The sequence below is a fragment of the Neolamprologus brichardi genome, chromosome 7 (assembly GCF_056152115.1).
Source record: "Neolamprologus brichardi isolate AB-2024 chromosome 7, ASM5615211v1, whole genome shotgun sequence".
Lineage (NCBI taxonomy): Eukaryota > Metazoa > Chordata > Actinopteri > Cichliformes > Cichlidae > Neolamprologus > Neolamprologus brichardi.
In genome coordinates this window covers 34,967,272-35,032,721 of record NC_142110.1, presented here as the reverse complement: position 1 = coordinate 35,032,721, position 65,450 = coordinate 34,967,272, and the positions used below count along the sequence as shown (strand labels likewise).

At 39.8% G+C, this 65,450-nt stretch overlaps 1 protein-coding gene across 4 annotated transcripts; it reads right to left on the bottom strand.

The window, feature by feature from the left end:
* Positions 1–8,745: 8,745 nt before the first annotated feature.
* Positions 8,746–32,595, bottom strand: LOC148102085 (protein NLRC3-like). Of its 4 annotated transcripts, XM_087843537.1 has the most exons (12): positions 32,464–32,595; positions 32,299–32,379; positions 32,097–32,117; positions 30,038–30,116; positions 27,803–28,007; positions 25,854–27,651; positions 24,575–24,748; positions 24,188–24,361; positions 23,837–24,010; positions 18,529–18,702; positions 10,863–10,909; positions 8,746–10,714 (listed from the first exon to the last, which is right to left on the bottom strand). In XM_087843537.1, the coding sequence occupies exons 1-12, from the start codon at positions 32,550–32,552 to the stop codon at positions 10,182–10,184; spliced, it is 3,549 nt and encodes a 1,182-aa protein (XP_087699663.1). In that variant the 5' UTR covers positions 32,553–32,595; the 3' UTR covers positions 8,746–10,181. The 4 variants fall into 4 exon arrangements, with proteins under 4 accessions (XP_087699663.1, XP_087699664.1, XP_087699665.1 ...); XM_087843538.1 differs by lacking the exons at positions 24,188–24,361; positions 24,575–24,748 and adding an exon at positions 31,412–31,471 and having other exon boundaries at positions 32,097–32,153; positions 32,224–32,379; XM_087843539.1 differs by lacking the exons at positions 24,188–24,361; positions 24,575–24,748 and adding an exon at positions 31,412–31,471 and having other exon boundaries at positions 32,097–32,143; positions 32,265–32,379.
* Between the last annotated feature and the right edge of the window lie 32,855 nt (positions 32,596–65,450).

The following is a 65,450-nucleotide window of genomic DNA, read 5'->3' as shown; positions in this document are numbered from 1 at the left end:
CTGCATTTTTTGGTCATCTTGTATTTTATATTTATTTAATTCTATTATTTTTTGTATATGAATCTTTACAGTGTGTAGATACAAAGGCTTGATTAAAACAAAGGTCTCAGCTGTGCTGTTTGGGATGCACTCATATTTGTTTCAAAATGTAATAAATCAAAGGATTTCAGGCATTTCATCCTTTTTATTTGTTTGGTTCTAACAGCAGGTGGATAACAGCATGCAAGTGATGGATCTAATTGTGTGATATTATGAGCATTGTTAATAAAGAAAGAGCAGAGATAGTAAAGTAAAAACAGGTGATGCACGTGAGATTTTCAGAACAAAAGCTCCTCAGTGAGACGATCACCTGGACACAAGGTCAGGCAGCTGGGACTCATCTAGAGAGGAAAATGGAAAAGTGATCTGTGCAGAACATCACTGTTGATTGCAGTTATTTACATCAAACTTCTTCTCTGAGATAAGAGCACCATTTCTGGGAAAGATGACAGTATTTCCAGGCTGGATGCTGGTTTGCAGGGAGAACTGAATGAAACTCTCCTGCACCTCAGCGCTGAGGTCCACACCTGTGGACACAGATGAGGTCAATCTGCTGCAGCACGTAGAGCTTTACTGATCAGCAGAACAGGTTCAAAGGATTCAGCAGAGCGTAGAATCAGAGCTAAATGCCACATCACCATAGAGTTTGTTAACAACAGCTTTCTTTCCCCTTTGTCTCGATGGACTGAATCAGGGATACTCGTCATACTTCACCTCAACCACGTCACTGAGATCCCCCAGCCTGACAAAGCAGCAGAAATGATGAAAGTAGAAACAGCAAACACACCAGATGGTTCAGTTGAGTTTTTCTCTCTGTGTTTGCGCTCACGCCCACTTGTGTATGTGAACTTTCCACGTACCTCAGTTTGTTTCTCCAACATGAGCCATTAGGCTGAAAAAACATCACTAACACATGGATTCTTTCTCTTTTTTGTTATCACCTGTGATCATGTGTTTTATGTTTCTTTCATTTACGAGTTCTTGTATAGTTACGTGTAACTAGACTTCTATGATTGTTTTGTATACAGATCTGTACAAAGGATGTAAACACTTGATTAAAAAGGAGATCTCAGCTGTGTTGTTATGGATGGACTTCAACGTATTTGTTAAAAAAGAGAATAAAGCAAAGTGTTTTAGCTGTTTGGGAGTTTTTGTTTGATTCAATTCAGTTTTATTTATATGGAGTCAAATAATAACAAAGGCCCTGGAATAGCCCTGAGTTTGTCCAGGTGACACTCCTCTGAAGAACAAATACAAAGAGGAATAAGGGGATTAGTTTTCAAGTTTGGTGTCTTTCAAAATAAAAGCTGAAAGTACCATGTTTTGGAAGCATGATAATATTTTCAGCCAGGATGCCGGTCTCCAAGGGGAACTGCACCTCAGCGCTGAGCTCCACATCACGCCATGTGAAACCACAGATATAAATCTGCTGCAGTGAGAATAACTTTACCCAACACAAGTGTAGAATTAGACATTTGACTTTACCAACCTGTTAACAACAAAGCTTTCATTGCCTCTGTTGTTGATGGTGTAAGTCATGTAGTACTAATCATACTTCACATCAGCCATGCACGAGTCAGAGTATCTCCAGGCTTTCAATAATAAAGCCAAGGAGATGATGTGAACATAGCAATAGTAAAATATGCATCATAATCAGTTGTATGTGTCAACTATGTGGCACCTCAGTCTTGTTGGCATGAAGAAAAGTTGTGTAACATGTAGCATAAGGGCTGCAAAGACATCATTTAAACAGCAGTCGTCTATTAGTCGTAACGTATCTCCTGTTAAATAGTTAAATGTCCGTTCTCCATCTCTGTCCTCTCACAGCTCGGCGTATACCAACTCCAGGTCCCCACCAGCAGCTGTGGTAACAATGGCTGTGCCCATCAACACACTGAAGCTGAGACTCCACCCATCACTATGGCGACTCCAATAGGGTTACCTGTCAGCTGTGGACACATGAAAGGAAAACAGCAGAAACACAAGACATGTTTACTGGAACATTTCCTATTGATAGCTTTATGGAAAAGGGTGTTTAAACACTTTTCTATTTTTTATTTTGTGTATGATTGGATTTATTGTGAAAGGAATTTCAAAGGTTTAATTTGACCTTTCCCCTGTTTTTCATACAGACTGGAGACGAATGGATGGTGCTTTCTTTGTTTGTTTAAAGATAATGAATAAAACTCTACAGACATCTTAAACCACCCTCGTTTCTATATATTTTCTTATATAAATGGAAAGTATATAAGACAAAAACTGAGCTATGATAGTAAGGACCCTGGAAGTCAGTCCACCTTTATTATTCAGCACAGCCTGAAGTCTCTTAGTCAAGCTTGTTTGTATTTTCTGTGAGGAAGTTTTCAGCGGCAGCTCTTTTCTTGGATGTTGGTTCCCTTTGTTTCCATCCTCTGTTAAGATGTTTCAGTAATGTTGAGGTCTGGGGAGGCCAATCCATGACTGAAGTCCTGTGATGCTGCATACTGCATTAACAGTTTGTTCATAGTGAAAAATGAAGCCACTGCCAATCAGACATTTGCACAGTGGATCAACTTCTGATGGTACTTTCCTGAATTCCATACCTATAATATGTTTGTACATACTGATGAATATTTGATGAATAATATATCTGATGAATATGTGCAGCTGATTTTCAGTCCAGTTCCTGTGTGACAGACGCCAGTCTTTCTGCCTGTGTCCTTCCTTAAGAGTAGAGCCATCCTTCCACTGAGACTGTTTCTGATGAGGCTTCATTGAGCAGTAGATGGATCCCTCAGCTCATCTAATCCTCCTATTTCTTAACACATGACTGTCAGAAACTGTTAATCTGCTGCAGCTCTTTAACTCTTCCACTTCTTTTTTTGTAATCTCTTAGTTTCCTCATTTTTTAAGGTGGATCTGCTCACCAAATCCAAAGTCAACATGCTGTTATATAATGGAGTTGAACCTGTAATGGAGTTTGATTTAAACCAATCTAAGCATTTAAGTGAATTATGATGAGCAAAGAAATGATGGCGGAGGTCGTGGATGAAGACCCGGACAGCTGTGGTTGGCTCCTCGTATATAGCAGAGTGAGGTTGTGTTTGCACATTATTATAAAACCATGTTCACTATATATTTTAGCTGCAGACAATAACATTATTTGTTTTGCTGTGGTGATGTTATTCCACTTTGGTAAAATGGCAAAACGATAATTTCCTGCTGTTATTCACACATTATTCCAAGACCCTCAACATGAGCCTTGTAGTCCAACCATATAAAGACAAATAAATAGTTGTATTTGTAACAGCTCGTGAACATGAATCGTTCCACATTACTTTAAAAACCATTGTAAACTAAACTGGAATAAATTAGTGTTTATAAATAGTTTTGTCTCAGCTGTTTATACACAGTGTTTCAGTTCTTATCAGAGTCTCACATGTGATGAACCTTTAGCTCTGTTGTAAGCGTGTTGTTAGACCAGGTTTCCCTCATTTAAAAATAATCTCTCATTAGAAATGGATATGATGTCTAAGACATAGAAATGCTTATTATGGGTTCACTTGATGTCATTGAAAAGATGCACATAGGTAACACGCAGGCCATCCAGCTCCAAGGTTTATCTTCTCACCTCGAGTCTGCGACACTCTCTCCATGTCCTCTCAGATAAGGGCGCGCACATTTCTGCATGACCTTCTAAATTAGAAAGAGCGATTCACAAAACAGAAGCTGACCATCACAAAACACTCATCACAAACCAAAAATGGCTCCACTGAGCATCAAACTATCACCAGAGTTTACTGATAATCTAAAGACTCACATAACTCGTTTTGTCTTAGTTTGAGACACAAGTGCATGATTATAATACTGTGTAGTTAGATGAGACAGAGCTGATGCTTCCTCTTAATGATCCTCTTCATTGTTCCCGAGCCTCAGCAGTGGAAGCTACCATGGATAGAAAAACAATGACTCATCTTAAATCTCAAATGACCTCTTTGTTTGCAAAGAGCTGCTGATGTGTCCAATATGATCCACAAGCTTAAACTAGGATTATAAATGTGTGCAGTGATGTGTGTGAAACCTCTGAGGACTCACACGTGTGTGCTTCAGCCCACACACACATATGAAGCACTGTGACCTCACACAGAACTATTTTACACATCCAACCTGAATCCTGATCATTTCTACAGCTTATTAAACTCAGCTTCACCTGAACATCAGTGATGAAGCTGCTCTGACTCCATCACAGCTCACAGCTGTTGGAAAGAGTCAAACAATGAAGAAGGTTCAGAAAACAGCTGATGATTTTACAGAAACATGATGCAAACATGAGAATGGACACATGATTTTTTTTATTAACACACTGTTTATGTTTCACTTTGCATGACGTCATCAACACTGTGACACCAGGGGGCGCTCATCACCAGCCTGAGGAAGTGTGCAGTGATAATGGGGGGAGACGCAGTATTGCGTGTACTGCAGTTGGACAGAAGGAAAAACTTCCTCCTGAAAATATTTTTATCCTTCCCAAAAGTGTTTAAGTCAAATGTTACAAATATATAAATACAATAAAACACAGGGTCTTACATAAAGTTTGTAATGCAGTTGTGCACTGAGCACCTGTCCAATGTTCCTTCCTCAGATGAGTGTCCAGCTGCTGAACACATTAACATCTGTTATGTAAATGTAGCCGAGAACCAACCTGAGCACTGCTGGGAAAATAAAAAGGCAAACATCAAAAGTGCTGTATTATCTTATTTATTTTGAATGTTGACTTAGATCCACACCACGATTTATGAAATTATAGAACTAAAATAACAACAATTGTCTGCTTCTTTAAAATTTATTTTATTACATCAAACCAGTGCAAACTGAAAAAAACAAAGAGCTGTTAGCATGTTTAGACCAACTTTGAGACAGAGACTGTAAAGTTCTGCACTTTAAATCCTGCCTGTGTTCCTGCAAATGAGTCACACTGAAAGTATCTTAGTTTAGTATTAAGTGAGCCACAAAGCAGCCTAATAGCTTTAAAAACAGTAAAAGTAAATGAAATTGCCAGTTTCAGTGTAGCTGGATCTGATTATTGGGGGGTCATGACCCCCGTAACCCCCCTGGGAATTACACGCCTGGTCCTGAGGTCAAATCCACCATCTTTGTTTCAGTGCTGAGCTTCATGTTCTCCCGTGTTTGTGTGCGTCCTCTACGGTACTCCGGCTTCCTCCCACAGTCCAAACACATGCAGTTAGTGGGGTCAGGTTAACTGTGAGTGGTTGTGTCTCTGTGTTATTCCACCTTAATCAATGACTTCCTGTTAGCATTAAGTGCTTCTTTAGGACTGATGTCATTTTCATGGGTTGGATCATTTAAATGAAGCTGGACTCAGATGCAGTAAATAAGTTGATTGATCATTAATTAATAAAGCTGGTCAAATATATCACATCATCATCATTTTTTTATTTATATAGCACTTTAAAAACACACCTGACCAAAGTGCTGTACAATACTAATATGCACATAGTAATAAAACCAGACATAGCAATAAAAAAAAAGAAAAAAGAAATAAGAAAATCAGTTACCCACAGAGTTAAAAGCCAGGGAATAAAAATAGGTTTTTAATAAAGACTCTAAAACTGGCACTGATGTAGCCTGTGTAATATGGAGAGGAAGGTTATTCCAAAGCATCGGCGCAGCAACAGAGAACGCTCGGTCTCCTCTTAGTTTCAGCCGTAACTTTGGGACCGAAAGCAGCAACTGCTCAGCTGACCGAAGGGAACGAGTGGGGACGTGGGGCTTCAACAAGTCAGACAAATAAACAGGTGCCAGACCATTTAGAGATTTAAAAACCAATAAAAGGACTTTAAAACGGATCCTAAATTCAATTGGAAGCCAGTGTAAAGAGGACAAAATCGGAGTGATGTGATCAAATTTTCTTCTGCCAGTTAAAAATCGTGCCGCAGCATTTTGCACTAATTGCAAGCGTGACAAAGTGCCCTGCCAAACCCCTATTAAAAGAGAATTGCAATAATCTAAACGTGAGGTAATAAAGGCATGAATAACACTTTCCAAGTCACGCTTGGAAAGAAAGGGCTTAACCTTTGATAAACGTCTGAGGTGATAAAATGCTGATTTTACCACCCCGTTTACATGGTCATCAAAGGTAAGTGCAGAATCTATTTTAACTCCGAGATTTGTGATAGAACTCTTTAGTTGGGAAGTCAAAGCTGCAAGATCAACATCCGGAGTATGAGAAGAACGATTTGGGCCAAATAAAATCGCTTCTGTCTTCCGATCATTAAAATTTGAAAAGTTATTTGCCATCCATGCTTTGACATCAGTAAGGCAGTCGAGCAGAGGTCCAGTTGGGAGACTATCAGAATGACTAAAAGGTAAGTAGAGCTGGCAGTCATCTGCGTATAGATGGAATGGCACTTTATGTTTTCGGAAAATCGCGCCAAGAGGCAAAAGGGACAGTGAAAACAATAACGGCCCAAGAATAGATCCCTGTGGCACACCCCAAAGCAGAGGGGCCACAGAGGATGAAGCCGACCCCCCAGCTATTTTAGAGATAGGACTTGAACCACAAAAGTGCCGAACCAGAAATTCCCACACAGTGTTGTAAGCGGGAGATCAGCAAATCGTGATCCACTGTGTCAAATGCAGCGGTCATGTCCACTGCATATTTACCACGGTCTGTCGCTATCAGGATGTCATTCATAACTTTTACGAGGGCGGTCTCCGTACTGTGGAATGGCTTAAAGCCGGACTGAAAGATTTCTGACAATTTAGAGTCATTCAAGTAGTCCATCAACTGAGTATAAACAACCCTTTCCAGAATCTTACTAAGAAAGGGAAGCTTTTATTTATTTATAATTTGATATGACTGAACTGTCTAAGCCCGGTTTCTTAAGTAAAGGATCTATGACTGCATGCTTAAATTCCCTAGGTACTTGACCAGACAAAAGACTAGTATTAATAATGTTCAGAATGTGTGGTCTGATGGTAGAAAATACGTTTTTAAGAAAATGGGGAGGAACAACGTCATTTGGAGAGCCACACGGTTTAGCATTCAACACAAGTTTCTCTAAATCAGATAAAACAATTGGTAGAAAACCAGAGAACAGACTTGAGCAAGCACCATGCATGGCTGGGTCAGCAATAGGTAGAGTCGGAGGTCTCAAACTAGCAACCTTGTCCACAAAATAATTAAGAAACTTATTGCACATAACCGCAGAAGGGTGCAAAAGAATATAGCCTATATTAAGTACAGAATTTATAGTGTTATATAGAACACGAGGGTTATGCGAGCTGGCAGCAATAAGTTGAGAAAAATAGGAGTGCTTGGCAGCCTTTACTGCTCTCTGATAGACTTGCCAGCTAGTCTTAAGAGCTTCCAGAGAGACACACAGCCTATCTTTTTTCCACCGTCTTTCACATCTTCTACATTCTTTTCTAGCAGCTCTGGTAAAATCAGTTAGCCAAGGACTAGCCTTTGGCTTGCGTTGTCTGAATATAAAAGGAGCAACAGCGTCGAGGACAGATTTACAAGCAGAATCCAAACAAGAAACTAATCCATCTGAGGTGGACAACTCAGGAGGATAAGAAATAAGTTGGTCAAACAATATGGAAAACCGCTCGGCGGTATCTGAGCCAAAAGCACGATAACATCGAGCAGGTACAGCACGCTTAAGAACAGGATTAAAAAGAACAAATCACATAAAATAGGCATATGGTCAGAGAACACCGCATCCTCGACGAGTACGTTACGGACAGATAAACCATGTGATAAAACCAAGTCCAGTGTGTGACCACGTTCTTGAGTGGCACCTTTAACAGACTGAACAAAGTTAAAAGAGTTCACCAGTTCCAGAAAGTCCTTAGCCAGGAGCTTCCCTGGGCAGCAGACGTGTATATTAAAATCACCAGGTAGAAGGATCTGGTCATAACGTGATGCACAGTCACATGGACACATGTGATTGTGTATTGTAGTATTGATCCCAATGCTGGTATTAGTCCTGGATCAATAACACTGGATGGATGCGTTCAGCATGGAGCCCCTGAGCTGTGTTACAGACAAACATGAAAACTGACAGGTCTGTGTCATTCACAGTCTGTAACACTTCTAAACAACAGAGGCTGACCCAAGTGCCTCAGAGCCAGGCACACTCACATCACAGCTCTCTAAATAAGCCAGTTTCAAAATAAGAGCTGAAAGCTGTGTTTGGTTGTGTTAGCTTATTATTGTGGAGACTAACATTCAGTGATCATGTGTTCAGACTCATAATGATTACTCTCAGAAATCCTGATCTTTGTATTTACTGTGTGTTGGATCAATAACTGAGATTCATCGTATCACACAGCTGTGCTGCTGCTGCTGGTGATGTCAGCACATCTGGAACAATACGAGGTATCTGCTACCAGACTGAGCAGGACGTGAGACCTGTGGACTGTTTAAAGCTGTCCCTCCACAGCTCACTCAGACCTGATCCACACCTCAGTGATATTCTCTGACTTCCTCAGTAGAGACAGAAACCATTCAGATCTGGGACGATCAGCTGACTGATGATGTCACACAGACTGTGTTTTTCAGGAACAGTGATTCTGATGTGAGCCTGCTAGCTGACAGCAGACCTGATGAAACCACATGTTCACATCTGTGAGGACAGACTGGACTCTTTGACTGCACCTTGGTTCTCCTCAGAGGTCTGTACAGGAGCATGTCCACCCCCACTGAAGATCTCAGTCACTGTGAAACATAGAAAGCTGCTTGTGTAGCCTCTGCCTCACATGTAGATACAGCTACAGGTTTCTCTGTCAGTCAGACTGAAACAGTGTCCTGATGCTGCATCATTCAGCTCTGTGCCCCAGTCAGCATCACTGTGAGCTACCAGTGTCAGTGTTTCTGCCCTTTTCCTGTAACACTACACTCAGCACAGGCTCAGCTGCTATCCAGTGTTGGACTTTGGCTTCAGCTGCTGTGATAGATCCTCTAACATAGATCAGCTCTGCTACATGTTGTTAGATAAGTGCAGCTGCCTGTCATGTCCTGATGTTTCTCTGGGTCAGCAGCTTCTCCATCAGAGGTTCACATGGAGCTGATCCAGTATCTCCAGTAACTGTGTTCTGTGCCTCACTGGTTCATCCTTCTGTCTGTGTGACGTCAGTCAGATGTTGAAGTTAAACTCTGTAATCTTCACTGTGTCACAGAGTTCAGTGAGTCCCGTTATTCACAGTATCAATCAGATCATCAGAGAACAGCTGATCAGCAATCAGTGGTGCCAACAGCACCTCCTGTGGTGAGAGGATGCAATAATGCAATGTAGCATTTTTACACTCAACACTTCCAGTCATGGAAACTGTCTGTTGGATCTGTTTGACGTTGCTTTCTTGTGTTGCTTTCTTGGTTAGAGTTCCTCACAAATGTCCAGATTATTCTTCTAATGAGGCGTCGACCATGTTTTCAGTTCTTTGGAAGAAAACATCGCCCTTTGCCATCCTTACTTTTCTTTGACTTCTTCAAATGCAGCTGAACTCCAGCTGGTATTTTATTGGACTTTGCAGCTGTTTCTGGTCATCAGTTCATTCCTGCAAACCTCTGAACCTGAACAACAATGATGCTGCATTGCTGGCTGATCCCAAAAGGTTGATTCTGTTCATCTGGACGTTTTCACAAAAGTTTGCTCACTGATCAGGTGACTTCTTCAGTCTCAGCTGACTGCAGCTTTACAACCTTACAAACAGCACATTTGCACAATGACTGAAAGCAGCAGCAGCAGCACCTGATATATATGATACTAATATAATACATATACATATATAATCCATACTAATGATGAAGGAACTGAGCTCACAGTCCATTGTTCATTCAGTGAACTACTCAGTTTATTTTGGGCCTCAGAAATGCTCACTCTGTTTGTACATCACTGTCAGCAATAGACTCATTCTGCTGTGTGGACAGGAACACATGTGACATCACTTCCTGTTTGTTTGTGACTGAAGAGGAAGAAGTTTACAAGGAATCATTTAGAAGAGTTTCAAACATCAACTGATTGAATCCATGAATCTGAAAACGTGTTTGTGAGTGAAAGAGACAGACATGTACAGACTGAACTATCTGTTCAACAGTCAGAGTGTTTCTGTAACAGGAGACACTCTTTACACTCCACTCAGCACAGGGACACTGAGGAAGCAGGATAGAAGTAAAACCCAGGATAAAGAGTTTGAGTGAATGTGGTGTTGAAGGTGTGGAGGTGGATCAGAGTGTCAGAGGAGACTCTGTAGAAGGACAGAGTGCCAGCAGGACAGTCCACATACACTGCTGCTCTGTTAGAGACAGAGGAGGAGGAGGAGGAGGAGGAGATGGATGTTCGACTGTTATTGTGCCAGACAGAATGAGGACCACCATCAGAGCAGATCAGACTCCAGGACTGATCATTCCATCCAAACTCACAGTCATCACTGCCTCCTTTCCTTCTTATGCTTCTGTAACTCACTGATATAGAAACGTTTCCTCTCCACTCGACCTCCCAGTAACAGCGACCAGTCAGACCATTTCTACACAGCAGCTGATGAACATCAAATCTGTCTGGATGATCAGGATATGACTGAACCTCCTCCACATGTGTCACCTTCCTGTTGTTGTCAGACAGTTGGAGCTTTGTGTGCACTGTGTTTGTGTCGATTGTGAGTTGACAGGAATCTGATGGAGAGAACAAACACAATCCAGCTGCAGTTATTGATCCATCATCTGTTCATTGATTGACACTTTGATGATGACTCCTGACATGATGAAGATGGTTGAATATGTGCTGCTTTGTTTTCATGAATCCCATTAAAAACACACTTACACTTCCTCAGACCTGGTCTCAACCATCGGACTCCAGCAGGCTCCACCCTGAAAGGAGGAGGGGGGTCAGAGCAGCACAGTCAGCATGCACACATGGACATTACATGGCTCTCATACACACACTGTTACACACTGAGCTCAAAGCTCGGCTCCACTGTTTTATTCAAAGAAATCTACATTTATTTATCAGCACGTTTAAAAACAGGTTGAGCCAAAGTGCTGCACAGAGTAGAGATAAAATAGGAAACATACACAGTAATTACTATAAAGACTCGTCAGAATTGAAAGCTACAGAGTACAAATGTGTTTCCAACCGGGTTTTAAAAATGTCGAGTGTTGGTGACGACCTGATGTGAAGGGCGACTGTTCCAGAGTTTGGCTGCAGCGATCGATAAAGCTCACCTCTGTTTTTACGTCTAGTTCTGGTCAGAAGCTACTTATCTGCAGACCTGAGGGCTCCACTTGGATTATTTTGTTAAAGAGAGATAAGATGGAGCCAATCACTCAGAGATTTAAAGACAAACAACAAGATCTGGAAGTGGATTCTACCACGTACTGGTAACCAGTGGAAAAAGCTGGAGAAAGCTGGTGATGGGTCGTCTAGCACAGACCCACCGCTGGAACCAGACAATTCATGAGGGAGAGAACTGTGACAGCGCCGTTCCTTCACTTGACCTCAGTCGCTCTCGTCTGCTCCCTCGTAACACTGCTCTTTATTGAGGTTACATGAATATGCATAAGTTCATTAACATATGACGTCTTACACAGGTATGAACAAAGAGTACCAGTCTGTGCATAGTGTGTGTGTGTGTGTGTGTGTGTGTGTGTGTGTGTGTGTGTCTGTGTGTGTGTTCCAGATGTGACCCTGTGACCCCAAAGCTGGTGCTAAGAGTCCAGTGGTCCTCCTAACAAAGGGCTCTTATACTTAACCAGACACAGAGTAGGTGTCCTCCAAAACCAGGGGTCTCAAACTCGTGGCCCGCGGGCCAATTGCGGCCAGCAGGACGATAGTTTTTGGCCCCCACCTTAATATGAAAATTTAATGTTAGTTTGATAATGTATGACACTTTACAGTGTTGTGTGCGGAGCTGAATTAACCCACCAATCAGGGTGGGATATGGATCTCAGGGGACACCAGCCGGGCTTGATGCAAGCAGGGAAACATTTCTCAATGAGTAAAAGTTACAGCAGCGTTGCCCTGGAGTGTTTCTTTCTTTTCTGTGCCTGGCTGGCTTCCTCCTTTCTATTGGGCAAACGCGGACATTCGCCCCAGCGCGCTGCGTTCACAACACTTCCAAAAAACCAAACTTTTTTTTAAGTTGCTGCCCAGCGGGACATTACACGTATATAGATTTATACACACGTCAGTGGGAGTTTTAGTTATTTTTCCACAGAGAGAGATCTCATATTAACTCTCAAAGTGATGCGTAGGCGGCGGGATAAAAGAAAAGTAATGAACTCAATGCAGCCCAATTTAGTCTGCAGTCACATAGCGACACCTGTTCATCGGCAATAACAGTCCCCGGTAACCCGGACTAATTATAGGGTCGCACCGTAATTTGTGGGTCGATGTTTTTTATTTGCATCACTCCGTTTGTATTGCAGCATACATGAACATTACATATATTTCAATATAATGTAAAAGCAGTCAAAACAACTAACATCAGAAACAGGTGATGTTATTTGTTATATGTCACGGTGTCATTTCCGCTTCTTTCTCCTGTAACAACAGCCCGGCGCCGTGAGCAGTCGCCTTTTTTGCGCTCGCCATCCCTGTACTTTGTACCATCTGCAAACGCCACGGTGTTCGTGTCGTCATGAAAGACATGAACATCGAGCGTAAAAACAAAGGAGACTGCTACCGGCTTTTTATCTGCCGATCGCCGTGCTACGATTGCAAGAAAAAGAAGCAGAAATGACGTTCTCTACGCGTTGAGACGTTCCCCGTCCGTCGGCTAAACGCTTGATTGAAACTTCAATGCGACAGTGACACCAAGTAGAATTATAAATGTTACATAGCCCCAAACATGTCTTTTTCAAAGCCTGCAGTGAAGAGAAAGGTTGGTGATGAGCACCGACAATTTCAGGAAAAGTGGGAAATGCAATATTTCTTTGTTGAGCACAGGGGCACCCCGACCTGTCTTATTTGCACAGAGAAAGTTGCGCTGCACAAGGAATACAATTTGAAACGTCATTACACAACTAGACATGTTGAGGTGGATGCAAAATACCAGGGAGATGAGAGAGCGAACCGGGTTGCCAGTCTTAAAACAGATCTACTGAGGCAGCAAGATTTCTTCAAGAAAGCAACCAAAGAGAATAATGCAGCAGTCGAAGCCACGTGGTTAGTGAGATGATTGCTAAAGCAGGGAAGCCATTCACAGAAGGTGAATTTGTCTAAAAGTGCATATTGCAGGCTGCAAATATAGTCTGTCCGAGAAAGAAAGGTCAGTTTAGCAACATCAGCCTTTCTGCCAACACCGCAGCAAATCGCATTTCTGACCTGTCAAGTGACATTTATGACCAACTGTGTGAGAAAGCCAAATGTTTCAGTGTATACTCAGTCGCTCTTGATGAGACCACAGACATCACTGACACTGCCCAGCTCCCAATGTATGTCCGTGGTGTTGATGACAGTTTTGAAGTGATGGAGGAGCTGCTCACAGTAATTCCAATGCATGGCCAGACCACCGCACAGCAGATATTTACAAGCTGTGTGATGCCAGTGAGAATGTTGGTTTGCCATGGAAGAGGTTTGTTGGAATAACAACAGATGGAGCGCCATCAATGACAGGGAGTAAAAATGGACTGGTGGCACTTGTTCAAAAAAAACTGGAAGAGGAAGGCGTGGAGGAGGCCATTGCTCTGCACTGCATTATCCATCAGCAGGTCCTTTGCAGCAAATGCCTGAAGTTTGACAATGTGATGTCTATTGTTGTGAAATGCATCAACCAAATCAGATCCAGGGGCTTAAAGCACCGAAGGTTCTGTGCTTTTTTAGAGGAAATGGAGTCAGAATATGGGGATGTGCTCGACTTCACTGAGGTACATTGGCTCAGCAGGGGAAATGTATTAAAGAGACTTTTTGAGTTGAGAGCAGAAGTGAAGCCTTCATGGAGAAGGATGGAGTTAGTGTTCCTGTGCTAACTGATCCCAAATGGCTCATGGACTTAACTTTTCTTGTTGATATAACACATGAGCTTAATGTACTGAACAAGATGTTACAAGGCCAGGGGCAACTTGTCAGTGCTGCCTATGACAACGTGAGAGCATTCTCCACAAAACTTGCGCTCTGGAAAGCTCAGCTCTCTCAGACAAACCTTTGCCATTTCCCAGCATGCAAGGCACTCCTGGATGCAGGCACACCATTCAGTGCTGACAAGTATGTTGATGTCATTTTGAGGCTACAGGAGGAATTTGATCACAGATTTGCTGACTTCAAGACGCACAGAGCCACCTTTCAAATTTTTGCGGACCCCTTCTCCTTTGATGTGCAAGATGCCCCTTCTGTGCTTCAAATGGAGCTCATTGAGCTGCAGTGCAACTCAACTCAACTCAAAGCAAAGTTCAGGGAGGTGAGTGGAAAAGCAGACAAGCTTGGACAATTTTTGAGAGAATTGAGCCCTAGTTTCCCTCGGCTTTCCCGAATGTTCAAGCGGACCATGTGCCTTTTTGGTAGCACATATTTGTACGAAAAGCTCTTCTCCACTTTGAACTTCAGTAAGTCCAAGTACAGGTCCAGACTTACGGATGATCATCTTCAAGACATACTGAGGGTTGCAGCTGCTTCCTCCCTCAGGCCAAATCTGGCTCGGCTATGCGAGAGGAAACGCAGCCAGGTCTCTAGCAGCAAGGAGTAGGCAAGAGAAGCCATGTTCAGAAGAACAGTTCATTTTCTACAGTGTTCCATTCATGTTCAGAAGAAGGTTATAGAACTGTTAATACAGACATTTAAATCTAAATACAGGTGACCAGCTAATACTTAGTAGGTTGCCGTTATTAGCTAATACTAATTTGAGGTGAATTAGCATTATTCCCTTATGCTAACAATGTTTTTTCTTACTTTTTAACAATACGAGTAGCTAATGTGAACACTTTTTTTATTCAATTTTAACTTTTCCCCTGTGATGTGAAGAGTTAATGCTTTAGATGAAAAAGCATTGTTAGCTAATGCTAATTTAGGTGAATTAGCATTATCCACTAATGCTAACAATGTTTTTGCCAACTCTTTTCCCTTGCATTATAACAATATGAGCAGCTAATGCTAAGAAGGCTGCCATTATTAGGTAATGCTAATTTATCCGCTAATGCTAACAATGTTTTTTCTTACATTTTAACAATGTGATGTGTGTTACCATTAATAACTATTGCTAATTTGACGTGAATTAGCATTATCAAATAATGCTAACTATTTCCCCTTGCATTATAACAATGTGAGCAGCTAATACTAAGAAGGCTGCTGTTATTAGGTAATGCTAATTTGATGCGAGTTAGCATTACCCAATAATGCAAACAGTTTTCCCTTCCCTTTTAATAATGTGAGCAGCTAGTGCTAAGTAGGCTGATGTTAGCAGCTAATGCTAATTTGATGTGAATTAGCATTGTATTAGTGAGGAGTTAATGTTGAGTAGACTGCCATTAGTCGCTAATGCTAATTTTACTTAAATAGAAATTGGCAGCTAATGCTAATACCATATTTTCTTGCCTTATAACAATGTGACCAGCTAATGCTAAGCAGGTGCCGTTATTAGCTAATAATAATTTGAGGTGAATTAGCATTATCCGTTTATGCTAACAATGTTTTTTCTTACTTTTTAACAATACGCCATTAGTGGCTAATTCTAATTTTAGATGAAAAAGCATTAACAGCTAATGCTCATACTGTTTGCTTTGTAAGAATGATAGCAGCTAATGATACGAAGTCTACCGTTATTAACTAATGCTAATTTGATGTGAATTAGCATTATCCGATAATGGTAACTCTTTTCCCCTGCATTATAACGATGTCAGGAGTTAATGCTAAGTAGGCTGCCATTAGGGGCTAACTCAAATTTGGGGTGAATAATTATTAGCAGCTAATGCTAATACCGTTTTCTCTTTCCTTATAACAACTTGAGCAGCTAATGCTAATTTGACGTTAATTAGCATTATATTAGTGAGCAGTTAATGCTAAGTAGGCTGCCCTTATTAACTAATACTACGTTGACGTGAATTAGCATTATGCTCTACTGCTAATACTGTTTTCCCTTACTTTTAAACAATGTGAGCGGCTAATTCTAAGTACGCTGTTGTAAATAGCTAATGCTAATTTAATGTGAGTTAGCATTATCCAATAATGCTAACACTGTTTTCTCTTACTTATTAAAAATGATAGTAGCTAATACTAATACTCTTTTCCGTTGGGTAACAACGAAGTGAGGAGTTAATGCTAAGTAGGCTGCTGTTAGCGGCTTATTCTTTTTTTTTCTTTTTTTCTTTTTCAAAACACCTGGATCACCAGTATGGAGAAAAAAAACAGAAGAGAAAGCAAACAAAAAAAAGAGCAACATAATAAATACAGCACCATCACAATAAACTAGCTAGCAGTAGATAACAGTAGATACTAAATATTAAACGATATTGTGTAGCACAGAAGATAGACAGCGCACAATGTGCTTTGAGGCAGCCGCCAAGAAAGGTGTAGTCCGCGTCTGTGAACACCCGTGTGTACACCTGTGTGCACACCTGTGTGCACGCCTGTGTGGATCAGCATGCTTGTATTTCAAAGATTTCTCCATGTAACGATCTGCTAGGGAGTGCGGGGAGCCATAGCCCCGTCCCCCAGGGCATGAAGCAGGTATGGAGGAGATCCAGGCCCCAGATATCCAGAGGCCCCAGAGTACGAGGACCTGAGGAGGACCACCAAAAGGGAGGGAACCATGCCACCCTCCTGGGAAGAGCTGAGTAGAGCCCCAAACGAGAGGTCACCCAGCAGCTATGGAGCAGAGGCCAGAGGGGGTTGCAGTGGCGTGCCCGCGGGCTCTGCCGGCAGCCAGCTGTGCCAGAGAGGACCGAGCTTCAGGCCCAGGGGCCAGAGGCCTGAGGGCACCCCACCCCCCGGAATGGTCCCAGCCGAGCCACAGGCGCCAGGCCCCACCAATCGGCCACCAGGAGTGAGCCGGTACATACATAAGCGCCCAGCCCCAGTCGACAAGGACCACCAACACACCAACGTCTGAGGGCATCAGCCACCGGCAGGGAGTGTGGTGAGGGGAGATAGGCCTCCGTACTTTGGAGGGCCTGAGATTTACCCAGAGAGGTTGAGTCTAAGACCCAACCTGACATATAGACACAGACGAACAGGCGCACGTGGACACAAACATGCACTCCCATCCCCATATACACAACCAAATACTCGGCACTCACCCAACATATAGACAGACACAGATAGACACTGCACAGACAGTCACACTCCCCAAACATACTCTATATCCCAGGTCCAGGTACCCCCGCCCCCAGAGGGGCAAACCGCACCTAGACCCAGGAGATGTAACCCTTCTCTCTGGAGTGGAGGCAAGCGGACCACCTCCTTATCTGCAGTAGCAGGGAGGCCGTGATGGCTAACAGAATCGGGGTGAGTGAAGACCCAAAATCTCCCTACGTTTAAACCTCCTTTAGCGGCTTATTATAATTAGGGGTGAATAATTATTGGCAGCTAATGCTAATACCGTTTTCTCTTTCCTATAACAATATGAGCAGCTAATGCTAATTTGATGTAAATTAGCATTATATTAGTGGGGAGTTAATGCTAAGTAGGCTGCCATTAGCAGCTAAAGGTAATTTGAGGTGAATAAGCATTAGTAGCTAATGCTAATACCCTTTTCTCTTGTGTTATAATGATGTGAGATGTTAATATTGTTCTCAAACAACAGAATGAGAATGAAATATTGATTCTAACAGGGCCCATAAATAGCATTACCTTAGCAGCATTAGCTTATCAGAGTTTCCATCATGGTCACACAAATCCTTAGCAGAGCAAAGTGGCCTACTTAGCAATAGCTGCTCAAGTTGTAGAAAGCAAAGGGAAAAACAGTATTAGCATTAGCTGCTAAATGTGCACTTGAGAATAAATCTATTGTGAATTCAGCTGTGAATGTAGAGTTTGTCATTATTTAAGGTTCCATTTCCAAATGTTAGCTGCTCCTGTCTGGCTCTTTGTCACACACACAGACTGAAATGATTCACAGCCTTGTTTCATCCTTCTGTCAGTGTCACTGACTGTCACTGTGACTGTGGACATACAGCATGGGAAACATACACATGGCTGACACTTTATTAGGTACACAGTGCCCACTATCTCAGGTACACCTGTGACCTAATAAAGTGTATCTAAAGTTACAAAATGTTGTCTCTGTCCAAATATTTATGGACCCAACTGTAGGTCTACTTTTAATGAAACTCACAACATGACTTATCAGTTATCATTAATGTTCCTGTAAACAGACTCCTTGGAGACCCCCTACATAAATTTCAATGTACTATCCAGCTAGACCAGTGTGTCTGTCCCTGAAAATATTCCTGCATGTGTGATTGTTCATGTCTCATCTGCAGGAAACAAACAGGAAGTGAGTAAATGACACAGGAAATGTTTCCAGCTCTTCCTCCTCTATCAGACATTATCTCCATACCTGAGAGTGTCCAGTCTCCAGCCTGGATCCTTCAGTCCAGACAACAGCAACTTCATTCCTGAGTCACCTGGATGATTGTAGCTCAGGTCCAGCTCTCTCAGATGGGAGGGGTTGGAGATCAGAGCTGAGGCCAGAGAAGTACAGCCTTTCTCTGTAATCAGACAGCCTGACAGGCTGCAGACACACAAAACAACAATCCGTCTGTTATCCATCTCTATGGCAGCATAACTAAGGGATGGGTTCAGGGTCACCTGATCCAGCTCGAACTATAAGCTTTATCAAAAAGGAAAGTTTGAAGCTGATCTTCAAAGTAGAGAGGGTGTCCGTCTCCTGAACTCAAACTGGGAGGTGTTGCCACACCAAGTCCAACATAGCCAGGCTTTCTTTGTGTTTGCTGCTTTGATAAAACCTCAAATCCCAGTCAGAGATGATGAGCATCATCACAGTGATGATCATTTCTCTGTTAACCCAGGCTTTCTGCTTCAGGATCTGTGCACGCTCACAGAACAAGGAGACCTTTAAACGTCACTTCACTAAATGGATGGACTGAGCTCAGCCTACAGATGAACTGGATAAATAAAGATTTTACCTCAGTGTGCTCAGTGTTACTGTCTATTCCTAACATATTCCTAACATGATAGCTTCACTTTAGAGCTCTAAAACTGGAACTGACACATATTTAAACTCTACATGTTACTCAGTACATTCAGTTCTGACACTCGCCCACAGTCCAAATAAGGAAACATGGAGATCACATCAGTTTGTCACCAAAGTCTAATTATTCCAGAGGGCAGTGTTGATACAACTAAAGTTATCTGGAAGCAAAGTTGAGTTTTTTATTGTCGGAGTACTTCAAGTCTGAAGTATCACTTAAATGCATTACACGCTGTTGATGGCAGCAAACAAACCACCTAAATAAACAGCGGTGGGAGGCTTGGGCAGACTACGTTGGATCAGCTTGTGGGAGGAGTCTAGATAAACCAAAGAAAGACAAGCTAACAAATGCCACAGTGAAGTGAGTAGCTACAAACTGCAGGCTGATTAGTGTTGTTGAAGAAGTCGGTCTGAGGAACGTTCTTAGGATCAACAAATGACGGCATGTATGAGCCTCCCTCAAGACGCACCATCACAAGAAGAACACATGAGCTGCAGAAAAAGGAGAGACTACGAACGCCACAGCGTTACAACATGAACCTGCTGTTGGTCTCTCTGGAGACTACTGGGCGTGGCTGGGTAACCATGGTTACTTGGGAGTTACAGTACATGATATTAATGAAGAGTGGGAGCTGCGTTCTATTGCAAACAATTTGTTGTGAGGTAATCAGCTGATCTTACTTTAACCAGAAGCCCTTCACAATAATTGCAATGCCTTTATTTTGTACAACTACCATCAGTTCGTCTGTACTGATGGTAACTTAAAGTCACACTAATGTCGTTTAGTTTCTATAGTGTAAGTAGTAGAAGTATACTACAGTACCCTGATCACTGATAGGATAGATTTATGTAGATATACACCTTTGTGTTTAACATTACTGCATTATAGTACTGTGATCTTTGTCCTTATATATGGCTATTTTTGCTATACTGACGTATGCATATAACTGGATATGTAACTTAGGGCTGGTCGATTATGGCAAAAATGATAATCACGATTATTTTCACTGAAATTGAGATCTCGATTATTTGACGATATATATATATTTAACAATAACAATGTATTGAATAATGACTTTAAAGATTGTCAAAAAATAATATAAAATAGTGTGCAAATACTGATAACAGTGCAAATGTTTGCAATATAAAAAATAAATGAAAAATGTAAACATCTATGTTTAGTGAACTTTGCAGTGTTGCTCTGTGGTGCAGCTATGACACTGTAGCAAAGTTTACACACTATGTCTACTTGATCCACGTCTGACTCAGAACCCATAATGTTTCCACACCACTGAAGTTTTTTTTACCTCTCTTTTCAACCAACGGCAGTCACTCTCCTCTCCAAATAACTTCTGCTTAGCTTTCCGAGCTTCCCTCGGGTCCTCTTAATCAGCGGTCCCCAACCCCCGGGCCTCGGACCGGTACCGGTCCGTGAGTCGTTTGGTACCGGGCCGCGAGAGTTGAGGCTTAGGTGTGAAATGTATAGTTTTCAGGGTTTTTATCGGTTTTCAGCGTTATTTTGTTATCGTTTTTATTGTTTACTCGGTTTTCCTTGATCTTTTCACGTGTGTTATGAATAAATCTTCTTTTTTCGGGACTGGTACTAGTTTTATTTTGTTGTATTTATCCGCGACACCTTAAAGGCCAGTCCATGAAAATATTGTCGGGCATAAACCGGTCCGTGGCGCAATAATGGTTGGGGACCGCTGCTCTTAATTGTTGTGACACGTATTCGAAATGCAGACAGGTGCGCTCGATTTGCCACACGGAGCAGCGCGAGAGTAAAGCACGAGGGAGGGGCTAATAATCGGCTCAGTCATTTTTAATGATCGTTGAAAGCCCAGATCGTAATCGTGATTAGCTGATGCTAGCAGCTAATGCTAATTTGATGTGAATTAGCATTATATTAGTGAAGAGTTAATACTGAGTAGACTGCCATTAGTGGCTAATGCTAATTTTAGGTGAATAGGAATTGGCAGCTAATGCTAATACCCATATTTTCTTACTTTATAACAATGTGACCAGCTAATACTTAGTAGGTTGCCGTTATTAGCGAATACTAATTTGAGGTGAATTAGCATTATCCCCTTATGCTAACAATGTTTTTTCTTACTTTTTAACAGGACGAGTAGCTAATGTGAACACTTTTTTTTATTCAATTTTAACTTTTCCCCTGTGATGTGAAGAGTTAATACTTTAGATGAAAAACCATTAGAAGCTAATGCTAATAGCATATTTTCTTGCTTTATATCAATATTTGTAGCTAATGCTAGGTACGTAGCCATTATTAGCTAATGCTAATTTAGGTGAATTAGCATTATCAACTAATGCTAACAATGTTTTTGCCAACTCTTTTCCCTTGCATTATAACAATATGAGCAGCTAATGCTAAGAAGGCTGCCATTATTAGGTAATGCTAATTTATCCGCTAATGCTAACAATGTATTTTCTTACATTTTAACAATGTGATGTGTGTTACCATTAATAACTATTGCTAATTTGACGTGAATTAGCATTATCAAATAATGCTAACTATTTCCCCTTGCATTATAACAATGTGAGTAGCTCATGCTCACACTATTTCCCTTAACTTTATAACAATGTGAACGGGTAATGCTAACACTCGTTTCCCTAGCATTACAACATCTGAGCTGCTAATGCTAAGTAGGCTGCCATTAGCACCTACGTCTAATTTAAGGCAAATACGCATGCTAACCTAATGCTCATATCGTTTTCCTTTGCTTTATAACAATGTGAGCAGCTACTGCTAAATAGCATTAGCTAATAACAGCAGTCTAATTTAATGCAAGTTAGCATCATTTGCATTATAACGATGTGAGGAGTTAATGCATTAGCGGCTAATTCTAATTAGGGGTGAATAATTATTACCAGCTAATGCTAATATCATTTTCTCTTCCCTTTTAACAATGTTTGCAGCTAGTGCTAGGTAGGCTGATTAAAATTCGATTAATTGAGCAGCCCTAATTTATCTATTTATCTTATTTGTCATGTATTTGTATTGTGTACTTCCTTTTTGTAAGAAACCACACACGTGATCACAGCCACAAGAATCAATCAGTGAAAGAATAAAGTGCCTCAATCTGAACCTTAAGCTCCTTATTCCAAACGCTGGGATCATTTGGCCTTCAGTGGTGTTCTGGCTGACACACCGGAGTGACCGGAGTGCTAAAGAGTGAATTGGACACACCAGTGTCATCCCTGATATCTCCACTACATTTAATCGTCCTTCAGCTTGTGGCTGCAGTTAGCTGATCTGCTAGTCAGCTGGTGTGCTGACCAGCGAACCAGTACGTTACAAGATGAGCTTGTCTGTCTGATGAGCCAGCTCTCTCTGTCTTGGTCGTTTTGTCCTTGGGCAAGACACTTCACCTACCGCTTACTTGTGATGACCAGAGGGGCCGATGGCGCGATATGGCAGCCTCGCTTCTGTCAGTCTGCCCCAGGGCAGCTGGGGCTACAACTGTAGCTTACCTCCACCAGTGTGTGAATGTGAGAGTGAATGAATAGTGGAATTGTAAAGGGTCTTTGAGGGTCTCGAAAAGTGCTATATAAATGCAATCCATTATTATTGTTAAGAGCATCTTTAGGCCTGACTGTGCTCATTCTTCCTCCAACCTCTCCTTACCAAAGATAACAACTACATCAGTATTAGCTCAATAACAATTTCTGCAATTCAATTGTGGACATTCATTTTTAAACCTTGTGTAAAATGATAAAATCTAAAAATCTGAGTATTATTCTTTGTGCAAACAGCTCTTGCAGGTTACCCTGGACTTAATAATTAAATAATAATAATAAAAATAACCTTTCCTTTAAGCAACTGTTCAGGCTACTAAACTCATCCCAGAAATAACAAGAGACACCATTAATAGTGGAGCTACCTTTAACAGGTGAAACTGATTTGACCTATAAGGCTACTGCAGTTACTTCTAATCAGGGTTAGTAGGGAAGACATCTGGATGAGGTAGTTAGTAGTATGTAGTTAGTACCAGGCGAGTCCCCTCCCCCACATCGGCACCAGAACCCTGTATTATCTACAGGGTAAGACTGCCTGTTTTATCAAACTATGGCCATTACTACTGTGATCATTTGCAGCCCAGTGTGCCGCTCTCTCTGCTGGGATAAACCACTGGAGCTCACCCAGTCGTCCCTTTCTTTCTCTCAAGAAGAAGTGAAATAAATATATTTATTATGTTACGAGTCTAATATTCTTTAAATCAAGCTGTAATGAATAAATCAAGCAAGAAGATTTGGTGGCTCCAAGTGTTGTAGAAGAAAAGACAAACATCTCATTTTGAGAAATCAGCCTTTAAAATTAAGTAAGCACAGTGAATAAAAAACAAACAGCGAACCAATCAGTAGTCGCCGATATCCTCCTAATTTCATTCACAAAGAAATCAAATATATATTTTATGGGCCCATAGGAGCCTAAATCTTTAAATTAGGCAGTACATGAAGTATTTTTTTTAAATAAACAAAGACATGACTATAACAACTTTTAGTAATTCAGAGTCCAATTATCCACTCAAATGTGAATAAAAGTTCACTTGACAGCTGTATAAAAGTTTCCTGTTTATACAATAATATAAATCACATTTCAAATGATCATCTGTGGAAAAGTTTGAATCCTGACCTGAGAGTTTCCACTGCACACTGTGAACTCTTTAGTCCAGCAGACAGAAGCTTCACTCCTGAATCCTGCAGGTCAGAGTTACTCAGGTCCAGCTCTCTTAGACTGGAGGACTGGGAGCTGAGGACTGAGGAAAGAGCTTCACAGCTTCTCTCTGACAGGTTACAGCCACTCAGTCTGAAAAATAAAAGACAGTCTATACAACAAATACTCATGTAGAGTTTGTTAATACATTTCACAACAGTAAATGTTGACTTTCTATTTTTAAAGGAAACATTAACATACCAAGAAACACATCATATGTATGAACTTTAATTAATAATTCTAAAAATAATTTTTTTTTTTTGATCTGACCTCAGAGTATTCAGTTTACAGTTTAAACGTTGTAGTCCAGCAGACAGAAGCTTCACTCCTGAATCCTGTAGCTTTCTGATACTCAGGTCCAGCTCTGTCAGACTAGAGGACTGTGAGCTGAGAACAGAGGACAGAGCTTCACAGCTTTCCTCTGAGAGTTCACAGATGTTAAGTCTGAAGATAAAAACATGAATAAAGATTGTTGTTAAAGTGTAACCAGGGTGCAATAGCTTATTGTCTTGTGCTGAGTAGGTTAGTATAAGTTCACTTTAACTTAGAAATGAATATAAATGCTACGAAACAAGGATAACTGGATAAAGATATAAACAAAAACAAACATCAAACACAGAAACAAATAGAACTAAACAGAATACAAATTGATCTGACCTCAGAATATTCAGTTTGGCGTGTGGACTCTCCACTGCATTGGACAGGAGCATTACTGCTGAAGCCTTCAGGCTGTTGGTACTCAGGTCCAGTTGTCTCAGACTACAGGACTGGGAGCTGACCACTGACAATAAAACTTCACAGCCTTTTTCTGACAGGTTACAGCTGCTCAGTCTGAGAGAGAAAGGAAAAAACAAAACAAAACAATATATGTGATCAAATGAAATTTGTTTATATGTTAAACCTTTTTTTTTTTTTTTAACCTATGAGACTATGAGTGCTACCAGTCCAATGCCCACAATTGGTACCTTGATGGTACCTTGCTCAGGGAAGCCTCAGGGTAGCTGTTCGGTGGAGTCGACCCCCGACCTTACGATCATGGTGCGACCACTCTACCTACTGAGCTAATAATTCTGTGTACACTATTATACAATATTAACTACAATAATTATTTTCGAAAATTTTACTAATTCAGTAATTGTTATGCTAATTAACTGTGAGTAACACTGGATTTTAAACACTAGCTGTATAAAACTCTTCCTGTTAAAGGTGTGTATAAAGGAAATGAGCTGAAATGCAGACTTCATGGAGAATGTTTGCTGTCAGGATATATCAAAGACAAAGCAGAAATCCATCCAGTCTCTTCCACTAAGCCCACAGAAGGACAGACAACCACTCTCACTCACACCTGCATGAAGTTTAGATCACCAGGTAACCTAAATGCATGTCTGTGGACAGTGGGAGGAAACTGTAGAGGACCCAGAGAGAACCCACTGTAATTCTGTGGGAACACTGGTTATGGAAGCCTTACAGTTAGATATGAATACTGTCAAGAAACAGGACCTGAGTGGCAATTTCAATGATGAAGCCCAAGTTCTCCCTCCATCCTGGATAAAAACAGGACAGTCACAGCAGAGATTTATAATACAAAAGGGAGAGTGTGCACTGAAAGTGAGATAGAAAACAAACTGCTGGAGTTGGAGACATGAACAAGCTGAGGAAAATAAACCTCTCAGAGGGGCTGAAGGATCAGAGCTCAGGTTCTTATTGGCTGGGCCTGGATTGTACTTTGATAAGAGTTACAGACAAAAATGTGTCAGAAATACTGACACGTCCTGCTGGACTGAAAAAATATTTACTGAGTGACTGATGATCATTTAATTCACTATTTTTATGTTTTTTAACTGTTCTTTGAACTCAGCATTTCTGATTTATTTCCCATGGTTTTAAGATTTTTATCGATTATAAGATTTTAAGCAATGAGTTCATGTTTACTTACAGAGCTTTGTTGGAGGCTTTGACCACTGGCAGCATTCTCAGAAGAGCCTCCTCTGAAGCAGAGTATTTCTTAAAGTCAAACTCATCCAGATCTTCTTCTGATGACAGTAACATGAAGGTCAGAGCTGAGCACTGAGCAGGAGACAGTTTACCTGTGGAGAGACTTCCTGAAGTCCTGTATTGTTGGAACTCCTCCATTAGAGAACGATCATTCAGTTCAATCAGACAGTGGATCAGATTGATGCATTTCTCTGCAGAGAGATTCTGACTGAGCTTCTCCTTGATGTACTGGACTGTTTCCTGATTGGTCTGTGAGTTACTTCCTGTCTGTGTCAGCAGACCTCGTAGGAGAGTCTGATTGGTCTGCAGTGAAAGACCCAGGAGAAAGAGGAGGAACAAGTCCAGGTGTCCATTTGGACTCTGTAAGGCCTTGTTCACAGTAGTCTGGTGGAGAGATTGTAGGTTTGGTTTCCCAATTAATTTAGACCATGTGGAAGTTGCTTGTTCTTCCAGCAGATTGAGTCCAGACTTGATGAAGGTCCGATGGACATGAAGAGCAGCCAGAAACTCCTGAGCACTCAGATGGATGAAGCAGAACACCTTGTCCTGGTACAGTCCTCTCTCCTCTTTAAAGATCTGTGTGAACACTCCCGAGTACACTGAGGCTGCTCTTATATCGATGTCACACTCTGTCAGGTCTGATTCATAGAAGATCAGGTTTCCTTTCTGCAGCTGATCAAAAGCCAGTTTTCCCAGAGACTCCATCATCTTCCTGCTCTCTGGGCTCCAGTGTGGATCTGTCTCAGCTCCTCCATCATACTTGACTTTCTTCACTTTGGCCTGAACCACCAGGAAGTGGATGTACATCTCAGTCAGGGTGTTGGGCAGCTGTCCTCCCTCTCTGGTTTCCAGCACATCCTCCAGAACTGTAGCAGTGATCCAGCAGAAGACTGGGATGTGGCACATGATGTGGAGGCTTCGTGATGTCTTGATGTAGGAGAGGATCCTGCTGGCCTGCTCCTCATCTCTGAATCTCTTCCTGAAGTACTCCTCCTTCTGTGGGTCAGTGAACCCTCTGACCTCTGTCACCATGCCAGCACAGTCAGGAGGGATCTGATTGGCTGCTGCAGGTCGTGTGGTTATCCAGAGTCGAGCAGAGGGAAGCAGTTTCCCCCTGATGAGGTTTATGACCAGCACATCCACTGAGGTGGACTTTCTAGGGTCAGTTAGGATTGTAGTTTTGTGGAAGTCCAGAGGAAGTCGACACTCATCCAGACCATCAAAGATGAACACAACCTGGAAGTCTTCAAAGCTGCAGATTCCTGCTTCTTTGGTTTCAGTAAAGAAGTGATGAACAAGTCCCACCAAGCTGAACTTTTCCTCTTTCAGCACAATCAGCTCTCTGAAAGTGAATGGAAACATGAACTGGATGTCCTGGTTGGCTTTGTCTTCAGCCCAGTCCAGGGTGAACTTCTGTGTTAGGACTGTTTTCCCAATCCCAGCCACTCCCTTTGTCAGCACTGTTCTGATTGGTTCATCTCTTCCAGGTGAGACTTTAAAGATGTCTTCTTGTCTGATTGTAGTTTCTGGTCTGTCTGTTTTCCTTGATGCTGTTTCAATCTGTCTGACCTCATGTTCATCATTGACCTCTGCAGTCCCTCCCTCTGTGATGTAGAGCTCTGTGTAGATCTGATTCAGAAGGGTTGGGTTTCCTGCTTTAGCAATCCCCTCAAACACACACTGGAACTTCTTCTTCAGAGCAGATTTAAGGTTACGATGACAAACAGCAGCTGGAAGTTCTGAATAATAATAATAAAAATACAACTTCAACAATCCTATTTTACAAAATGCTGATGACAATTTCTGACCCACTGAGAAATGACAGAACACACTGGTGTCACAAGTGTCTCATTTATCCAGCAGCTTAAATCTTTAGATAAATCCTCTTACGCCTCTGCAGACGGTCAGCCAGCTCCTCCTGCTTCATTCTCCTCAGGAAGTCCACTGTGATCTTCACAAATGCCTGTCTGCTGTTTCTCCTCTGCTCATCATCCTCCCTCTGAAACTCCAAGCACTGGGGCTTATTTGGATTCAGAGCCTTCTGGATCTTCTTCAGCTCGTTCTTCACAAAAGTGATGATGTTGTCCTCCAGCAGCTGGAACAGAATACTTTATGAATGACCCACCACTCTGAACTTCAGTCTACACAACATCAAGAAGGTCCTGAGAAAATGTGAATGCTGGTTTGTGGGCGGAGTCAAGGAGGCCATTTATGTGAAAAGGGAAAGACCATCTCTGAATGGAGGAGGGGCCTAAGGGTACATCTGTCACCATCTTTAACAACACTTTAACAAACAACATGAGATTTTAACAGTAATGTAAAAATCCTGTGATTCATTGTTATTAATCACAAAAAAATCTATGGCTCCGTTTCCATTAGTAGCCGCTCAGATCGACTCACTACAGGTCGCCACGACTGGACTGGATCCACTGGTTTCCATTACAGTTGAGGACCACCTAATGTGGTCGTCTCAATATAGCCGAGTGTCGACTCACATCATTAGTAAGTGTTAATGCTCCTACTTTCCATCATATTTGTCATTTATTGCTCAAAGTTATTGAAGAAACAGTTATTCAGCTTCATTCTCACTGATCTCAACTACAAACTGTTTCACTTTGGTTTCTGTTTAAAGCCTCGATGTTTAAAATGTTTCCCTGTGATCAATGTTGCCTCTAATGTTTCATGTGTCTGAGCACACAAACTCGCTGAGCGTCCCTTGGACCACTGTGAGCAACAGCAGACGTGTGCACTGTGGTCACGCCAGCATGGAATCCATCCAGGTTACATGGTTATTAAAATAATCTAATTACAGCATTTATGTTAGACTACTTTTAATTAACTGCTTTAGCCCACTTACAATGAAAATTAAAAACAACCTTGTTCATGACCTGTAGTATGTTAACACTATTGGAAGTAAAAAATAACTTGAACTCCAATTTTGAAAACACAACTTCATTTAGTTTTTATTTATTATTAAGCTCTGACTTGTATTATGAGTCTGAGTCTGTGGTCTGGGAGAGAGTCTGTAACTCTGGATGCAAAATACAGTAAATAATGACCAGTGCTGGGCAATTAATTATACTTCTTCAAAAAGGTAAAACAAAGTTTTTTGCAGCTGTTTACCTAAAAATGCAGCCAAGGTGTTTTTTAAACAAACATTTCAAACTATTTACAGAACAATCAGCTGTTCTGCATCAAATCTGATGCCACACAAATTATTTGTGCCACTCCAAAAAATAATTTGTGTCCACTATGAGACGAAGGAGAACAACAGCCTGATACCTGCAGGCCTGACAGCAGCAGATGTGTCACTGCGGTAACACCTGTAACACTCAGCAGTCGCCTCATTGTTCTGACACACAACAACACAACTACTGACTACACTACACACTAACTACACACTAACTACACAAGATTTGCACTAAACGTCACAAATCTCTCACATCTCAAACACGCCGTCACTCCTAAAACTTCCCCCTCCCTAAACAACTAAATGCCATGTTGCCATATCATGTTTTGAATGGTCGACATGGTACTTTTTTCGACCAATAGGAAAGGGTGGGGTGTTTTGGTTTCATCTTTGCTCACAGGTGGAGAGTGTTTTCGAGTGTTTTCCTTATGAAACGCTGTTTTTACCGTTTCTTCCCGCAGTAAATATAAACAACAATATTATTCAGGAAGAAAACCAAACAACCAAACCAACTCCAATGGTTGTACACGTTGTCATTAACGTGGCTTCACTCCACATCAGCCGCTTTGCTAAAACACTGGTGTTGGCACATAAGGACGCTGTCAGTCAACCACGTTGATTAGCTGCGTATATACGAATGTGAATCGCATCATTGGCTGGACTATGGGATAAGGTGGCATCGTTCTGATCCCATACGGGAGCAGCCAGTCACTGACTAACACTGCAAAACTGAATTGTTAACCTATTTACTTTAATTTCAATTCAGGTGGATTTTTTTTGTGTGCAATGCAGATTTTCTGTGCACAGAGACGTGCCTGCAGTCAAAGTTTGTTTCTTTTGGTCATTTAGTCCACAGAGTCCTTGGTGTTCTGAAAGGGACCTATAAATAAATGTATTATTAATAATAATAAAGTAGTTGTTGTACATGTACAGACCATAAATATGGAGTCCAGCTGTGTTTGATGCTGCTGGGCAGACTGACCACTGGGAACCTCTGAGCTCTGCTGCTCCACTCTGTGGAGGAACCATGGACACACACACACACACACACACACACACACACACACACACACACACACACACACACAAACGAGGCCACTTTGATTATTGAAATGTGAATTTAGCCTCTAAAAGCTGTGTTCAGTCACTTTTGCTGCTTCCCTTGTTGCATCTGTATTTGTAGTTTCTCTGTCAGAGATCAAAATGATCAATAATACAAATGATACTCCAGAGTCCTTCCACTGTTATCCTGATCACTGACACTTCTTTGTTGTGTTTTAAACTCTGTAAAAACACAAAGATCATAATTCCCTGAATGACTTCAATGTTTTTCTAACTGAACTTTGATTCTAAAGTTAAAGGCCGTTTCTCAGTAAATGTACTCGTGATACGTCATCATTCACAGATCAAGTACGTTTCAACTCAAAGTACGTATAAAGCCAAGTGTGTAAGTTCATCTCTGAATGTTTGTGATTCCTACGTTAAGTTTAACAACCGATATATGAAGCTCGGACGTCTGTGCGCTGCTGAGTCTGTTTGTTTGTTCATTCCAACCATCAAACTGTTTACCTGCAGCACAGTTTGTTTGTTTTTCAAAGTAAAACTGTGAAACACTTTTTTCATACTTGTTTTTTTCATACAACAGCTCACACTGACATCCATCCTGATAAAAGATGAGTGCAGGAAAACCGTGTTTGCATTTATTTGCACTGCTTTCCATGTGTGAACGAGGCGAGTATCAAAGTGCTCAGAGGAGAAAAGCTCCATATAAGAACCATTACTCCCAGTATTATTCCAAACTGGTCCAGCCTATAAAGATGAACTCTGTGTGAACAGCTGACCTGTGTCATGTGACCAAGAACACAAACATGATCTACTGTCAGATCAGGACACGTCACAGTTACTATGTTACTGTTTAACAGCACACTGCAACATTCACACGTTCATCTAACAAACTGGATCATTAACAGCTGCATTTTCACACGTTTCACTTTGATTCACTACAGATTCAGCAGACAGAAAGAAGTTGATGAGGAAACAACAGTTCAGTTCATTTCTGTCCTGGTTGATGAAGATGGCAGCACTGCTGAGGAGCAGGAAGTGGGGATCAGACTGAGTGAAGAGTTTTAGGACAGACAGTTTGAGAACATCTCCTCTTCCTAAAAATAATCTCTGAGTATCTGCTGTGTTTGTGGAAACACTCCAACACACACCGCTGCACATATGAACATGTGTGTGAAACAGAGCTGACATTAAACATGATGGAGGATTTATTCACAAACACACAACAACATTTACACACACATTACCTCTCTGCAGGACGACACACGCCTGATTTAAAGTGAATGACAGCATCTTTAGACCGGTCACTCTTACTGCCTCCAACTGTTTTACGCCCTTTCAACACCTTCATGGTCAAAAGTGTACATGCACAAAATCTACAATAAAATCCTCATGCAGCAATAGGACAGACACACAATCCATTTATCTCTGTGTCTCAAACACACACACGTGTATTCAAAGCCTCGATTTGTTCATATTTCATTTGTTGTGTTTTTATCTTCAGCGTTTTCAGTGTTGGTGCATTTTACACCAAAAATGTTTCCATTGATGAATGAGATTGATTTGAATGTGTTTCACACACATCCATACAAATCACTCCCTGGTGGTCACATGACTCCTGTTATGTTATAGAGTCATGTGACCACCAGGGAGTTTCATGCTGTGGCCTAAAATGTCAAAATGGTTGAATGTGGTGGAGTAAAAATGTGAGATATCAACTACTTTTCTTCAATATGAAATGTTTGCAGGGCCTGACAGGAAGTGGACGGACGCTCTGATCACTTCCTGTTTGCTGAAGTGGGTTTTCAGTTGTTTAAAAACCAAAGGCTTGTTTTAAAAGACAGTTTAAATGGGACTGAGGGAACGACATGTTTGTACTGCAGAACAACATCGAGCAGTTAAATCAAAGAGTTCATGTTACTAACAGCTCACCTCTCTGCAGCAGACACAGAGCTGGGTCGAGGTCCAGGTTTGAGTCTCTGATGGATCCTGAAAAAAGTTATAAATCTTCAGTAAAATTCTCATCACTTATCAGCTGATATTATTGGTGTTAGCTTACCTTTTCTCAGCTGACTGTCTTTGCTCAAATCTCTTAATGACATCTTTGACTGAGTTACTCTCATAGGACACAGGTTGGACTTTAAAATCAATGGGATGATCTTTAGACCGGTCACTCTGTAAGGACACAGAGCTGGGTGGAGGTCCAGATGGGTTCCTGTGAATAATGATGGAGCAGTGATGTGAGTGCTGAGCTGTGACATGGAGAAGAGTCATGGACAGTTAGAGATGGTCATCTCACCTCTGAGCTTTGGTCTGGCTCTCATGTTCCCCACACAGAGTGGTTTTAGAGGGAGGGACTCCCTCCTCTCTGTCCTCACACTGATCCATGCTGCTCAATTCACATCAGCTCACACACACTTTCTACCTTCACCTGCAGAGGAAACACAAATCATTCATGTGCACATCAACTGAAATCCTCTATAACAAGGCGAACTGAATCTTGTGCTACATTAATATAATAATAAAATAATGTTAGCACATGGGAATAGAAATTTTGTTACAGTCTAAATTTTAATTCTAATCAATACTCAGCTTGACCATTGTTGTGTACGTCACAAGCAGAGAAACATAAATGGTAAATGGGAAATGGTAAATGGCCTGTATTTGTATAGCGCTTTTACTAGTCCCACCTAGGGACTCCAAAGCGCTTTTACACGTCCAGTTATCCACCCATTCACTCTCACATTCACACACTGGTGGAGGCAAGCTACAGTTGTAGCCACAGCTGCCCTGGGGCAGACTGACAATAAATCAACTTTTGTAAGGTAAGAAAAGCTGTATTTTGTTGCCTAAATTGTAGAGGGTGACCTTGCCTCTACACCTAAACAGAAAAATGAGAACAGTCAGACATAAAGTGGAATTCAGCAGGTGGAAGAACCCTAAGATGTAGCCTGACTCTGACCATGAACACTACAGTCACTGTACTGCACTCCAGCACAGTAAATCCACAGCACCGCAACCTGACCTGTAGAGTGTTTGAATAACACAAAGGTAATTTACCTCAGTTTGTTCTGTGGGACATTTCACAATAAAACAAAATCATCAAATACAAATATCTGATTCAACAATGATCAGATAGAAATTACATGTAAAGTCTATTAAAGTCTATAAAACTTGTCCTTCACTCTCTTCTAATATGCCAGTTCATCTGTTAATCCCCCCCCCCCCCCTTTCTTTAAATCAGGTTGCTTCTGATTGCTCCTCTGTTACTTCTACAAACAGTATCTGCTGCTTAGGGCCACCACTTCCTCCACGTGCCGCTGCGGAGATTCAGAAAATGAATCTGAACCTGAAAAACAGATTTTCTATGTGTTTTATTGGAAATCTTTGTTTCTTATATTTTCTCCCCTGACATGTAGATCTGTACTGTATTAGAGTTCATAGCGGGAACAAAGATCCCAGCATGATTTCTCTGTTTGGGAAATCTTCCAGTTATTTCCTTGAACCTGGTTAGTGAACTGAGTCAGTGCTAGACTGTATAAATGCTGTTTCACTGGATGCTACCACATAAAACACATTTAGCAGCTCACCATTCTCTAAGGCTACGTTCCCTCTGCAGGTCTTGATGCTCAATTCAGATTTTTTGATCAAATCTGATTGTTTTGTCTGCTCGTTCACACTACAAATAAAATGTGACAGCAAACGCGCTCTAGTGTGAACGCTCAAAGCGGTCGCATGCACAAAAGAAGACGTCACACACAACGCGCTCTGTTTAGACCCAGACCAACAGTGTTGTTTGACTGATGGCCTTAATATAAAGACTTCGGACTTTACGTTTCCTAATTTTTGCTTTAAGTTATAAAGTTATTTTGTTATTTACATTTGGCCTAATAATGATCCTTATTGCTGTTTTAGAGGAGCGGTGCTTCAAAGGATAGTTGCAGATTTCTGTCAGAATCTGCAGATTATACAGTACAAATAAAATGTTCACGTTTCTCCAACGTTGTCTTCCCAACAGTTTCACTGGATGGACAGGAAGCGTTCACGATGTCTTCTCCGGCGCTGATAATTGGCGTCTGTCTCGTGTCAGTGACGTAAAAGACGGATTTAATGCGACATGACCATCAAACAGCAGCTTTCTAAAACATCAGATATGTATCGGATTCAGCACCACATACAAAAGTGACCCAGATCGGATTTGAAAATATTGGATTTGTGCCGTTCACACTGTCACCATGATGGATTTGGGTCACAGAGGGTCAAAAAAGTCAGAATTGATGCGCTTTCGCCTGCAGTGTGAACGTAGCCTAATATGGAGAACACCAGATCTGCAGCAGGGTTTGGATTTTTGTCGTTTTATCTTGATGGCATGTGAACAAGGTTTTTGTTTGATTGTTTGTTTGTTTTAAATCAGCTAACTTGTGGAGAAACTAGAAAGAAAAACTTCTAAAGATCCTCAAACACAGTCCGATAAGAAGAAGTGGGTCCTGAGCATTAAAGTCAGCATTAGCTCTCTGCTCTGTCTTACATCATTTTCATGAAAAGATATTTTAATGATTTTGGTGTTTTCAGCCAAGGAAACCATGTCCATGAACATTTATAGCACCAAAATAGAAAAACTAGTAGCTGCATGCAGCATAGTTTCAGTTTTCATAACACCTGATCTCAGTGATGCACCAATGGTAACAACACTCATTTAACAGAGCTGTATAAAGGCTAAGAGACATCAGGGGTTTGATTTAGATCATACATTTGATTTATTTTATGTCATGACATAAAATAAATTTGTTTTATGTCAAGTAAATTAAAATATCTCACTTCCTGTTCTGTTCTATCAACTCCATCAGTTTCTGTGATGCCTCAGTGATCAGCCATCAACAGACGAATGTTTAACTTCCTCATGTTTAAGTGCGTCACACTATGCCTGTGTTTGAACATTAAACATGTTATTACATGTAACTTTACTGTGCGCTGTTTCTTCTGTTTTTGAATCAAGTCTTCTGTTTTTCATGAATAAACGAGTCCTTGTTAAAGATGTTAAAGGAAAGCATCAGCAGTCAGGCACAGATGGCTTCGAGCCCTCTGCTGACCAGGAGCAGCACAAGGTCTTAGACAGACTCAGACCTGATCTTCTGGACACAACCGTCTGATTCTTGTTAAAAAAGTTCAGATCTTTCTATCTGAACATTTCCCACACAGGTAAGAATTCACAAAGGACCAAACAACTAATTACTTTTGTCCCTTGAACAGTTCATTTGTGTTTAATTTGAAACAGATCAAACACTAGTATCAGGCTTGCGTTCTGCACTTTATATCTTACACATCTTCAGTTATGGAGTGAGAGGTTTAAATGCGTTTGAGGCTGTGAGACTTTGCTCTTACATTAAAGTCATGATTTACTGAGAATTCATCACAACAAACAGAATCGTAACATGCATCGGTTCAACTATTTAACTCATCTAAATGTACCATTAAGTGACTGGATAAATGTATTTAATACAAGAGTAACCTGGTTCGTTGGCAAAGGTTTGTAGCTAAATTCAGGGCAACAAACTTAAATACAATCAAGTGACTCTTCATTCAGACTGAAAATAGTTCAAAAAGGACAAAGTTCAAAGTGTTCAACAAAAAATTGCAAAGACTTCAATGGGATGGCAGACACAAGAGACCACACTGTGACCAACTAACAGTGATTAAAATCTTCAAACACTAAAAAGAAGTCAGACTCAGGTCCCTGATTAAAACACAATAAACACAAAACCCTCAGAGTGTGACAGCAGCAATCAATGTGTTCATCACAATAGAAAGACACAGAAAAGCAGAAGAGTCCAAATATATTTTTAAACTTGTGTATTTTAAACTTGCAAACTCCATATGCAGATATTATCAGCACACACAGCATTTAAAACATGAATCTTATGTCTGATTGACTTTGCAGTGACCCTGAACTAAACTGAGCTGCTTTGTTTTGTGTTTTTTCACTTCAGTAAAACCTGAATGCCAACTTCTTAACAACAAACTGATTTGATCTCTTTGTCCTTGTTTAAAGGGAAAAACAATGTTACATGACGATACTGATTAGTGTCAGCTGGGTCTAAAGTTACATACAGAACCATTTAAACTGTTGATCACAGTAACAAATGTTTAAGTGCAGAGTAACTGACTGATAATCAGTGTGGATTCCAATCAATCAATAATCTATAATCATGTGTCTTCAAACACAAGCGATCCAAAGTGTGTCCTGAAATAAGAGCTGAACATCTGGTCCAAACATCACAGAGCAGAAACAAACAAACTGTTAAAGGAGGAAACAACACAAACGTACAGTTTCTTCAAACACCAACAACAAGCTCCACAGCTGGACACTGTCGGATTATGATATTACTTTATGCAATGTTAGACCCCTAATTAAAGATTGTGAATTATTGTGTGGTTTTGGTTTGCGTTGTTCTCTTGCATTTGGTACATTGATTTGCATTACATTGGACTGCTGATTTATTGTGAATGGATGATATTGTTTTATGATGCATTATACTGCTGAGTTATAAGAAAATATTGTTCACAGAAAGTCATCGTCTCATTTGTCTGATTAGAAGAGAACAGAGCATACTGCCCCATCTCAGCAGGAGCAGATAAACAGGGAGCCAAGGTCGTAGCTTAGGCGCTGTGTGAGAGAAAGAATGTGAATGTTTAGGCTCTGATGATTAGGTGGGGGCCACTAGAGGCTATAAGAGTTTGATCAAGGCTCCACCATTTTGAGATTTGATGCTGTCTGCTGTATGGTGTCCATCTCCCACGCGTGTGTTCATTAAATCATCGTTTGACTTGACCCGGCCGGACCAGTGTTGTTATTTTGGGTTTTCCTCTTGTATCCATCCCCAATATTTGAATCCGTAACAGTTTTGGGGGCTCGTCCTGTGGTATTGGGGTGGAAGTTTTGGAGGCTTGGACGGTCCGAGGTGGTCAGACGGGCAGACATTATCCGGCAATCGAACTGAGTGGACAGGCGCCTTTATAAAAGAGGTAGGCACAGGCCTGTTGATTTTATCCGAAGTGTGCTGAATTGGACGATGAAATTAAATGTCTATTCAGTAAAAGTTGCCGGTGGGTGTCTGTTTTGATTTTGAAGAAAAATCTCATGAGTGTTGAAATTTGAAGTAAGGTTACAAGTAAAAATACTGAGTTAGAGTCTCAGGTAAAGGTAATAATACTGGGTTAGAGTCCCGAGGTAAAGGAAAATAATACTGAGTTAGAGTCTCAGGTAAAGGTAATAATACTGGGTTAGAGTCCCGAGGTAAAGGAAAATAATACTGAGTTAGAGTCTCAGGTAGTTTGATAGGGAATTGGTCATTTTGTGAGTTAGAGTCTCCATTAGTCTAAAGATTGCATCTGTGTTGGTCATTTTGCGAGTTAGAGTCTCCAATGTCCATAACGTTGCATTTGCATCAGTCATACTCTTGTTTTTGGGTGTTGTCTGTTGTTTAAAAGTATTATAAATTTTGTTAGAACGGTGGTTAGAGTCCACTAAGAGGCGCATAGCCCGGAGGTTACGCTCCCTCCTGGCCGCGGACGCGCGACCTTGACCTGTCGGCGAACAGGGTTAGTTCAGTGGGCTTGACTGTGGGGTACAGGGCATCCTGGAAAAAGCTAGGAGTTAGAGTCTCCTTATCTGCGCTTTTTTGGACACTTTAAATTGAGTTAGGGATTTTAGAGATGAGGCCAGATACAGTTAGAGTCTGATACTGGTTAATTGATTACAAAAAAGTTGGACTTTCTTCGGTTGGACCCGTTATCTTAAATTTGTCAAAATTGTGTAGGCGCTAAAACTTTCAGGCCTGAGAGTGATTGTAAATATAAGACGTCTTTGTAAAATATAATAGAGAGTTGAGTGTGAAACGAGGCTCCCCACAGAGGACTTCCTGTTTAGCGTGTTATTGAGTTTTATAAGTATGATTTGCAAACAATGAAACATGCCTGTAATTAAAACGCTGATTTTGCTGATTATAATATTACAAATAAAGTTTTGAATGACTACGGTGAATGTTTGATGTTTGGCTGAGTTTTGATATGGGAGAGACGGCTTCGCAGCTGCTGGGGGTAAGTGACCGGAAACTTGCATGCCCATAAAAGGCAACTGCCTGACTGTGTGAACTATGCACCAAGAGAGAGAGTAAAATTTAGGTAGATGAACCAAATGGATGTTGTAAGAAAAATAGTAAATGAATGTTTTAGTCTCTTAATACAGGTGGATTTCTCTCAACCTGGAGACCTGAGTACAGCAGCAAAAGGATAGATTAACAAAATTGGGACGACAGACAGGCCAAGCTCTGGCTCAAAATTTTACAGCTTGACCTCTTACGTTGTCCTCACCCTGAAAAGAAGCTTAAAGGACATCTTCTCCTCCAGTTATCGGTTACCATCACTGGAAATTTTCAGGCAAGTTTTTCACTGAATTGTTTTTGGCACCATGTGTCCCTGAATCTCACAAGCAAGCTCTAATTCCTGGCTGAAGACATGGAATGCTGTTATTTAAGGTGGGAAATCAAAATTTGGGAAACAAAATTAAAAACACACAATTAGAGAAATGCCTTGTTGGAGAAAAAAGTTAAAATAACCCACCCACAAACGCACACACACGCAATGAAGAAACAGCTTACATTCATGAACACGTGAAGAGTTTCCAGCAAGGTTAAAGCAGCGAAACTTAACATACACCTGATGTTAAATGATAAAGTTTATCCACTACTAACAAATAAACTCTCTGGGTTGCAGGACAACAACTTGACTTCAAAAAAAACAGACACTGGTAAATCCCAAACCAGTGATGAAATAATAAATTTAGTGGTTAAAAGAGTCGAATTGTGACATGTTTTTTTTTCTGATTGATTAATACAAGAGATTACTGAATGAAATAAAATTCCTTTTTTGAATTATTAAACATGATCTTAAGAATTTTAACGTGTACCTGTGTTGTCCTGTCAACTTGGTGGCTTAGGAGTTGATTATATAGTGAGAAAAAACAAAAAAGGGGGGGAGAAGGCTGACACAGGGCCTGGCCCCTCTCTGAGTAACACAGCCAAAACAACATCATTTTCCTGTTCGTCTGTTTTTGTTTTGTTTTTGTTTTTTCTCTTTATGCTTAATTACAGGCTGCTTTGTCGGCCCGGAAAGCCGAGGCTGACCTGGACTCCTGCTCTCCCCTCTATCATCTTTGCTCTCCTCTCTACCATCTTTGATGTGACCCTGACCAAATGCTACAGCAGCTGGACTCACAACAACAGCCTGAAAATGTCAACAGTGCTGCAGGAAAACGATCTCATGCAGCGGAGACGGAGAACGTTAAATCCAAGGCCCGTTTCACTACACGGGGGAGATTTCCAGACAGCTTCAGCTGACAGAGCTGTGACGAGACGCCTATTAAGCCCGGATGAAAAGTGAGGCCGAGCAAAAGAATGCTGACCTTCACAACTCTGCATTAAAACTGTGCAGGACAGTGATGGACCAACACGGAGGATCGGGCAGCAAAAAGGGCGTGCCAGAGACACGAGGAGTAACTGAGGTCAGAAGGCACCTCAGATTGGACAAAAGCAGCAGAAGAACATAAGCTGAAGGCACAGGTGTCGGGGCTCGGTCAGGAGCTGACCTCTGAGAAGAGCCGGACAGCAGAGCTGCAGAAGGCCGTGGAGCAAAGCAAGGAAAACATCAATAAACTTCAATCTGACGTGTACGGAAAAGACTCTGAGGTTTCTGCCCTCAGTGAGAGCTCAAGGCATCAGAGCAGAAACTGATCATGGCTCAGGAGGAGCTGGCTGCTAATCGAACCCATCAGTCAGGCTTCGAGTCCCAGATACAGGACTTTAAATCAGGCCGGAGCTTGCTGGAGCAGGAGGTTGCCAAACCTGACGAGAAGCTCCAACACCAGGAGCAAACCCTGAAGGAGATGCAGAAGCAAAAAGGGTCAAGTTAAGGAGGAGCTGGACAATGAGAAGATGCAGGACACTGGAGAAAAGGACTGCCTCAATTGGGGCCAGAACCAGTATGGACAGAACTTTGGGCAGCAGCACCAATGGACCCAAACGGATTGAAAAGGGGGAGGGCAGGACCCCAGAGCACGCTTCAGGCCCTGGTTTACCCAGAACATCAGAACAGGAAAGTGATGAACACAAACACACACACAAACACACACAAGCACACACATCTACATACACTGACTCAGAATCAAGAGAAACACACATATGAACACATATGCACTCGTTGATTGACTGAGAAATGACACACACACACACGCACACAAATCAAAATGCTGATTCAATTCACTGAGAAGTGATCCACACACACATATACATGTTTGGGCAATGAAGAGTGATACACACACGCTGATGCAATGAAGAATGCTTTACTAACAAATGCTATGCTGATACGCAAAATGCTGCACACAAACGTCCAAATACAGAATTTGTTACAACAACAAGAAGCCATTGATTTTTTTTTGGTTAAATGCATTTCATGTCACCCAGAGGGCATTTGTGTAGATTTAGGGGACAGGGTCTAAAGCAGTTTGGTTATGAAAACAATGTCTGTGAGTGATGTCTGTTTATGGCTCAAGGCCTCGACTGAATTGTTTACTGTGCTTCACACAGCCTGATAAGGAGCAGTGGTACAGAGTGAAAATGATGAATTAACGGTGTGAGCCTTATTTCGGAGCGCCACATTTTTGTGATTGAGATTTAATTTAAGGAGGAACATACTAAAAAAAAAAATAATAATAATAATAAAAATAAAAATAATAACAATAATAAAATATAAAATAAAAAGAAGAAAAGGGGGCCAGCCCTTGGATTTACGTAAGTATCCCACGTGTATTTAACACAATTGCCTCAGGCTTTAAAGATCTGTACAAAATTCAACAGGAAATCATGGCTTCCCTGTATTTCCTACATTGTTGGCATGCTGGTGAGTGCTGTTGCTCCACAGTAAGAAGGTCCTGGGTGCAAGTCCACAGTCTGGTTAGTTTGCAGTGGTTTCTCTCTGGGTATTCTGGTTTCCTGCCACAGTGAAAAGTCATGAAGCTATTAGAGCTAGGTTAATTGATGATTCTAAATTATCTGTGAGTGTAAGTGTAAATGGTTGTTTGTTTCTAGGTGATAGACTGGTGACCGGTTCGGGGTGCACCCTGCCTCGTAACCTATCACTTTAGAGTTATTTCCCAGCCCTCGTGCAATTAGGATAAAGATAGGAGGATGGTAGTTGTTGTAGACCCATTCAATTTTTATGGTAACCAGAATTTAGACTTTGTTGAACCGTAGGCAATATGAAGACAACATGTAGTATTTAAGGGACCAAGTAGAATTTGGATAAAAGTTATTGAATAGTGTTGAAATAAAATGACAGAATTGTGAAGGATTAAAATATTCCAGGAGCTCAACTTACTCCATCTGAACATGTCTTAATCGTGTAATATGAACTCAAAATGCACAGGTTTACTGAATATGAAAAGGTTGTGTTGATTTAACTCAGTTGTTTAAGTTTTTACCAAAGCAAAACATTTGTGTGCAACTAGTGTCCACTATTGAATCAAATAAGTCCAACATGTTTTTTGTCAGTGCAAAAAGAAGTTACGGTACCTGTATGCCTACACAATATTGTCCCGGGAGGGAGAAAAACTTTCTGGTGAAGTTTTGGTGGATTTTGGGTTTTGCTTAACACTAGGTTGATTTTATCAGTGAGGTTTGGATTGTTTTCTTTCTCTAAGAGAGAGAAAGATGGTTTTATGCTTGGACATGTTTCCAACGGGCCCCAGTATTTGTTATTATATGAGTATTTTATTGGTTACGTTTGTCTTTGCTTTTGTTACAGTGCACTGAAATAAGAACATCTGAGAGGAGTGATCCACCGGTGGTGATATTTTGGTATTTTGTGAGTTCCTGATTTAACAAATCAGCTCTTTAATCCAGGCCTGAGAGATTGAACTTTAAAGCGCTATAAAACATTTTTACTGAAAACAGTTGCAAAGTATTTTTCTCCATGATTATAATGGGCTCTGGAGAAATTCACTTATATGGGACATTGATCACATGAGAAGTCCTGAACCTAAAAGGATTGCAGCGAGTCAATCCAGTTAAAAAAAAAAAACAAGGAACTGTTTTCCTTTAAAATGATGACGTCATCATGCTGGTGATGGAGGCTCGAATAGGTTGCGTGTGAGACTCCATTATCAGCAATATCTGGTATGAATGTGTATGAATGTATGCATGTGACTGGACTGTGATGGACTGACGACTAAATGTTTAAACTGACTTGATACTGAGACAAAAACTGTACTGACTTTAGGATTAGTAAATGTCCACAAACAATTCACCCAGCCTGTAAAAGAAGGGTGGATGTTTTGTCTCGCTTTGTTTTGTTTTTGCAGGAGTAGGGGGAGGACAGAGACTAAAGGGGGAGGCTGTAGCTTCACATGAGTGTGAACTGCAGACTTAACCTTTTGGTTGCTAATTTTGAGCTACTGATGTTTCCATTAAGAAAATTGGGTTTTATTAGTTGTGTTTCGATTAATGTATCACATTATATTGTTGGGAATGTTAAATGCTAAAGTGAAGAAAAGCTTTGATTTCACTCAAGACTGAACATGTTATTATTAACCATAGCAGGCCACTGTAGAAAAGCCAATTAATTTTGATAGAGAAAAAAGCAAAAAAAAACCTCTATTGATGTCTATGAATAATAGGGGAATGATAGACTTGTCACATTTAAAATAGAGATATGTAATAACAAACCTTGGTCCACGTCATTTAGGTTCTCCATTGAAATAGTCAATAATTTAGAAAAGTAGGATAGAACCGACAGGGGCATGTGCTGAGATGTGGTGCTGCACAAGATCAAGAGCAAATTAAAGAAAAATTATTGTGTTTAGCTTTGATAAATTAAAATTAAAATGTATCATTACATTCAGAGGATCAATATGAAATTCAATATATGCTAATTTTGTATGAAGTACATGACTGATAGCTGTTCTGTCCTGAGCTTTTGTTTTTACAGCACCCCCTTGACCACACCAACAGTTTCTCGCCACCAAAAGGGGGTACTTGCAAAGAATAGGGAGGAATATCATCAGAAGTGGGAAAGGTAAGCCCCGATGGGGGTGATAACATCATTAATTTCACGTATGGTCAAATTCTTAAAACTTGACCCCAAACATGAAAAATTCTTCAAACATTTAGAGACAGAGTGGAGTTCTAGATAAACATAATGTAGCAAACCACATAAGGATGGAGCGTTGGAATCAATAAGATGGTGAAAAAACACGCAGGAAAAAGGTTGATCATGTTGATTATGTTTATTCCAGTGTGCAGGGATTGGCTAATCTGACCAGGAAATGTTATAAATGGATTGTCGGAACAGTCAGCGTTAAAGTCACCTTTGACAGTCCAGACTAAGATGGCGTTGGACATCTTCAGGGCGGAAAAGGGTTGGTGTGACCAAGGTGTGGTTTGGCTTGTTGTATGTATATTTTATAATGATACAGCTCTGGATGGACCAGTTACCAGGGCATGGAAGGAGGACAGACTCATTAAATGAGGAGAAGGAATTTTCTGGGATTGGAGATCCTGTGGGTGAGTGGTTGACTAAAAAGCATGCATAAAATAAAAGCTATTTTTTGTTATTGATTGGTAATAGATTGATAATTGGCCACATTCACAGTTGTATTGACTTGTAGTGGACGTAGTCTACTTCATGTTTAAGCACTCTAATTAACAGATTGAAAATAGTGACATTAAAGGAAGAATATGCAGCACCACCCTGTCAGATGTCAGTGCCGGTGGGGCTCAGTGATGAATCAGGTGAGCTGGATTCATGTCTGAATCAAAACATAGATGCCCCTGCTGTGGTCAGTAAGGGATAAAAAGGGTGTGTTTTACTGTTATTTTAGCATCAGCATTATTGTTACATTAGAATCATATAACAAGCATTTCATTGAACATTTATTGAAGCTATTGACATATTAACATTTGTATTACAGTGATTGTTATAACCCCATGTTAATCTTCTATTTACAGGTGTCAAAAGTAGTCAACAAGTTCATGTTGAAGTGAAGTTCATATTAATACCGGTTTTGTTTGTAGACAATTGGGAAGACGCAGGCTCTGGGCGGAGCCAGGAGTTGAACAGATCTAACATGACAATTAAATTGATTTCATTCCCTAACACAGAATAACAAGACTGGAGCAACGACACTGGATAGGAGAAAGTCTGATACTTTCTAAGATATGAGGTCACTAACCTGTTCTTTTAATTTTCTAGCTTCGTTGAATGGACACATGTTAGAATTAGAAATGGCTAATTTGTCTTTGATGTCTTTTATTAGAATGAGTGGTTTTAATCATTTTTATACATATCTTGCAAATGTGCTTATAATGAGTTGGCACTCGGTCTTTTGAAGGTCATAAGCTTCGTTCGGCGATAGTCCGGACTGATAAAGTGTAAGAAATGCCTTGAGTGCAGCGGGTTACATGCAAACACGCTTACACACACATACACTAAATTAGGATAAGTCCTTGGGACATTCTGAATATTCTAAACAAATTCTGAATCACCAAAAGATCAGTAGACAGCAACATTAGATTGTTAGAGCTGGGAAGAGAGGTGTTTTGGTTTTCTGTCTTTTACAGAGAAAGGAACAGACACCAGACGAGGTCACAGATATACGAGGATCCTTGGCAGTAGAGACAGACACGGTGACTGCGGAAACATCAACTGGGTTCAAGTGTCATGGCATCTTGGGCTCCAGTTAGTCACCTCAAAAGGATGGATCCCATAAACACAGCAATAACCATGAAGGGGTTGACGGAAATCCAGGAACACCACACCAACGACGTTCGAGAGGCTGTTGGTCATAAGGAGAACACCTTTCTGTTCCTTTTTTTTTGGGGGGGAACACAGCTGTGATCCCAGAATACACAGATCATTGTTTGAAATCGGGGCAGAATAATCCCCTGATCTGTGCAACGACTGAAGGGTTGTCTAACCCCTGAGGTTGAAGGAAATAAGAGCAGAGGATCACCCGACTGGAAGACACTGGTGCCTACAGCAATAAAATAAAGGTTAAAAGCTCCTCGGACAGAGGTTCTAGTCTGAGTACGTTTGAAGGGTATAAGGTAGCACCGAAATAAAGCTGTGGGAGAACTGGGGAGTGATGGGAGTATCATCTGTATCTACTATTGTTGTTGTAATAAAAGTTTTTCTTGCATCTGAACTGCGCAAACACAGGGGTCATCACACATATGGTTCACCCAACAGGGGGACAAAGGGCCTCAGGAGCAAGGAGAAATGAACCCGGCAACACTGGATTGCAGGGTGTAAGTGAGCTCTTTAAGTCTAAAGAGCTCAACAGGGGGAATTGTCGGATTATGATATTACTTTATGCCATGTTAGACCCCTAATTAAAGATTGTGAATTATTATGTAGTTTTAGTTTGCATTATTCTCCTGAATTAGAAGAAGGTGATAACTATTACATTTGGTAAATTGATTTGCATTACATTAGACTGCTGATTTATTGTGAATGAATGATATTGTTTTATGATGCATTATACTGCTGAGTTATAAGAAATACTGTTCACAGAAAGCCATCACCTTATTTGTCTGATTAGAAGAGAACAGAGCATACTGCCCCATTTCATCAGGAGCAGATAAACAGGGAGCCAAGGTCGTAGCTTAGGCGCTGTGTGAGAAAGAATGTGAATGTTTAGGCTTTTATGATTAGGTGGGGGCCACTAGAGGCTATAAGAGTTTGATCAAGGCTCCACCATTTTGAGATCTGATGCTGTCTGCTGTATGGTGTCCATCTCCCACGCGTGTGTTCATTAAATCATCGTTTGACTGTATCCATCCTCAATATTTGAATCCGTAACAGTTTTGGGGGCTCGTCCTGTGGTATTGGGATGGAAGTTTTGGAGGCTTGGACGGTCCGAGGTGGTCAGACGGGCAGACATTATCCGGCAATCGAACTGAGTGGACAGGCGCCTTTATAAAAGAGGTAGGCACAGGCCTGTTGATTTTATCCGAAGTGTGCTGAATTGAACGATAAAATTAATTGAAGCTGTTTGAGCCAAGATTTTCAAGTTATTCACATAATAAAAACCTATACTTTGTTTTGGGCGCATTCCCCCATTCAAATGCATGTAATCGTAGGAAACGCACTGTCTTGACGAAATAAAGCGTTTTTTTACAACTTCATAAAAATAGCTGTAAGTCTTGATAGAAGAGTCAGACACACATATTTACGGCGTTATCTTATACAATTCAAGATCCCCGTGCTGGGCAAACAGGTTTTGAAGCTGTTTGAGCCAAGATTTTCAAGTTATTCACATAATAAAAACCTATACTTTGTTTTGGGCGCATTCCCCCATTCAAATGCATGTAATCGTAGGAAACGCACTGTCTTGACGAAATAAAGCGTTTTTGTACAACTTCATAAAAATAGCTGTAAGTCTTGATAGAAGAAGCATACACACATATTTACGGCGTTATCTTATACAATTCAAGATCCCCGTGATGGGCAAACAGGTTTTGAAGCTGTTTGAGCCAACATTTTCAAGTTATTCACATAATGAAAACCTATACTTTGTTTCGGCCGCATTCCCCCATTCAAATGCATGTAATCGTAGGACACGCACTGTCTTGACGAAATAAAACGTTTTTGTACAACTTCATATAAATAGCTGTAAGTGTTAATAGAAGAAGCATAAACACATATTTACGGCGTTGTCTTATACAATTCAAGATCCCCGTGATGGGCAAACAGGTTTTGAAGCTGTTTGAGCCAACATTTTCAAGTTATTCACATAATGAAAACCTATACTTTGTTTCGGCCGCATTCCCCCATTCAAATGCATGTAATCGTAGGACACGCACTGTCTTGACGAAATAAAACGTTTTTGTACAACTTCATATAAATAGCTGTAAGTCTTGATAGAAGAAGCATACACACATATATGTGGCTTTCTCTTATACAATTCGAGATCAACGTGCTGGGCAAACAGGATTTGAAGCTGTTTGAGCCAAAATTTTCAAGTTATTCACATAATGAAAAACTATACTTTGTTTTGGGCGCATTCCCCCATTCAAATGCATGTAATCGTAGGAAACGCACTGTCTTGACGAAATAAAGCGTTTTTGTACAACTTCATATAAATAGCTGTAAGTGTTAATAGAAGAAGCATAAACACATATTTACGGCGTTGTCTTATACAATTCAAGATCCCCGTGCTGGGCAAACAGGTTTTGAAGCTGTTTGAGCCAAGATTTTCAAGTTATTCACATAATGAAAACCTATACTTTGTTTCGGGCGAATTCCCCCATTCAAATGCATGTAATCGTAGGACACGCACTGTCTTGACGAAATAAAGCGTTTTTGTACAACTTCATAAAAATAGCTGTAAGTTTTGATAGAAGAGTCAGACACACATATTTACGGCGTTATCTTATACAATTCAAGATCCCCGTGCTGGGCAAACAGGTTTTGAAGCTGTTTGAGCCAAGATTTTCAAGTTATTCACATAATGAAAACCTATACTTTGTTTTCGGCGCATTCCCCCATTCAAATGCATGTAATCGTAGGAAACGCACTGTCTTGACGAAATAAAGCGTTTTTGTACAACTTCATAAAAATAGCTGTAAGTCTTGATAGAAGAAGCATACACACATATTTACGGCGTTATCTTATACAGTTCAAGATCCCCGTGCTGGGCAAACAGGTTTTGAAGCTGTTTGAGCCAAGATTTTCAAGTTATTCACATAATGAAAACCTATACTTTGTTTCGGCAAAATTCCCCCATTCAAATGCATGTAATCGTAGGAAACGCACTGTCTTGACGAAATAAAGCGTTTTTGTACAACTTCATAAAAATAGCTGTAAGTGTTGATAGAAGAAGCATAAACACATATTTACGGCGTTATCTTATACAATTCAAGATCCCCGTGCTGGGCAAACAGGTTTTGAAGCTGTTTGAGCCAAAATTTTCAAGTTATTCACATAATGAAAACCTATACTTTGTTTCGGGCGCATTCCCCCATTCAAATGCATGTAATCGTAGGAAACGCACTGTCTTGACGAAATAAAGCGTTTTTGTACAACTTCATATAAATAGCTGTAAGTGTTGATAGAAGAAGCATAAACACATATTTACGGCGTTGTCTTATACAATTCAAGATCCCCGTGCTGGGCAAACAGGTTTTGAAGCTGTTTGAGCCAAGATTTTCAAGTTATTCACATAATGAAAACCTATACTTTGTTTCGGCAAAATTCCCCCATTCAAATGCATGTAATCGTAGGAAACGCACTGTCTTGACGAAATAAAGCGTTTTTGTACAACTTCATAAAAATAGCTGTAAGTCTTGATAGAAGAGTCAGACACACATATTTACGGCGTTATCTTATACAATTCAAGATCCCCGTGCTGGGCAAACAGGTTTTGAAGATGTTTGAGCCAAGATTTTCAAGTTATTCACATAATGAAAACCTATACTTTGTTTCGGCAAAATTCCCCCATTCAAATGCATGTAATCGTAGGAAACGCACTGTCTTGACGAAATAAAGCGTTTTTGTACAACTTCATATAAATAGCTGTAAGTCTTGATAGAAGAGTCAGACACACATATTTACGGCGTTATCTTATACAATTCAAGATCCCCGTGCTGGGCAAACAGGTTTTGAAGCTGTTTGAGCTAAGATTTTCAAGTTATTCACATAATGAAAACCTATACTTTGTTTTCGGCGCATTCCCCCATTCAAATGCATGTAATCGTAGGAAACGCACTGTCTTGACGAAATAAAGCGTTTTTGTACAACTTCATATAAATAGCTGTAAGTGTTGATAGAAGAAGCATACACACATATTTACGGCGTTATCTTATACAATTCAAGATCCCCGTGCTGGGCAAACAGGTTTTGAAGCTGTTTGAGCTAAGATTTTCAAGTTATTCACATAATGAAAACCTATACTTTGTTTTCGGCGCATTCCCCCATTCAAATGCATGTAATCGTAGGAAACGCACTGTCTTGACGAAATAAAGCGTTTTTGTACAACTTCATATAAATAGCTGTAAGTGTTGATAGAAGAAGCATACACACATATTTACGGCGTTATCTTATACAATTCAAGATCCCCGTGCTGGGCAAACAGGTTTTGAAGCTGTTTGAGCCAAAATTTTCAAGTTATTCACATAATGAAAACCTATACTTTGTTTCGGGCGCATTCCCCCATTCAAATGCATGTAATCGTAGGAAACGCACTGTCTTGACGAAATAAAGCGTTTTTGTACAACTTCATATAAATAGCTGTAAGTTTTGATAGAAGAAGCATAAACACATATTTACGGCGTTATCTTATACAATTCAAGATCCCCGTGCTGGGCAAACAGGTTTTGAAGCTGTTTGAGCTAAGATTTTCAAGTTATTCACATAATGAAAACCTATACTTTGTTTTGGGCGCATTCCCCCTTTCAAATGCATGTAATCGTAGGAAACGCACTGTCTTGACGAAATAAAGCGTTTTTGTACAACTTCATATAAATAGCTGTAAGTGTTGATAGAAGAAGCATACACACATATTTACGGCGTTATCTTATACAATTCAAGATCCCCGTGCTGGGCAAACAGGTTTTGAAGCTGTTTGAGCCAAGATTTTCAAGTTATTCACATAATGAAAACCTATACTTTGTTTTGGGCGCATTCCCCCATTCAAATGCATGTAATCGTAGGAAACGCACTGTCTTGACGAAATAAAGCGTTTTTGTACAACTTCATAAAAATAGCTGTAAGTCTTGATAGAAGAGTCAGACACACATATTTACGGCGTTATCTTATACAATTCAAGATCCCCGTGCTGGGCAAACAGGTTTTGAAGATGTTTGAGCCAAGATTTTCAAGTTATTCACATAATGAAAACCTATACTTTGTTTCGGCAAAATTCCCCCATTCAAATGCATGTAATCGTAGGAAACGCACTGTCTTGACGAAATAAAGCGTTTTTGTACAACTTCATATAAATAGCTGTAAGTCTTGATAGAAGAAGCATACACACATATATGTGGCTTTCTCTTATACAATTCAAGATCCCCGTACTGGGCAAACAGGTTTTGAAGCTGTTTGAGCCAACATTTTCAAGTTATTCACATAATGAAAACCTATACTGTGTTTCGGGCGCATTCCCCCATTCAAATGCATGTAATCGTAGGAAACGCACTGTCTTGACGAAATAAAGCGTTTATACAACTTCATATAAATAGCTGTAAGTCTTGATAGACGACTCAGACACACATATTTACGGCGTTATCTTATACAATTCAAGATCCCCGTGCTGGGCAAACAGGTTTTGAAGATGTTTGAGCCAAGATTTTCAAGTTATTCACATAATGAAAACCTATACTTTGTTTCGGCAAAATTCCCCCACTCAAATGCATGTAATCGTAGGAAACGCACTGTCTTGACGAAATAAAGCGTTTTTGTACAACTTCATATAAATAGCTGTAAGTTTTGATAGACGACTCAGACACACATATTTACGGCGTTATCTTATACAATTCAAGATCCCCGTGCTGGGCAAACAGGTTTTGAAGCTGTTTGAGCCAAGATTTTCAAGTTATTCACATAATGAAAACCTATACTTTGTTTTGGGCGCATTCCCCCATTCAAATGCATGTAATCGTAGGAAACGCACTGTCTTGACGAAATAAAGCGTTTTTGTACAACTTCATAAAAATAGCTGTAAGTCTTAATAGAAGAGTCAGACACACATATTTACGGCGTTATCTTATACAATTCAAGATCCCCGTGCTGGGCAAACAGGTTTTGAAGATGTTTGAGCCAAGATTTTCAAGTTATTCACATAATGAAAACCTATACTTTGTTTCGGCAAAATTCCCCCATTCAAATGCATGTAATCGTAGGAAACGCACTGTCTTGACGAAATAAAGCGTTTTTGTACAACTTCATATAAATAGCTGTAAGTCTTGATAGAAGAAGCATACACACATATATGTGGCTTTCTCTTATACAATTCAAGATCCCCGTACTGGGCAAACAGGTTTTGAAGCTGTTTGAGCCAACATTTTCAAGTTATTCACATAATGAAAACCTATACTGTGTTTCGGGCGCATTCCCCCATTCAAATGCATGTAATCGTAGGAAACGCACTGTCTTGACGAAATAAAGCGTTTATACAACTTCATATAAATAGCTGTAAGTCTTGATAGACGACTCAGACACACATATTTACGGCGTTATCTTATACAATTCAAGATCCCCGTGCTGGGCAAACAGGTTTTGAAGATGTTTGAGCCAAGATTTTCAAGTTATTCACATAATGAAAACCTATACTTTGTTTCGGCAAAATTCCCCCACTCAAATGCATGTAATCGTAGGAAACGCACTGTCTTGACGAAATAAAGCGTTTTTGTACAACTTCATAAAAATAGCTGTAAGTCTTGTTAGAAGAGTCAGACACACATATTTACGGCGTTATCTTATACAATTCAAGATCCCCGTGCTGGGCAAACAGGTTTTGAAGCTGTTTGAGCCAAGATTTTCAAGTTATTCACATAATGAAAACCTATACTTTGTTTCGGCAAAATTCCCCCATTCAAATGCATGTAATCGTAGGAAACGCACTGTCTTGACGAAATAAAGCGTTTTTGTACAACTTCATAAAAATAGCTGTAAGTGTTGATAGAAGAGTCAGACATGCATATTTATTGCGTTATCTTATACAATTCAAGATCCCCGTGCTGGGCAAACAGGTTTTGAAGCTGTTTGAGCCAAGATTTTCAAGTTATTCACATAATGAAAACCTATACTTTATTTCGGGAGCATTCCCCCATTCAAATGCATGTAATCGTAGGAAACGCAATGTCTTGACGAAATAAAGCGTTTTTGTACAACTTCATATGAATAGCTGTAAGTCTTGATAGAAGAAGCATACACACATATTTACGGCGTTATCTTATACAATTCAAGATCCCCGTGCTGGGCAAACAGGTTTTGAAGCTGTTTGAGCTAAGATTTTCAAGTTATTCACATAATGAAAACCTATACTTTGTTTCGGCAAAATTCCCCCATTCAAATGCATGTAATCGTAGGAAACGCACTGTCTTGACGAAATAAAGCGTTTTTGTACAACTTCATATAAATAGCTGTAAGTGTTGATAGAAGAGTCAGACACGCATATTTATTGCGTTATCTTATACAATTCAAGATCCCCGTGCTGGGCAAACAGGTTTTGAAGCTGTTTGAGCCAAGATTTTCAAGTTATTCACATAATGAAAACCTATACTTTGTTTCGGGCGCATTCCCACATTCAAATGCATGTAATCGTAGGAAACGCACTGTCTTGACGAAATAAAGCGTTTTTGTACAACTTCATATAAATAGCTGTAAGTGTTGATAGAAGAAGCATAAACACATATTTACGGCGTTGTCTTATACAATTCAAGATCCCCGTGCTGGGCAAACAGGTTTTGAAGCTGTTTGAGCCAAGATTTTCAAGTTATTCACATAATGAAAACCTATACTTTGTTTCGGCAAAATTCCCCCATTCAAATGCATGTAATCGTAGGAAACGCACTGTCTTGACGAAATAAAGCGTTTTTGTACAACTTCATATAAATAGCTGTAAGTCTTGATAGAAGAGTCAGACACACATATTTAAGGCGTTATCTTATACAGTTCAAGATCCCCGTGGTGGGCAAATAGGTTTTGAAGCTGTTTGAGCCAAGATTTTCAAGTTATTCACATAATGAAAACCTATACTTTGTTTTGGGCGCATTCCCCCATTCAAATGCATGTAATCGTAGGAAACGCACTGTCTTGACGAAATAAAGCGTTTTTGTACAACTTCATAAAAATAGCTGTAAGTCTTGATAGAAGAGTCAGACACACATATTTACGGCGTTATCTTATACAATTCAAGATCCCCGTGCTGGGCAAACAGGTTTTGAAGATGTTTGAGCCAAGATTTTCAAGTTATTCACATAATAAAAACCTATACTTTGTTTCGGCAAAATTCCCCCATTCAAATGCATGTAATCGTAGGAAACGCACTGTCTTGACGAAATAAAGCGTTTATACAACTTCATATAAATAGCTGTAAGTCTTGATAGACGACTCAGACACACATATTTACGGCGTTATCTTATACAATTCAAGATCCCCGTGCTGGGCAAACAGGTTTTGAAGATGTTTGAGCCAAGATTTTCAAGTTATTCACATAATGAAAACCCATACTTTGTTTCGGCAAAATTCCCCCATTCAAATGCATGTAATCGTAGGAAACGCACTGTCTTGACGAAATAAAGCGTTTTTGTACAACTTCATATAAATAGCTGTAAGTCTTGATAGAAGAAGCATACACACATATATGTGGCTTTCTCTTATACAATTCAAGATCCCCGTACTGGGCAAACAGGTTTTGAAGCTGTTTGAGCCAACATTTTCAAGTTATTCACATAATGAAAACCTATACTGTGTTTCGGGCGCATTCCCCCATTCAAATGCATGTAATCGTAGGAAACGCACTGTCTTGACGAAATAAAGCGTTTATACAACTTCATATAAATAGCTGTAAGTCTTGATAGACGACTCAGACACACATATTTACGGCGTTATCTTATACAATTCAAGATCCCCGTGCTGGGCAAACAGGTTTTGAAGATGTTTGAGCCAAGATTTTCAAGTTATTCACATAATGAAAACCTATACTTTGTTTCGGCAAAATTCCCCCACTCAAATGCATGTAATCGTAGGAAACGCACTGTCTTGACGAAATAAAGCGTTTTTGTACAACTTCATATAAATAGCTGTAAGTTTTGATAGACGACTCAGACACACATATTTACGGCGTTATCTTATACAATTCAAGATCCCCGTGCTGGGCAAACAGGTTTTGAAGCTGTTTGAGCCAAGATTTTCAAGTTATTCACATAATGAAAACCTATACTTTGTTTTGGGCGCATTCCCCCATTCAAATGCATGTAATCGTAGGAAACGCACTGTCTTGACGAAATAAAGCGTTTTTGTACAACTTCATAAAAATAGCTGTAAGTCTTGATAGAAGAGTCAGACACACATATTTACGGCGTTATCTTATACAATTCAAGATCCCCGTGCTGGGCAAACAGGTTTTGAAGATGTTTGAGCCAAGATTTTCAAGTTATTCACATGATGAAAACCTATACTTTGTTTCGGCAAAATTCCCCCATTCAAATGCATGTAATCGTAGGAAACGCACTGTCTTGACGAAATAAAGCGTTTTTGTACAACTTCATATAAATAGCTGTAAGTCTTGATAGAAGAAGCATACACACATATATGTGGCTTTCTCTTATACAATTCAAGATCCCCGTACTGGGCAAACAGGTTTTGAAGCTGTTTGAGCCAACATTTTCAAGTTATTCACATAATGAAAACCTATACTGTGTTTCGGGCGCATTCCCCCATTCAAATGCATGTAATCGTAGGAAACGCACTGTCTTGACGAAATAAAGCGTTTATACAACTTCATATAAATAGCTGTAAGTCTTGATAGACGACTCAGACACACATATTTACGGCGTTATCTTATACAATTCAAGATCCCCGTGCTGGGCAAACAGGTTTTGAAGATGTTTGAGCCAAGATTTTCAAGTTATTCACATAATGAAAACCTATACTTTGTTTCGGCAAAATTCCCCCATTCAAATGCATGTAATCGTAGGAAACGCACTGTCTTGACGAAATAAAGCGTTTTTGTACAACTTCATAAAAATAGCTGTAAGTGTTGATAGAAGAGTCAGACATGCATATTTATTGCGTTATCTTATACAATTCAAGATCCCCGTGCTGGGCAAACAGGTTTTGAAGCTGTTTGAGCCAAGATTTTCAAGTTATTCACATAATGAAAACCTATACTTTATTTCGGGAGCATTCCCCCATTCAAATGCATGTAATCGTAGGAAACGCAATGTCTTGACGAAATAAAGCGTTTTTGTACAACTTCATATGAATAGCTGTAAGTGTTGATAGAAGAAGCATACACACATATTTACGGCGTTATCTTATACAATTCAAGATCCCCGTGCTGGGCAAACAGGTTTTGAAGCTGTTTGAGCCAAGATTTTCAAGTTATTCACATAATGAAAACCTATACTTTGTTTTGGGCGCATTCCCCCATTCAAATGCATGTAATCGTAGGAAACGCACTGTCTTGACGAAATAAAGCGTTTTTGTACAACTTCATAAAAATAGCTGTAAGTCTTGATAGAAGAGTCAGACACACATATTTACGGCGTTATCTTATACAATTCAAGATCCCCGTGCTGGGCAAACAGGTTTTGAAGATGTTTGAGCCAAGATTTTCAAGTTATTCACATAATGAAAACCTATACTTTGTTTCGGCAAAATTCCCCCATTCAAATGCATGTAATCGTAGGAAACGCACTGTCTTGACGAAATAAAGCGTTTTTGTACAACTTCATATAAATAGCTGTAAGTCTTGATAGAAGAAGCATACACACATATATGTGGCTTTCTCTTATACAATTCAAGATCCCCGTACTGGGCAAACAGGTTTTGAAGCTGTTTGAGCCAACATTTTCAAGTTATTCACATAATGAAAACCTATACTGTGTTTCGGGCGCATTCCCCCATTCAAATGCATGTAATCGTAGGAAACGCACTGTCTTGACGAAATAAAGCGTTTATACAACTTCATATAAATAGCTGTAAGTCTTGATAGACGACTCAGACACACATATTTACGGCGTTATCTTATACAATTCAAGATCCCCGTGCTGGGCAAACAGGTTTTGAAGATGTTTGAGCCAAGATTTTCAAGTTATTCACATAATGAAAACCTATACTTTGTTTCGGCAAAATTCCCCCACTCAAATGCATGTAATCGTAGGAAACGCACTGTCTTGACGAAATAAAGCGTTTTTGTACAACTTCATAAAAATAGCTGTAAGTCTTGTTAGAAGAGTCAGACACACATATTTACGGCGTTATCTTATACAATTCAAGATCCCCGTGCTGGGCAAACAGGTTTTGAAGCTGTTTGAGCCAAGATTTTCAAGTTATTCACATAATGAAAACCTATACTTTGTTTCGGCAAAATTCCCCCATTCAAATGCATGTAATCGTAGGAAACGCACTGTCTTGACGAAATAAAGCGTTTTTGTACAACTTCATAAAAATAGCTGTAAGTGTTGATAGAAGAGTCAGACATGCATATTTATTGCGTTATCTTATACAATTCAAGATCCCCGTGCTGGGCAAACAGGTTTTGAAGCTGTTTGAGCTAAGATTTTCAAGTTATTCACATAATGAAAACCTATACTTTGTTTCGGCAAAATTCCCCCATTCAAATGCATGTAATCGTAGGAAACGCACTGTCTTGACGAAATAAAGCGTTTTTGTACAACTTCATAAAAATAGCTGTAAGTGTTGATAGAAGAGTCAGACATGCATATTTATTGCGTTATCTTATACAATTCAAGATCCCCGTGCTGGGCAAACAGGTTTTGAAGCTGTTTGAGCTAAGATTTTCAAGTTATTCACATAATGAAAACCTATACTTTGTTTCGGCAAAATTCCCCCATTCAAATGCATGTAATCGTAGGAAACGCACTGTCTTGACGAAATAAAGCGTTTTTGTACAACTTCATAAAAATAGCTGTAAGTGTTGATAGAAGAGTCAGACATGCATATTTATTGCGTTATCTTATACAATTCAAGATCCCCGTGCTGGGCAAACAGGTTTTGAAGCTGTTTGAGCCAAGATTTTCAAGTTATTCACATAATGAAAACCTATACTTTATTTCGGGAGCATTCCCCCATTCAAATGCATGTAATCGTAGGAAACGCAATGTCTTGACGAAATAAAGCGTTTTTGTACAACTTCATATGAATAGCTGTAAGTGTTGATAGAAGAAGCATACACACATATTTACGGCGTTATCTTATACAATTCAAGATCCCCGTGCTGGGCAAACAGGTTTTGAAGCTGTTTGAGCTAAGATTTTCAAGTTATTCACATAATGAAAACCTATACTTTGTTTCGGCAAAATTCCCCCATTCAAATGCATGTAATCGTAGGAAACGCACTGTCTTGACGAAATAAAGCGTTTTTGTACAACTTCATATGAATAGCTGTAAGTGTTGATAGAAGAGTCAGACACGCATATTTATTGCGTTATCTTATACAATTCAAGATCCCCGTGCTGGGCAAACAGGTTTTGAAGCTGTTTGAGCCAAGATTTTCAAGTTATTCACATAATGAAAACCTATACTTTGTTTCGGGCGCATTCCCACATTCAAATGCATGTAATCGTAGGAAACGCACTGTCTTGACGAAATAAAGCGTTTTTGTACAACTTCATATAAATAGCTGTAAGTGTTGATAGAAGAAGCATAAACACATATTTACGGCGTTGTCTTATACAATTCAAGATCCCCGTGCTGGGCAAACAGGTTTTGAAGCTGTTTGAGCCAAGATTTTCAAGTTATTCACATAATGAAAACCTATACTTTGTTTCGGCAAAATTCCCCCATTCAAATGTTCGTAATCGTAGGAAACGCACTGTCTTGACGAAATAAAGCGTTTTTGTACAACTTCATATAAATAGCTGTAAGTCTTGATAGAAGAGTCAGACACACATATTTAAGGCGTTATCTTATACAGTTCAAGATCCCCGTGGTGGGCAAATAGGTTTTGAAGCTGTTTGAGCTAAGATTTTCAAGTTATTCACATAATGAAAACCTATACTTTGTTTTGGGCGCATTCCCCCATTCAAATGCATGTAATCGTAGGAAACGCACTGTCTTGACGAAATAAAGCGTTTTTGTACAACTTCATAAAAATAGCTGTAAGTCTTGATAGAAGAGTCAGACACACATATTTACGGCGTTATCTTATACAATTCAAGATCCCCGTGCTGGGCAAACAGGTTTTGAAGATGTTTGAGCCAAGATTTTCAAGTTATTCACATAATAAAAACCTATACTTTGTTTCGGCAAAATTCCCCCATTCAAATGCATGTAATCGTAGGAAACGCACTGTCTTGACGAAATAAAGCGTTTATACAACTTCATATAAATAGCTGTAAGTCTTGATAGACGACTCAGACACACATATTTACGGCGTTATCTTATACAATTCAAGATCCCCGTGCTGGGCAAACAGGTTTTGAAGCTGTTTGAGCTAAGATTTTCAAGTTATTCACATAATGAAAACCTATACCTTGTTTCGGGCGAGTTCCCCATTCAAATGCATGTAATCGTAGGAAACGCAATGTCTTGACGAAATAAAGCGTTTTTGTACAACTTCATATGAATAGCTGTAAGTGTTGATAGAAGAAGCATACACACATATTTACGGCGTTATCTTATACAATTCAAGATCCCCGTGCTGGGCAAACAGGTTTTGAAGCTGTTTGAGCTAAGATTTTCAAGTTATTCACATAATGAAAACCTATACTTTATTTCGGGAGCATTCCCCCATTCAAATGCATGTAATCGTAGGACACGCACTGTCTTGACGAAATAAAGCGTTTTTGTACAACTTCATAAAAATAGCTGTAAGTGTTGATAGAAGAAGCATAAACACATATTTACGGCGTTGTCTTATACAATTCAAGATCCCCGTGCTGGGCAAACAGGTTTTGAAGCTGTTTGAGCTAAGATTGTCAAGTTATTCACATAATGAAAACCTATACTTTGTTTTGGGCGCATTCCCCCATTCAAATGCATGTAATCGTAGGAAACGCACTGTCTTGACGAAATAAAGCGTTTTTGTACAACTTCATAAAAATAGCTGTAAGTCTTGATAGAAGAGTCAGACACACATATTTACGGCGTTATCTTATACAATTCAAGATCCCCGTGCTGGGCAAACAGGTTTTGAATCTGTTTGAGCTAAGATTTTCAAGTTATTCACATAATGAAAACCTATACTTTGTTTCGGCAAAATTCCCCCATTCAAATGCATGTAATCGTAGGACACGCACTGTCTTGACGAAATAAAGCGTTTTTGTACAACTTCATATAAATAGCTGTAAGTCTTGATAGAAGAGTCAGACACACATATTTACGGCGTTATCTTATACAGTTCAAGATCCCCGTGCTGGGCAAACAGGTTTTGAATCTGTTTGAGCCAAGATTTTCAAGTTATTCACATAATGAAAACCTATACTTTGTTTTGGGCGCATTCCCCCATTCAAATGCATGTGATCGTAGGAAACGCACTGTCTTGACGAAATAAAGCGTTTTTGTACAACTTCATAAAAATAGCTGTAAGTCTTGATAGAAGAGTCAGACACACATATTTACGGCGTTATCTTATACAATTCAAGATCCCCGTGCTGGGCAAACAGGTTTTGAAGATGTTTGAGCCAAGATTTTCAAGTTATTCACATAATGAAAACCTATACTTTGTTTCGGCAAAATTCCCCCATTCAAATGCATGTAATCGTAGGAAACGCACTGTCTTGACGAAATAAAGCGTTTTTGTACAACTTCATAAAAATAGCTGTAAGTCTTGATAGAAGAAGCATACACACATATTTACGGCGTTATCTTATACAATTCAAGATCCCCGTGCTGGGCAAACAGGTTTTGAAGCTGTTTGAGCTAAGATTTTCAAGTTATTCACATAATGAAAACCTATACTTTATTTCGGGAGCATTCCCCCATTCAAATGCATGTAATCGTAGGACACGCACTGTCTTGACGAAATAAAGCGTTTTTGTACAACTTCATAAAAATAGCTGTAAGTCTTGTTAGAAGAGTCAGACACACATATTTACGGCGTTATCTTATACAATTCAAGATCCCCGTGCTGGGCAAACAGGTTTTGAAGCTGTTTGAGCCAAGATTTTCAAGTTATTCACATAATGAAAACCTATACTTTGTTTCGGGCGCATTCCCCCATTCAAATGCATGTAATCGTAGGAAACGCACTGTCTTGACGAAATAAAGCGTTTTTGTACAACTTCATATAAATAGCTGTAAGTGTTGATAGAAGAAGCATACACACATATTTACGGCGTTATCTTATACAATTCAAGATCCCCGTGCTGGGCAAACAGGTTTTGAAGCTGTTTGAGCTAAGATTTTCAAGTTATTCACATAATGAAAACCTATACTTTGTTTCGGCAAAATTCCCCCATTCAAATGCATGTAATCGTAGGACACGCACTGTCTTGACGAAATAAAGCGTTTTTGTACAACTTCATATAAATAGCTGTAAGTCTTGATAGAAGAGTCAGACACACATATTTACGGCGTTATCTTATACAGTTCAAGATCCCCGTGCTGGGCAAACAGGTTTTGAATCTGTTTGAGCCAAGATTTTCAAGTTATTCACATAATGAAAACCTATACTTTGTTTTGGCCGCATTCCCCCTTTCAAATGCATGTGATCGTAGGAAACGCACTGTCTTGACGAAATAAAGCGTTTTTGTACAACTTCATAAAAATAGCTGTAAGTCTTGATAGAAGAGTCAGACACACATATTTACGGCGTTATCTTATACAATTCAAGATCCCCGTGCTGGGCAAACAGGTTTTGAAGATGTTTGAGCCAAGATTTTCAAGTTATTCACATAATGAAAACCTATACTTTGTTTCGGCAAAATTCCCCCATTCAAATGCATGTAATCGTAGGAAACGCACTGTCTTGACGAAATAAAGCGTTTTTGTACAACTTCATAAAAATAGCTGTAAGTCTTGTTAGAAGAGTCAGACACACATATTTACGGCGTTATCTTATACAATTCAAGATCCCCGTGCTGGACAAACAGGTTTTGAAGCTGTTTGAGCTAAGATTTTCAAGTTATTCACATAATGAAAACCTATACTTTGTTTCGGGCGCATTCCCCCATTCAAATGCATGTAATCGTAGGAAACGCACTGTCTTGACGAAATAAAGCGTTTTTGTACAACTTCATATAAATAGCTGTAAGTGTTGATAGAAGAAGCATAAACACATATTTACGGCGTTGTCTTATACAATTCAAGATCCCCGTGCTGGGCAAACAGGTTTTGAAGCTGTTTGAGCCAAGATTTTCAAGTTATTCACATAATGAAAACCTATACTGTGTTTCGGGAGCATTCCCCCATTCAAATGCATGTAATCGTAGGACACGCACTGTCTTGACGAAATAAAGCGTTTTTGTACAACTTCATAAAAATAGCTGTAAGTCTTGTTAGAAGAGTCAGACACACATATTTACGGCGTTATCTTATACAATTCAAGATCCCCGTGCTGGGCAAACAGGTTTTGAAGCTGTTTGAGCCAAGATTTTCAAGTTATTCACATAATGAAAACCTATACTTTGTTTCGGCAAAATTCCCCCATTCAAATGCATGTAATCGTAGGAAACGCACTGTCTTGACGAAATAAAGCGTTTTTGTACAACTTCATATAAATAGCTGTAAGTGTTGATAGAAGAGTCAGACACGCATATTTATTGCGTTATCTTATACAATTCAAGATCCCCGTGCTGGGCAAACAGGTTTTGAAGCTGTTTGAGCCAAGATTTTCAAGTTATTCACATAATGAAAACCTATACTTTGTTTCGGGCTCATTCCCCCATTCAAATGCATGTAATCGTAGGAAACGCACTGTCTTGACGAAATAAAGCGTTTTTGTACAACTTCATATAAATAGCTGTAAGTGTTGATAGAAGAAGCATAAACACATATTTACAGCGTTGTCTTATACAATTCAAGATCCCCGTGCTGGGCAAACAGGTTTTGAAGCTGTTTGAGCCAAGATTTTCAAGTTATTCACATAATGAAAACCTATACTTTGTTTCGGGCTCATTCCCCCATTCAAATGCATGTAATCGTAGGAAACGCACTGTCTTGACGAAATAAAGCGTTTTTGTACAACTTCATATAAATAGCTGTAAGTGTTGATAGAAGAAGCATAAACACATATTTACAGCGTTGTCTTATACAATTCAAGATCCCCGTGCTGGGCAAACAGGTTTTGAATCTGTTTGAGCTAAGATTTTCAAGTTATTCACATAATGAAAACCTATACTTTGTTTCGGCAAAATTCCCCCATTCAAATGAATGTAATCGTAGGAAACGCACTGTCTTGACGAAATAAAGCGTTTTTGTACAACTTCATATAAATAGCTGTAAGTGTTGATAGAAGAGTCAGACACGCATATTTAAGGAGTTATCTTATACAATTCAAGATCCCCGTGCTGGGCAAACAGGTTTTGAAGCTGTTTGAGCTAAGATTTTCAAGTTATTCACATAATGAAAACCTATACTTTGTTTCGGGCGCATTCCCCCATTCAAATGCATGTAATCGTAGGAAACGCACTGTCTTGACGAAATAAAGCGTTTTTGTACAACTTCATATAAATAGCTGTAAGTGTTGATAGAAGAAGCATAAACACATATTTACGGCGTTGTCTTATACAATTCAAGATCCCCGTGCTGGGCAAACAGGTTTTGAAGCTGTTTGAGCCAAGATTTTCAAGTTATTCACATAATGAAAAACTATACTTTGTTTCGGCAAAATTCCCCGATTCAAATGCATGTAATCGTAGGAAACGCACTGTCTTGACGAAATAAAGCGTTTTTGTACAACTTCATATAAATAGCTGTAAGTGTTGATAGAAGAAGCATACACACATATTTACGGCGTTGTCTTATACAATTCAAGATCCCCGTGCTGGGCAAACAGGTTTTGAAGCTGTTTGAGCCAAGATTTTCAAGTTATTCACATAATGAAAACCTATACTTTGTTTCGGCAAAATTCCCCGATTCAAATGCATGTAATCGTAGGAAACGCACTGTCTTGACGAAATAAAGCGTTTTTGTACAACTTCATATAAATAGCTGTAAGTGTTGATAGAAGAAGCATACACACATATTTACGGCGTTGTCTTATACAATTCAAGATCCCCGTGCTGGGCAAACAGGTTTTGAAGCTGTTTGAGCCAAGATTTTCAAGTTATTCACATAATGAAAACCTATACTTTGTTTCGGCAAAATTCCCCGATTCAAATGCATGTAATCGTAGGAAACGCACTGTCTTGACGAAATAAAGCGTTTTTGTACAACTTCATATAAATAGCTGTAAGTGTTGATAGAAGAAGCATAAACACATATTTACGACGTTGTCTTATACAATTCAAGATCCCCGTGCTGGGCAAACAGGTTTTGAAGCTGTTTGAGCTAAGATTGTCAAGTTATTCACATAATGAAAACCTATACTTTGTTTTGGGCGCATTCCCCCATTCAAATGCATGTAATCGTAGGACACGCACTGTCTTGACGAAATAAAGCGTTTTTGTACAACTTCATAAAAATAGCTGTAAGTCTTGATAGAAGAGTCAGACACACATATTTACGGCGTTATCTTATACAATTCAAGATCCCCGTGCTGGGCAAACAGGTTTTGAAGCTGTTTGAGCTAAGATTTTCAAGTTATTCACATAATGAAAACCTATACTTTGTTTCGGCAAAATTCCCCCATTCAAATGCATGTAATCGTAGGACACGCACTGTCTTGACGAAATAAAGCGTTTTTGTACAACTTCATATAAATAGCTGTAAGTCTTGATAGAAGAGTCAGACACACATATTTACGGCGTTATCTTATACAGTTCAAGATCCCCGTGCTGGGCAAACAGGTTTTGAATCTGTTTGAGCCAAGATTTTCAAGTTATTCACATAATGAAAACCTATACTTTGTTTTGGGCGCATTCCCCCATTCAAATGCATGTGATCGTAGGAAACGCACTGTCTTGACGAAATAAAGCGTTTTTGTACAACTTCATAAAAATAGCTGTAAGTCTTGATAGAAGAGTCAGACACACATATTTACGGCGTTATCTTATACAATTCAAGATCCCCGTGCTGGGCAAACAGGTTTTGAATCTGTTTGAGCTAAGATTTTCAAGTTATTCACATAATGAAAACCTATACTTTGTTTCGGCAAAATTCCCCCATTCAAATGCATGTAATCGTAGGACACGCACTGTCTTGACGAAATAAAGCGTTTTTGTACAACTTCATATAAATAGCTGTAAGTCTTGATAGAAGAGTCAGACACACATATTTACGGCGTTATCTTATACAGTTCAAGATCCCCGTGCTGGGCAAACAGGTTTTGAATCTGTTTGAGCCAAGATTTTCAAGTTATTCACATAATGAAAACCTATACTTTGTTTTGGGCGCATTCCCCCATTCAAATGCATGTGATCGTAGGAAACGCACTGTCTTGACGAAATAAAGCGTTTTTGTACAACTTCATAAAAATAGCTGTAAGTCTTGATAGAAGAGTCAGACACACATATTTACGGCGTTATCTTATACAATTCAAGATCCCCGTGCTGGGCAAACAGGTTTTGAAGATGTTTGAGCCAAGATTTTCAAGTTATTCACATAATGAAAACCTATACTTTGTTTCGGCAAAATTCCCCCATTCAAATGCATGTAATCGTAGGAAACGCACTGTCTTGACGAAATAAAGCGTTTTTGTACAACTTCATAAAAATAGCTGTAAGTCTTGTTAGAAGAGTCAGACACACATATTTACGGCGTTATCTTATACAATTCAAGATCCCCGTGCTGGGCAAACAGGTTTTGAAGCTGTTTGAGCCAAGATTTTCAAGTTATTCACATAATGAAAACCTATACTTTGTTTCGGGCGCATTCCCCCATTCAAATGCATGTAATCGTAGGAAACGCACTGTCTTGACGAAATAAAGCGTTTTTGTACAACTTCATATAAATAGCTGTAAGTGTCGATAGAAGAAGCATAAACACATATTTACGGCGTTGTCTTATACAATTCAAGATCCCCGTGCTGGGCAAACAGGTTTTGAAGCTGTTTGAGCCAAGATTTTCAAGTTATTCACATAATGAAAACCTATACTTTGTTTCGGGAGCATTCCCCCATTCAAATGCATGTAATCGTAGGACACGCACTGTCTTGACGAAATAAAGCGTTTTTGTACAACTTCATAAAATTAGCTGTAAGTCTTGTTAGAAGAGTCAGACACAAATATTTACGGCGTTATCTTATAAAATTCAAGATCCCCGTGCTGGGCAAACAGGTTTTGAAGCTGTTTGAGCCAAGATTTTCAAGTTATTCACATAATGAAAACCTATACTTTGTTTCGGCAAAATTCCCCCACTCAAATGCATGTAATCGTAGGAAACGCACTGTCTTGACGAAATAAAGCGTTTTTGTACAACTTCATATAAATAGCTGTAAGTGTTGATAGA

Excerpts from the sequence above, each read along its gene's own strand:
- LOC148102085 (XM_087843537.1), bottom strand. The coding sequence starts at position 32,552 with ATGGATCAGTGTGAGGACAGAGAGGAGGGAGTCCCTCCCTCTAAAACC. Across the intron at positions 32,380-32,463 it reads AGCCAGACCAAAGCTCAGAG|GAACCCATCTGGACCTCCAC; the intron begins GTGAGATGACCA and ends CATTATTCACAG. Across the intron at positions 18,703-23,836 it reads TGTGCAGTGGAAACTCTCAG|CCTGTCAGGCTGTCTGATTA; the intron begins GTCAGGATTCAA and ends GTGTGTCTGCAG.